The sequence below is a fragment of the Gossypium hirsutum genome, chromosome D03 (genome assembly GCF_007990345.1).
Source record: "Gossypium hirsutum isolate 1008001.06 chromosome D03, Gossypium_hirsutum_v2.1, whole genome shotgun sequence".
Lineage (NCBI taxonomy): Eukaryota > Viridiplantae > Streptophyta > Magnoliopsida > Malvales > Malvaceae > Gossypium > Gossypium hirsutum.
Genome location: NC_053439.1, coordinates 34,812,967 through 34,885,055, shown reverse-complemented (window position 1 = coordinate 34,885,055; position 72,089 = coordinate 34,812,967). Strand labels below are relative to the sequence as shown.

At 33.0% G+C, this 72,089-nt stretch overlaps 2 protein-coding genes across 2 annotated transcripts; one reads left to right on the top strand and one right to left on the bottom strand.

Annotated features, from left to right (window-relative positions):
• The first annotated feature begins 29,839 nt into the window (after positions 1-29,839).
• On the top strand, positions 29,840-38,608 carry LOC107947006 (embryogenesis-associated protein EMB8). The gene is made up of 8 exons (XM_016881527.2): positions 29,840-30,251; positions 30,358-30,486; positions 30,649-30,780; positions 31,272-31,414; positions 31,504-31,601; positions 31,716-31,810; positions 37,251-37,304; positions 38,184-38,608. Exons 1-8 carry the CDS (start codon positions 29,880-29,882, stop codon positions 38,397-38,399), a joined length of 1,239 nt encoding a protein of 412 aa, XP_016737016.2. The 5' UTR covers positions 29,840-29,879; the 3' UTR covers positions 38,400-38,608.
• A 21,490-nt stretch (positions 38,609-60,098) lies between these two features.
• LOC107946996 (cytochrome P450 78A9) lies at positions 60,099-62,768 on the bottom strand. The gene is made up of 2 exons (XM_016881517.2): positions 61,718-62,768; positions 60,099-60,982 (listed from the first exon to the last, which is right to left on the bottom strand). The coding sequence occupies exons 1-2, from the start codon at positions 62,681-62,683 to the stop codon at positions 60,356-60,358; spliced, it is 1,593 nt and encodes a 530-aa protein (XP_016737006.2). The 5' UTR covers positions 62,684-62,768; the 3' UTR covers positions 60,099-60,355.
• Between the last annotated feature and the right edge of the window lie 9,321 nt (positions 62,769-72,089).

Below are 72,089 nucleotides of genomic sequence, written 5' to 3'. Positions count from 1 at the left end.
ATGAACACCTTAGAAAGATTCTCGGAATCTCTGAGAAAAGAAATTGTATGCCAAACTGAGCAAATGTGAATTCTGGCTTAAGGAGGTTATGTTTCTAAGACATGTGGTATCCACAGAGGGTATCCAGGTAAATTCAAAAAAGATAGAGGCCATCCTAGAATGGAAGCAACTTAATAATGTTTCTGAAATCTGAAGTTTCCTTGGTTTAGTTGGGTACTATCGCAGATTTGTTGAATGGGTTCTTTCTAATAGCCACACCTATAACCAAGTTATTGAGGAAGGATGTTCCATTTAAGTGGATGAATGAGCAACAATCTAGCTTTGTAAAGCTAAAGGCCGTGTTAACCCAAGCTCTCGTGTTAATTCAGCCGAATTGGGAAAATAGTATGTGGTGTACAATGATGTGTCGTACACTATCCTTGGATGTGTGTTGATTCAAGGTGGAAAAGTAGTCACCTATGCATCGAGGTAGTTGAAACAACATGAGTGCAATTGCCTGACTAATGATCTAAAGTTGGCAGCAGTATTCACACAGAAAATTTAGAGGCACTACTTGTATGGTAAGAAGTGCTACATCTATACCGATCAAAAGAGTCTCAAAGTACCTTCTCACCCAAAAATAATTAAACTTGAGGTAACGAAAGTGGATAGAGTTGTTAAAGGATTATGATTGTGCAATTGAATACTAGCCCGAAAAAGCCAATGTAGTGGCAAACACTCTAAGTAGGAAGTAAATGACCGACTTAAGAGCAATGTTTGTTAAGCTAAGTCTAGTGAATGATGGAGGCTTACTAGATGAGCTACAAGTGAAACCCACCTTAGCCAATGAAATCAAGGTTAAACAACCTATAGGTGTATCCTTGTTGTCAAGAATTAAGCAGGTGGAGGACGAAAAATTTGAAGATTTTGGATTTAATGACAACAAAATTCTGTGCTTCTAAAGGAGGTATTGTGTGCCAAATGACAAGGAACTAAAATAGACTATACTTTGGGAAGCGCATACTAACCCTTATACCATGCATCCTGAAGGAAATAAGATGTATCGGGATGTAAAGAAACTATACTGTTGGCCTCGAATTAAATAGGGCATGACAAATCTTTTAGCAAAATGTCTAATGTGTCAACAAGTGAAAACTAAACACCAGTTTCCTTCTAGGCTGTTACAACCTATCAAAATACCTTAGTGGAAGTGAGAGTGAATAACTAAGGACTTTTCTAGTGGGTTACCCTTAACACCCACTAAGAAATATTCAATTTGGGTAATAGTAGATCGATTAAATAAGTCAACACATTTCTTACCTGTCTGCATAGACTATTCCTTACCAAAGCTGGCTAAGTTGTATATTCTGGAAATTGTAAGACTTCATGGAATGCCAATATCAATCATCTTAGATCAAGATCCCCGTTTTACATCTCGATTATGGAAAAATCTTCACGAGGCACTGGTACCTTTTTGGATTTAAGTATTATCTTCCATCCACAGACTCACAAATAGTCTGAACGAGTTATTCACATATTGGAAGATATGCTAAGAGGATAAATCATCTACTTCCGAGGCAATTGGGAGGAACATAAAGAGGCTAAACTATGGCACGAAAGAGGCCATTTGGGAACCAGAAAAGAGGTTTCATCAATAGTATTCTCATCTGTTCGAACTAGATAAATTTCGAGGATGAAATTTTTCTAAGGAGGGGAGAGTTGTAACGACTCAAAATATAGGCGATTAATTAAAATAATTAACCAAGAAATGACTTAGGCTTGATGGTTAAGTAGTTAGAGCACTCTCTAGAGGTCTTAGGTTCAAGCTACTCCTCTCCCATTTCCTTTTTTTTAATTTCAGCAAATTAGGATAAAAACCACACCAAAATATATATTGTTAGGAGTGAAAACTTAACAAGAAATAGGCCTTAAGCCTAATGGTTACATGCGTGCATCTCTCCCTTTCATACCTGAGTTCAAGCCGCCCAAATCCCTAAAATCAATTTTATTTTCCACAGCAGGGGTAAATTACCATGTAGTCCAAAAAAGTTTGAAAACCTATGTATTTAGCCCATTTTCCAAATTACAATTGAATTATGGCTTTCCTTTCCAAACTAAACTGAATTTTTACTTTCGTTTCCATATTTCTTCTCTCCATTTTTTCCATTTTCTTCTTTACAAAATATTTTCTATCCATTACTGAAATTATTTTTGCTTCTCGAAATAATATCAATTCCCGTTTGAATCATTTTCTATTGGATTTGTAATCGCCATTAGTACAACCTTAATATTTTCCTAGAATCAATAAGTATGACTCAATCCCAATGTTTAATTTCGACTCTTTATAGAATTTCTATCTAAATGATAATCTTACGATCGATCAAACGATCTTTTATGGTTTTTTCCAAAATCTTTCATTAATATTGTTGAATCTTGATACCCAATGTTAATTCATGCGAATTTTTAGTTGAAAGACCCAATTTACGTAAATCAAATCAGATTTTATAGCGAGGAATGTTGATTGGACTCTCAGTGAAAGGTGTGTGTTCTCTTACAAGCGAATTGGGGCAAATCGTGTTTAGGAATAAGGTCACACGGGTGTGTGGACCTTACGGGTAGACCACACGACCCTCTAACCCAACTTGTGTGTACTTGTTAAAAATAATGAATTTATGAAATCATTTAAAGAGCGAGTTTTAACTGCAAGCACATAGTGTCAGTTGTAATATTTATAGTTCTGGTGGAACTCGAAGTATTCCAAAGGGCCAAACCCAAATGAGTCAGCAATTTAATGATTTCTATTAAAAAATACATACAATAAAGAAGTCTAGCTAGCTACTCACTAATTATTGTAGTACAACAAATAACAAACATATATTTTTAACACTAATTTCTAAATGAACTATCCTAAGGACTAAATTGTAAAGAACACAAAACTTAAGAAATTATAGAATAAATAACTAATGGTGGTTGGTCGATTTCAATATGGTTCACCGGTCCTCGAACAAGGGACTTAAATCATTTAAATTACTAGGTGGTTGCATTTTATCTTCTGATCTCAATATTACCAACTTAGACGAATTAGGTCTGATTTGTGTCCCAATCTTACCGGTTAATCTGGGACTAATGAACGAGTATGCGACAAGATTACCTTTTGATGTCACTTTATCTTGATATTCCCTTAGGGGCATCACTACCTAAGTTCTTAGTTCTATTTGATTTAGTCTAATTTATTACGGTTAAGTCATTTGTCCAAAAATTTCAGCTTACCCACATCTCCATCAACCAACCTCATTGGGTTTAGTTAAGGCTAACAAATATGAAAGAAACAACTATGATATCCATAAGCATCAAACTCAAGAAAATAAAGATAAAAGATTGAATTTTTAATGGAAAACACTAAAAGCAAAGTAAAGTTGAACAACTAGCAACAAGGTAAGAAGCAAGAAACATTAAAGGTAGAATCTTTAACAAATAAAACTAAAGAAAACTGAAATAAAATTAAGCAAAGATTTAAAAGTGATTACAAGAAAGTTTAAAGTATTTAACATGTATATAAAACTAAACTACAGCAAAAACTAACTTGACTAACAACTATGAAACTAAATAAAATTAGAGAGAAACATAAACTAAAACCCTAAAACTATAAAGAAGAAAACTACCCTACTCCTAAGCTAAAAGATGAAAGAAACCTTAAAACTAAAGAGTATTTTAACCTATAACTACAGCCTCCCTTGTTCTCAGCCAAAAATGGCTTTAAATAGCTTATTAAAACCCAATATTTATTTACCAAAATGCCTATAAACGTTGTATTTTGATTGGTGTTGGACAAAAATAACCCATTGCAGTCATTTTTCTCCAAGTCAAGCAGCGATATCATGATATCCAGGCTTGGGGTATCGCGATACCCACAACAGTTTACAAATGGGGGGTCATTTGGGGTGGATATCACGAAACCATTATTGATGGCTCTTTTTTCTTCTTCGTTTCGGGCTTCTGATGACTCCCTACAACACTTAATCATCCATTAAGTTCCCCAATGGCACAACTGGTCATTTTGGATCGAAAAATAAGGAAAAAGAGAAGATTTCACAAATATACTTGTAAAAACTAAAATTATGTAAAACTACTAAAAAACACTGAAAACACTTGAAAAATAGCTCGTTAAGTGACAAGTGCAGCCTGATTTGACACATCAATTTAACAATGAATTTATTTGACATTTGATGAACGAACATGAATTATGTACCAAGTTCTTTTATTATACAACTCCTAATTGATGCATTGTAAACTCATAGTTTTGAGATTAAATCGTCTTAGTTTAAAAAGTTACAGAGCAAACAAAAGTAGAGGTAGTTTATGAAAATCAATTTTTTAATACATTATTCCATCACAATAAGAAAGGAATATATGATGTATCTATGTACGAAAGAAAGCAACTTATTCATTTTCAATAAGATTCCACAAGTTTCGATTTGTAAATAAGGATGCTAAGGTCACATAGGGCTTCGTGGCTTGTAACGTTTTTACGTTTAGGTTGGTACAAATTCAATGAAAGATAAGCTTAAAATGATTCAAGCACTACGAATAGTATAGCACAAGACATTGTTCCCAATTCCCCCCAAAATGTGATCATTTGATCTCATCGCCTTATTTTTCCTTCTCTCATTTCCTTTTTTTTTCAATAATGTGGAAGAGATGGGTCGATTTTAGCTCATTTTTGTGCACTATGATTTTAAGACATTAATGTTATGCTATTTTCTTTTCCTTATTTTGAGCATATTTTTCATTCGTTTGTTCTTTTCTCTCACAATGCTTTTGATCCTCACTATATATTCTTTTCATTTTTCTTTCTTTTTATGCATAATTTTTAGTAAGAATAAATTATGAACTAAATCAAACTCTCTTCACTAGTCCCTCAAGTAAATTTCATAAGAAACCTTCGCAATGTTCCTACCTAACCCTTGATGTCCATGGCCTGGCGTCCAACCGGTAGTGTAATACAAAGTTTAGAGACTGTGAAGGGTTGAGTTTCGAACTCAAGTTTGGCTCAAGGTTTCAAACATAGAGGCTTATCAAGAAAGGACAATGTAAGGCTCAAATTCGGGAACTAGGGATAATATAGCTTCTAAGGTTGGTCCTTTAGGCTCTAGGCTACGCAAACAATGCCTTAGGCCATCCCTTAGCATTTTAGCAAATACAAAACTGAAACATATTTCTACTTACCTCAATGAATAATGACCATTTCTAAAACACACATGTATACACCTATCTTCATTCTTATTGATCATTTGGATAAAACAAAGAATTTTTCAACTACCTCTATCCTATTATACAATGTAATCGGTTGAACTAAACAATTTATTCACAAAGCAAAGAATTCATCAAGCATCAATTAAATTTTATACATTCAAAGAACTTAATCCACAATACCATGCCACAATTCAACAATATCAATCAATTCATGTCTAAGCACCATGCAACAATAACAAAAATAAAAGAATAATATTTTTGAATTTTTTTATACATGGCATAAAATTCGAAAACAAGCAAAACACATAAAAAAAGAAAAATAAAATAATGTGCATCCCCCACACCTAAACTACATGTTGTCCCAAATGTGTGTAAAAATAAAAGATAAGAGGTTACCAGATTTCCCTAGAAAGAGCGTTAGACTAGCTCGGGTTCCCCACTTCTTAATTAAAGCTCGAAATTATTGTGTAGATTTTGGGATGAGTTGCTGCACAGAAAATAAAAACATTAAAACACAAAAAAATAATCAACAAAATAGGAAATATAAAAAATAGAAAATAAGCCTCAAAGCAATATATGAGAAAGCATGAAACTATGTCCAATCTCCTCACGGACCCTCACTTGGTCCCACTAATCCTTTCCCTTTTCCCTTCACAATTGACTTCTTGTAAGATAGTCCTGGTTGCTCGGTCAATTCTCAGATGATGGGGCCCATTGTAGATGGCTACTTGGATGCAAACACATCCTCTAAGTAGTTACGATACCGCACCGCGTCATCATCCTCCATTTCCTCATCATCATCGTCAGCTTCTTCCTCCTCATTGGCTTCCGCCTCCACCATACCTTCATCATCGGACCTCGTCGATCATTGAATAGAATCTTTCCCTTGGCTCGCCATGAATGTGTCAGTAAAAATTTGCATTGCGTCCAATGTTTGATTAGTGTATCGGACCTCCCTAAACAACTTCTCAAGTTGCTTTTCGAGGCACCCGAATGTCATTTTAGTAAACGTTTTCTTTGGATAAGAATGTGGAAGGTCTATTGTTCGTTTCCTTCATTAGTTCCAGCCTTTTATTTGTTCCTGGTGAAAGGCTTAGATCTAATGAAGCATAAAGTCTCTAAATATGCTTCGTACTTGTCGGATTGCTCCATCAGGTTTATAACCACATTTCTTTTTTGGCATAACTCTGTAATCAAGTGGGGAAAGTAGGTGCCAATTTTGCCTCCCGCAACACACTTTTTCATCTCTCGTTTAATCTAGTGCCCTACGCAAACCCGCTTACATTGCAAAATGGAATACAAAAGCACCGCTTGAAATACATTAATAGTGTTAGTATCAAGCAAAAGGCTAACATGTGTACAAATGAATTGCATCAACATCTTAGCCAAGGGGAACATTAAGACTTATTTTAAAGAAAGGGGAAGATTGGTATATCCCTCGTGTTTCCATTTGCCCCGATTTTCAATTAAAAAATTTAATACGACATCTATATCGACATTCGTAAAATGTTTTAAATCTATATTTTGAATGTCAACATTTTGGTAAAATGGGACACCGTAATGTTCACAAACACACTCGGGGGCTATATCTATCCATTGGCGTCTCATGTAAACCTGATCATCAACTGTGAATTTCAAGTTAGAGTAAAATTCCAACACGATGGGTATGACCACGGGTACCATAGGTAAGACAACAAATTGAGTCCACCGATGGAAATGAACAATGTAACAGCCCGTTTTTCAGTGGTGTCGAAAATAGTGGTTTTGGGGACACAAATCCAACGAGTAAGTTTGTAAATATTATTATTTAATATTTTACGAGTCAAATATGGTTTTAAAAATGTTTTTAATTTGATAATTTATGTTATATAAACTATTTATTAAGTTCAAGTGGTAAGACCCTAAAGTTAAGTGGTTTTAGAAAATAAGGTAACGGGACCTCATTTCTATAAACCAAGCCGTAAATATTTTTATAAATATTTACAGAGTGTTATTAAGGTCTTACTAAACTTTCATTAAGAATTTTTAATTTTTTGATGGTTAATTAATTAAAAAGGACTAAATTGTAAATGATGTAAAATTTGACCACTATTTAATTTAAATGATTAAATGGCTTTATGAATAAAGGTAAAGGGACTTAAATGGAAATTAAACCATTTAAGTATTTAGTAGATGATTTTGGGCAATTAAAAGCATGGAATTTGGATGATTTTTAAATAGACAAAATGGTAATTTCATAATTAAAATAAAATAAAAGAATAAAACAATTAGGCTATCATCTTTTTCCTTACTATTTACCGAAATTGGAGAAAGAAGGAAGCCATGGATGATAGCTTAAGCCTTCGATCAAATTCCGCTTTTGCATGTAAGCTAAATTTGAGTTTATTTCTAATAATTTCTATGTTTTTGATATCGTTGCAATTAGGTCCAGCTATCCCATACCTTCGATTTTGAAACTGTTAAAGATATTGAATGTTGCTATTGATTAACCTATGAGATTTTAGATATTAAATGATGAATTTGAAGTATTAGTTGTTATTTATAACTATTTTATTAAGTGATTTTTGACGAATTTACTGATTAGGGGCTAAATTATTGAAATAGTAAAAATACAAGGATTTTTTTGTGAAATTATTACAAATTTGGGATTTTTTGGATGCCATGAGTATCCGGTTGGCATGTGTTTGCATTAAAAATGGTTAATTTGCATGTTTTAGGCTCAATGACTAAATTGAATAAAAGTAAAATGTTAGGGGTAATTTTACAAAAAGGACTAAATTGCATAAAATAATTTTTTTACTATCTAAATTAATAAATTGAATGAAATTATTAATTTAGATCAAGGTCGAGTGAAAAATCGAGGATAATGAAAAATTACCAAAAAGCCCCTGTACTTTGACATTTCTACAATTTAGCCAGGTAAGTTCGTATGAACTAAAATCACTTAAATGTTGATTAAATTGAATGTTTAGTGTGTGATTCTATTGTAAATGAATCAATATATATGTTATTATACAATTTATCAAGTAAAATGACGATGGAAATCCAATGATGTTCGACGATTATCAAGTCCCGTTTGAACCTTAGGAATATATAGGATACAAATGGCATGTCATTAGGGTTACCATGTTTCGGGTGCTGGTCCTGAACATCCTACCGATGGCTGAGTTCTGGCATTGGTTGTAGATACTCGTCAACTTGTGTGAGCGGCATCGGGTAGCTACGTTCCGACCATCAGCTTGTGTGAGTAGGCCTATTTATGGCTCATATAAGCATTTACGTAAAGGAAAAAGGAAAGGAATGGTTTTGACCATGTGTTAGTACACTTTGTGTGAGCTTCCCGTGTATCCGATATTATTCTAAGTGGTTCAACGGGCATGTAAAGGGATGAACCTGTAAGGGTTCTGATTGATTACACTATGAAATTATGTAAAGGTATGAAGTATTGATGAACAAAGTATACATAGCCATGTTATGAAAAGCATGAATTCATATGTATTATGATTATGAAATTTACCTTACCATGTGATGAATTTTGCTAAGTTATATGATTTGATGCATTAACATATGTTGTTGCTGATACTTAGGCTTGTGTCAAGCTATTGGTTGGATTGTATTATGTTAGTTTTAAAAATATGCATTGAAATGGTAATGACCAAATGGAAAGATGCTTATGTGCATGAAAGAGTGGTAAGAATCAAAGTATGCAATTTCTCATGTAGTTGATTTCAAAAGAGTCATGTTTAAATGCACTAGCTTGTGGCTACGGTTAATGTACATGCTTATGTCTTGCGTGTTATACAAATGAAACAGGTGAGAATAGGTAATAAAATGGTAAGTTCATAGTAGGGATATAATATGATAAAATAAAATGATTGTTTGGTTAAAGGACTTACTGGTAAGGAAGAAATTTACTTATGCTATATACAAGTTTACTTATGTCATGAATAAGTACACTAATTCGTGAGTTAATAATGCAATTAAGCTTATGCTAAGTAAATGGAATGGTAAGTAAGTAGATGAAATGGTTCATTATTTTAAGGGAAGGTTGATAATTATGTAAGTCAACCTATGAGACTTTATTATGTTATGAATGAAAGGTGTATGTGATGTTTATAAATATACTCAGTTGTGAGTTGAATGGTGTTCAATAGGTTTATACTAAGTTTAAAGTATTGGTGATGAATAATGTTTAATCTATGTATAATAGTATTGAAGTGATAAGTTATGTTTCAAGTTTATACGAGCTTACTAAGCATTCATTGCTTACGTAGTCGTCTTTCTCTTACTTTACAGATTATCGGAAGCTCGACCAGTTTGGAAGCTCGTCGGAGAATTATCAAACTATCTAGCGATTATATCGATAGATTTGGATGTTTTGGTTATGTTATAATGGCATGTATAGGTGGACTTATGTCTAATAATTAGTTGATGTTATGGCATGTAATGTTGTTTTGGATTTGAGGTACTTATGGTATATTGATACTTGTTGGTGGTTGTTAATATGGTTAAATTATTGCATGTTTGAAATGACCATATTTGGTATGTTTATAATAAGACTATGTGGAGTTATGCTTTGAGGTAGATATGAACTATTTGTAATGGTCTAAATGTGTTCAAATATGGCAAGTTTATGTTAAAGTGATATAGGTCAATTTATGATGAGTTTTGAGATGGAAAATGAATTAAGGGTTGATGAACGAAATGTGCTAAGTACATGTATATGTTTAGGGAAATTGTATGCTTGCATTTGAGGTGCCTATAGGACATATTGGTTGAATTAAGTTTGACCATTTAAAATTGGTTATTATATGCATGTTTAAACATGTTTTGATGCATTGGTCAAGTGTGCAAATGATATTTAGGTGCATGTTTGAGGTGGGTGAAGGAAAAGGCTTGATTTTGGCCAATTTCCTGTCCACACGGCTTAAGACGCGGGTGTGTGTCTCAATTGTGTGTGACACACGGCCATGTCGCATGGCTGTGTGTCCCCTGTTGGTTTTAATGGTTGCTTTTTGAAAGATACAGGGCTTGGCACATGGGTGTATGAGGCCATTTCGACGATTACACGGCCTAGCACATGGGCGACTGGCTCGGCCGTGTGGTCCAAGTCAGAGAGTTACACAGGTACGAACACGGGGTGGGAAATGGCCGTATGTCCCTATTTCAAAGTTACACGGCCTGGGACACGGGTATGTGTCTCAGCCGTGTGACCCCTGCTGTGTGAATTTTTCTTCAAAGTTTTAAATGTTTTTGATTTAGTCCCGAATCATTTCTAAAGTGTTTCTAAGGCCTCGATGGCTCGAATAAGGGACAATATGCATGTTTTTGAATGGATTATGTTATGATTCATAAAATGATTGGAAATGAATTATTCGAGTTACGTTTTTATGGTAATGCTATGTAACCCTATTCTGGCGACAGATACGGGTTAGGGGTGTTATAAACAAGGTCTCAAATTTCACGACAATCCTCAGAGGCTAAACCAAAACCACGTTTGTAAATGAATGATTGACTTTGGATAGATTGAAAATATTTTTTAGCCTCCTCAAAAATAAATTTATCACTATTATATCCCCATGTCGAGGTAGGCACTATTTAGGTATGGGTTTGTTTGGGATTTCTTCGTGGCATTTTAATCAAATTTCTTCTCTTTCATTCAGAACAAAGCAATACTAACCAACTAACCCATAGTTAACAACAATAAAAAGTAATAAAAATAAACAAATGTGCAAAGAAAATAAAAGAAAGAAAGTATGTATGTATGAAATTGTTGTTGACACTGTGGAACGAATCGATAGAGCGTCGTTCTAAAGCAAAGAGTAGCAAACTTGAAAAACAAAGACAAGAAAAACAAAAGAAAAATGGAAAGAGATCGAAAAAGATGTTGGAGAAAAGTTTGAGAGAAGATGAAGAGGGGGATTAAGGGCGAGTGGGGCTTAAAATGAATGATTTAAGGGGTTTGGGGGTATTTTGAGGGTCAAAACCCTAAGAAACACACGAATCACAATACTCAGGCCCATTTTTGGCCTGACCCGACTTGGATATCGCAATATCTTAAAAATTTTGAACCCCCATTTTGAATCTGTATGTGATATCACAATATCCAAGGGTGGATATCGCGATACCAATGTGTTGCCCACAAAATTTTAATTTTCAAAGAATTTTAAGGATATTGCGATACCAAGGTTGTGTATCACGATACCCACAAGATTTTCAGCCCTTCAATTGAAACTGTCAGAGGTATTGTGATATCCCCCATTGGATATCGCGATACCACTGAATGAAGCCCCAAAACATTTGAAAAGCATCATCTTCTACCCATTATCATGTAGAATTAAATCCACCAAGTCTAAAAATGAAAACTGGATGGATACAAACCTAATTTAAGCGAGAAAAATATATGGAGTCTATGCTCAAATCAGTTTAACTATTTATGAAACAAATTTGAATTTAAAGTTGCTCTCCGACGATATGTCATGCCCCCAAAGTGAAACTTCCATGAAGTTTTGGAGACTTTGGCCCTTCTCTTATTCATCATCGGATTAATACAGGCCTCCTATAGCAAATGAACATACCGAACCCGCCTTGACTTAGGCCATGTTGATATGTATACTTTGAGCCAATTCTTATTAAAACTGAACCCACTCCATTGCACCTTCCGAGGAATCATCAATGTCTGGATCACAAAATCAACATGTTCTGAAATTTTCACCTCCATTTGAGCATACCTCTGTTAGAAACTTCTTTATTTTGCTCTTGTCATGGGGTTTCTTCTAAAATGTCTAAGAAGTGTGGCGACTCCTCTACACTTACCTCACTAGAATAAGAGATTTCCTCTTTAATGCCCAATACTTCACTCGAGTCTCTGACCTTTATCTTTTCCTAAACTTCAACCTTCAAGACTTGTTGCTTAACGATCCATAGGGGACTTATTCTTCCATTTCAACATTGTCTGATTCAACACACTCATCCACTAGAACCCTCTCCCTAGCTTGGTACTGAGGGAGTTCAAGTACTTGGTCCAACTGATTCTTGATAGCTTTCATGTTTTCCTGGTACTTAGACATGCCATCCTCAAATGTGATACCCCGAGTGGTTTGGTAGTGATTTTTATTAGGACATTCCCAATATGCACCCCTATCATTGTAATAATATAAGGAATACGAGTCATATGGGCTATAAATAGGGTAAGTACCTTCCCATCCTTAGTTGTCTCTTTCTACCAGACACGCATAGCTATACAAATCATACGAAGGATCATATCCTTACCTCCTATAAGGGTCATAGTCATCCCAGCTAAATGTTGCAACGCCATCCGCATCAGCCACGAATGGTCTTTCAGGACACCTATAGTTACCATTAAACATGACTATTAGTCAACAATCACAAAAGAAAACCAAGAAAACCATAAACAATTTTTTTATCGTATCTATAAACTTCATTTTTGATAATTATCTCCCTAACGAACATGTAATAATTAAACAAAAATCACCAAATCTTATACCGACTCTCCGGCAACAATGCCAATAACTTGACCCGACTTGTGCGTGCGTGTTAAAAACAATAATTTTATGAAATCATTTAAAGAATGGGTTTTAATTGCAAGGATACAGTGTCAGTTGTAATATTTATAGTTCCGATGGAACACGAAATATTCCAAGGGGTCAAACCCAAAGAAGTCAGCGATTTAATGATTTCTATTAAAAAAATACATGTCAGAAAGGAGTCTCGATAGCTACTCACTATTACTATAGTACAACAAAGCATAAACAGATATTTTTAACACTAATTTCTAAATGAACTATCCTAAGGACTAAATTGTAAAGAACACAAAACTTAAGAAGTTATCCAATAAACAACTAACGGTGGTTGGTTGAATTTGATGTGGTTCACCAATCCTCGAGCAAAGAACTTAAATCACTTAAATTACTAAGTGGCTCTATTTTATCTTCCAATATCAATTTTACCGACTTAGACAAATTAGGTCTGATTTATCTTCCGATCTCAGTAGTTAATCTGAGAATAATGAACGGGTGCGTACAAGATTACCTTCTGGTCTCACTTTATCTTGATATTCCCTTAGGGCATCACTACCTAAGTTTTTAGTTCTATTTGATTTAGTCCAGTTTATTATGATTTAGTCCTTTGTCCAAAAATTTTAGCTTATGTAACACCTTATAGTCAGTTTAGTCACCTGACCCCAGTTATAAGGTATTACTACAATTAGCTATGAGCATTTAACATAAATTTCAATCAAATTCAAATAAATAAACCATATTCAATCATTTCCATACTTTTCAATCAATTTTGGACCTAATTTGAGCTTACAAAACATTTAAAACAAACCTAGATCAAATTTGGATTAAATTGAAATTTCTACAAAATTTTGAATAAAAGGTACAAACAAGGGTCACACGGCCATGTGGCCAGGCCATGTGAAGGAGCCCAAGCCTTATGTCTAAGGGACATGGCCATGTGGCTAAACTATGTATAGTTCAAAAGTAGGTCACACAGTCGTGTTGCCAGGCCGTGTGCCTGAGAGTGTACAATTTGAAATAGGGTCACACGGCTGTCGCAGACCGTGTGCCAAACTGTGTGTGATTCGAAATAGGGTCACACGACTTTTTCTCTTGGTCGTGTAACAACCTGAGATCGTGTGGAACATACTGGCACCAAAATTGAATAGGTCACATAGTCGTTTGGAGTGACCGTGTTGGCACATGACCGTGTGACAGCCCGTGTCTCTGGCCGTGTGCACCTAAATAACTTCTAAAACAAGTCAAAACACTAGTCATTTCTTAGATGCCAAGCCAAAACAAAATCAGTCATTCACATGCATTCAAAAAACATTCAAATAAGCTTAAAGCATACCAAAACATTCAACCTAAGTGCCTAACCAATATGCCCTCATTGGCACCAAATTTCATAAATCAACTAATTCATATTCAAAAACTACAAGTTCCTACCTTTCTCACATGCCAAACATACCAATTCATCCATACCCTTCACGTTGCCATATGCATATACATATAGATGCTTACAAGACCAAACAAGGATGTACATAACCATAAGTATGCAACTATCACACTAGCATAAAACATATCACTTGAAGTAACTACCTATATAAATACAGGTTACTTCCATTACATGCCACATATTCCCAAAATAAACAATTTCAAAATCTACGGAAAGGTAGCTAGATATTGCAATCTTTGAATTGATCCGATCGTTTGATTCCACAAAACGATATCTACAAGGAAACAAGGACACAACACGAGTAAGCTTTAATAGAGCTTAGTAAGTTCACAGGTTGAAACAATTAAAGTTATCGTATAAACATAACAAATCATATAATAATAATGTTAATAAACATTAATCCTGCCAACCACAACTAATCAACAGGTGAGTTTTGTGTATATATATGAGTTTCCCAATCTAATCAATTATACCAGATCATTCGATATCAAGTCACACTATCATATTGAAAAATCATGCAAACATTTATATAATTCAAGAACTAGTCATTAAACCATTGAAAATATTCCCAATGAATGATATAAATAGATATGGATATGCGGTTATCCACCCATGACATGCTAGAAAGCTCAAACAAGCCAAACCAATTGAGAACACACATGGGCACCAAGTGCCTAGCCCGTAAGCTAACATCCCTCCAGAAACACGCCTGGGCACCAAGTGTCAAGCCCATAGTCTTTACATCTGCCCCCAGTAACACATCAGAATCATTGTAAATATAACTCGGTAATTCGCAACAAATGCTAGATTCTAGTATACCCAGTGTAATAATAACAAGTCAAGAATCATCATCATCTCACAAGTCAATCCCATATAGCACGCAAAATAACCTATTGGCATCCAATTTTATCCTATCCTATGTTCATTCAGGCTCAATACATATCATCATAGTAACACTGTTCAAATCAATTACTTTCTCACCTTATAACAATTTATAACAATTCAATTATACCTAAAATATCCAACAACTACAACTCACAAATCAATATAACATTTCAAATTATACTAAACTAAACCATATGAACTTACCAGTGCTAAACAACAAAGAATGTAATGTTAGGGACTAATCAACAAATTTCCCTTTTCCATGATTATGTCAGTTCTTAATCTGTAAAGTATTTTTATTTCAATTATCAGCCTCAAATACTTTAAAACAAATCAATTTAATGCCCACGACTTCTTAATCAACATTTTTCACAATTGCCTTAACTTTTATATGTTACTCGATTTAGTTCCTAAAATCGAAACAAGCTTATTTTCAAAATTAGTCCCTACAATAATATGTTGAATTCATTAACATCCATATACAGCCCTCCATTAACTAAATTTATAGAAAATTCAAGAAAATTTCAACACTTTAACATTTTAGTCCTTAAACTCAAAACTATACAAAATCACATTATAAATTAGTCCAAACTCATCATCAAGCTTCAAACCAAACCACTAACAACTAAAAAGCTTCAAAAATATCAATGGAAAGTTTCCAGAACTTTGACAATACTTTAAAATAGTCCCTGGGCTAGCTAGATTAAGTTACAACGATATCAAAAGCATAAAATTCATGAAAAACGGGTGAAAATGGACTTACATGCACAGAAATAGACAAGGCCGAAGCTTTCCCAAGGTTTTTAATGGTTTTTTTAGTTTGAGTAAACAAGAAAGTGAAGAAAATGATAGTGGTTCCTTTTGTTTATTTTAATTAACCTTTTAACATTTATTTAAAATAAAATTTTAACCTATAAACTTAATTTTTCATATAAAAAACTGGCCACTAAGAACAAGAATGGTTAACTTTCCATTTAAATCCATGCAATAATTTTTTCCCATCCATTTGACCCAAAAAAACTAATAGCGATTGACTTTTGTACTTTTTACGATTTAGTCTTTTTTCTTTAATTAAGTATCTAAACGTCAAAATTATTGGACCAAATTTCAATATGACACTATAATAACCTCGTAAATATTAATAAATAATATTTACGGACTCACATCAGAATTGTAGTCCCAAAACTACTATTTCTGAAACCACTAAAAATGGGTTGTTACAACTCTCCCCTTTAGGAAATTTCGTCCTCAAAATTCTTACTTGAGGATAAGTTTGGATATTATAGTTTAATCGATTCCTTGGTTTCCTAGGTAGCTTCCTCAAGATCATGTCAATGCCACAAAACTTTTACTAACGGTACTCGTTTATTCTGGTGTTCTTTTACCTTGCGAGCTAAAATCCTTATAGGATTTTTAGATTACGACAAATCAAGTTGTAATTCAATCTCACTGGAAGTAATCACATGTGAAGGATCTGATATATACCACCTCAGCATTGAAACATGGAAAAAATTATCAATCTTTTCAAGTTCAGGAGGTAGTAATAATCTATAAGGTACATGACCAATTCTTTCAATAATTTCATACGGGCCTATAAACCTCGGACTCAATTTTCCTTTTTCAGCCAAATCGTAGCACCTTTTTCCACAGTGAGACTTTTAAAACACTCGATCTCCAATGAAAAATTCTATATCTTTTCTTTTCAAGTTTGTGTATGATTTCTGACGATCAGATGTGACTTTCAGGAAATCATGAATAACATGAAATTTGATTTTAGTTTCACAAATCAAGTATGTTCCAACTAACTTGGATTCACCAAATTCTGAAAAGTATAGCGGTGTTTTACATTTTTTTCCATATAAAGCTTCAAAAGGTGCCATTTTAATACTAAACTGATAGTTTTTATTATAAGAAAATTTAGCCAACGACAAATATTTTTTCCAGCTACCTTCAAACTCAAGGATACAACATCGTAACATGTCTTCCAAAATCTATATTACCTATTCTAACTATTCATTTTTCAGTGGATGAAATGTTGTACTGAAGTTGAGTTTAGTACTCAGAGCATTGTGAAGTTTTCTCCAAAATCTAGAGGTAAATATCAGGTCTTAATCAGAGATAACAGATATCGGTACTCCATGTAATCTAATGATCTTGCACACATACAACTCAGCTAACTTTTTGAGTGAATAATTTGTTCTAATCGAAATAAAATGAGTCAATTTCGTCAATCTGTCAATAATAACCCAGATCGAATCTTTCTTTCTCGGTGTTATAGGCGACCCAGATATGGAATCCATCATAACTCGCTCTTATTTCCACTTGGGAATCATAATAGGCTATAATAACTCATATGGTACTTCATGCTTGGCTTTTACTTGCTGACAAATCAGACATTTAGCCACAAAATTAGAAATTTCATATTTTATACCTGACCACTAGTACATCTGTTTCAAGTTATGAAACATTTTAGTACTACCTGGATGAATAGAGTACGTACTACTGTGAGCATTAAACAAAATATCTCGTTTTAACTCCAAATTATTTGGAACACACAATCTATTACAAAAATACAACATACTATCAGTATCAATTTTATATTTTGTAGATTGATCACTCTGAATATGATCTCGTTTAGCTAACAATTTTGGGTCATCATTTTGCAACTCCCGAATTCTCTGAAGAAACAACGGTCTAGCTTTCAATTAAGCTACAACAAAGCCATCACCATTCAAATTCAACTGACCATTCAATGCTCAAAAAGCAATGATTTTTGAATTAACGTGTCAGCAACTATGCTAGCTTTTTCAAGGTGATAATCAATTACCAGATTATAATCTTTCAATAACTCAAGCCACAGTTACTATCTCAGGTTCAATTCTTTTTGAGTCATTAAATATTTTAGGCTTTTGTGATCGATATATATATGAAATTTCTCACCGTACAAGTAATGTCGCCAAACCTTCAAAACGAAAACAATCGCGGCCAGTTCTAGATCGTGAGTCGGGTAATTTTTCTCATGTGGCTTTAACTATCGAGAAGCATAAGCTACAACCTTTCCAGCTTGCATTAGTGTACAACCTAATCCATTACGCGACGCATCACTGTAAAAAATATATTCTTTCCCAGATTCAGGCTGAGTCAGTATATGAGCTTCTGTCAATAGATATTTCAACTGATCAAAGCTCTGCTGGCACCTATCCGACCAAACAAGCTCAACATTTTTCTACAATAGCTTGGTCATCGGTAAAGAAATTATCAATTTTTTTTAACAAATCGACGATAATAACCAACAAAGCCCAAAAAACTTCGTACCTTTAAGACATTATTTGGAACTTTCCAGTTAACAATAGATGAAATTTTGCTTGGATGAACACAAATCTTGTTCACAGAAATCACATGGCCAAGAAATCCAACCTCTTTGAGCCAAAATTCACATTTACTTATTTTTTTGTACAATTGCCTCTTGTGCAAAATCTATAAAACAATTCTTAAATGTTAAGAATGCTCGGATTTTGTTTTAGAATAGATCATTATATCATCAATAAACACAACCACGAATTTATCCAGATAAGGTTGAAAAACCTAATTCATCATATCCATAAAAGTAACAGTGGCATTGGTTTATTTGAATGACATCACTAGAAATTCATAATGATCGTAACGAGTTCAAAAACTCAATTTTTGGCACATCAACATCTTTCACTCGTAACTGATAATAACCCGATCTGAGATATATTTTTGAAAACATTGTTGCACCTTTCAACTAACCAAACAAATCATCAATAAGGGACAAAGGATATTTATTCTTTATCGTAACTTTATTCAATTTCCTATAATCGATCCACAATCTCATCGACCCATCCTTCTTTTTCACAGACAAGAAAGGTGCACCCGAGGGAGATACACTCGACCAAATAAAACTTTAGTTTGACAACTCTTGCAACTGTGCTTTAAGTTCTTTCAACTCAGTTGGTGCCATTCGATATGGTGCAATTGATATCGAAACAATCTCAGGCATCAAGTCAATGACAAATTCAACTTCACGTTCTGGAGGTAATCCCGGTAACTCTTCAGGGAACATGTTTGTAAACTCATTTAAAATTGGTACTTGATCAAATTTTAATTCTGATTCTCGAGTATCAATTGTCAAGTATGTAAGTCAAAAATGCCTCACAACCTTTACAAATCAATTTTTGTTCCAAAATAGCTAAAATACCTCTGGTAATACTGTTTGATCAATCTGACTCAACTGTAATCATTTCACCCGTCTGACACCTCAGATCAATCCGTTTCAATTTATAGTTCACCACAGTATTGTGTAACGTCAACCAACCCATTCCAAAAATGATAACAAATTCGCGAAAGGGTAACAACATCAAATCAGTAGGAAAGTCATAACCCTGAATTCTCATCGGACACTTACAACATATTAAATTAACTATCACACTTTGACCCAATGGATTTTTAACTTGACCATCAAACTTAGTTGACCTAGGGTTAATTAATGCATACACAGTAACATCAAAGAGATAGAATATACCAACAATAACATCAGGCGCGGTAGCGTCCTCCCTCTCTTGGATAGCATATGCTCGTGCAGGCACTCTAGCTTCAAATATGATAGTTGTATCTTTGGTCCCATTGCGATTTGCTCTAGCATTACTACTCTAACCAAGACATCTACCTTTCTGAGGTGTAGACAACTGTTTATCTCTTCGTTCATCATTATCACCCACTATTCTCGGGCAATTTCGCACAAAATGATCTATCGAACCATACCTATAACATGCACCTAATTTGGTTCTACATTCACCAGCATGTAGTTTTCCACAATGTTCACACACCGGTCTCGGAGCATTACGAACACTTCCTACGCTATCAGCATGTAATAGCCTGAATGTTCAGTGGTGTCGGAATGGTGATTCGAGATCACTAAATCTGACAAACGAGTAGAAAATATTATAAATTTAGTAAGTATAAGTTAAATGTGAAGTTAGAAAATTTTTAGAAATAGTGAATAGTGTACTAGGAATAAATATTAAAATAATTAAAATAAATTTTTTGAAATAATTAAATTTAGTAAGTATAAGTTAAACCGAGCCATAAATATTTTTAGAAATATTTATAGAGTGTCATTGAGTTGGTATTAAAGTTTTGTTAGAAAATTTTAACGTTTGGATAGTTAATTAACTAAAAAGGACTAAATTGAAAATAGTGTAAAATTTGTTAAATTGTGATTAAATAGCTTAAGTGACTAATGAGGAGGGATTTAAAAGGCAATTAGGCCCAAATTTTATGGGCTGGACGGTTGGGTAAGAAAAATCAGCAGAATGTAAGTAGAAATAGGGGCAAAATTGGAAACTTAACAAATTAAACATTTAAAACAAAGACAAAGGTGAAAAATCTAGAGATCTCTTCACAATTTATCAGCAAAAATGCCATAGGAGGTTTGAAACAAGCTAGTTTTTCATATATTTGAATCATATCGAGAACCCGAAGCAAGCCGAGGAAAAGAAAAAGTAGTTGATTAGTCCCTGAACTTTTGCAAATTTTGCAAATCGACCCAGGTAAGTTCATATGGCTGAAATTTAATGATTAAATGTTAATTTCATGAATTATACAATGTATGATGAAATGTATTTATTGTTGAAATGAGAATAAAATAAAAATGTGAAAATCGAATAAATGATCAAATTAAGTGGAACGCCGGATTTGAGTACTTCTGATCAAGTGACAAAGTGATAAGTGGTTACACTTATCTGATCAAGTGACAAAGTGATAAGTGGCTACACTTATCTGATCAAGAAACAAAGTGATAAGTGGTTACACTTATCTGATCAAGAAACAAAGTGATAAGTGGTTACACTTATCTGATCAAGAGACAAAGTGATAAGTGGCTACACTTATCTGATCAAGTGATAAAGTGATAAGTGGTAGCTTCAGCTACACTTATCTGATCAAGTGGAAAAGTGATAAGTGGTAGTCTAGCTACACTTATCTGATCAAGGACAAGTGATAAGAGTTCATATGTCAAAGTGAAAGTGAAGTACTCAATTTTCCGTAACCGTTCCTTAATTTTGATCAAGGATGGTAAGTGACAAATGGGCCCAAAGGAATTATGGTAAAAGAATAAGTAGTAGTGAGTTTATACCAAGGAACTCACCAAAGATTGTGGTTGACAGGTAAATTTAGTAATGGTGTATATTGTATAAGTGTACAAATGTTTGGTAAGATTTATGTTTTATGCCTATGAACTTACTAAGCTTTTCTATAAGCTTACATGTGTGTGTTTATTGTTTTTGTAGATAAACATATTTATACATTCGGAGGATCGGATCTACATCAAGAATCACACTATCCAGATATACTCCGGTAGATTATGTTAAGCAACTTTTTGGATTTATATGGCATGTATAGGGAATTGAAGTAAAAAGTAAATTTGAATGTTATGGTTGCATTAGATATCAAAATATATACATGTTTTTAGTTTGAAATGGTTGATTGCTTGAACTTCATTAGTATTTAAATGAAGTAGATGAAATACTGGAATTGGTTATGATTTGAAATTTGCAGGGAAGGTTAGACAATTATAAAGGGGTTATATTGAATTTTTTTTAAAAATTGCAATGGAGCAGTTCTTGGACAGCAGCATTGATATAACTTTTAAAAATCACCAAAAATAGTGGAAATAGAATTAGAAGTTGAGTGAGATATGAAATTAAATCTGAAAGAGTCTACTTTCATATGAAAGAAGTGGAGTAGGCAAAAGAATTATATACTTTTAGATATTTGAATTTTAGTGAAACAGGGCAAGAATGTTTTTGAAGTCCCCTGTTCTGACTTTAGAAATTCATTAAAAATTGTACAGAAGGAATTATGAGTTATAATTTATATTTATAGATTCCTTAATGAGTCTATTTTCAGTAGAAATAATTTTAATCACCATATGAAGCCTTTAATAAGAGATAATTAAATTTTAGTGATGAGTGGTCAGGATAGTCGATTAGTGAAACAGAGGATACTTCAACTAATAAAATGTACTACTTGGCTAAAGAAAAAATTCTGAAAAATTTATGGTGAATAGATATATGAGTCTAGTTTCAGGAAAAATTTACGGATCTAAATTTCGAGTTTTGTAGCTTGAATTATAATTATTTTAGTAACTGCTGTACAGGTGGACAGCTTTATTATGAATGATGAAATTAAATTTGAAAGTAAATTTTTATGCCCCGAACTTTTAAGTTAAGTCAAGTAATGCCTCATGCTCGAATCCGACAACGGTATTGGGTAAGGGGTGTTACACAGCATGTTTAACTTAAGATTTGGAATCATGTTGCCTCAATTTGATTTTACCCTAAAACCAAGATGGTGAAGTAACATGATTAAAATCTTCTTTTGATTTCTTTGATAGTGGTACAAAAAATGACTTAAAGAAACTTATTTTACCAAATTCTCGAGCCTTTCTTTCCCCTGTTTCTTATAGTTATAGATTTCCTCCATCTTTTGTGCCCGACCAGATAAAAAAATGAACTCCCATATTCACGTCCCTCTAATTAGCACTTTAATTTCATTATTTAGTCCATCTTCAAAATGGATGCACATTTCTTTTTCATTCGATATAATTTCACGAGCATATTTGCTAAGATGCACAAACTCTCTTTCATATTCAACTATTGACTTATTTTCCTGTTTCAATTCAAGAAATTTCCAGTCCAGGTATCGTTTGCTGACATATTTCTTTTTAAACTCAAATTTGAAGAAGTCTCAATTAACACTGTCCCTCGTTACTACCGCTGTTAATGTTGACCACCAGTTGTAAGCTTCATCTTTAAGTAACAACACAACACATTTGAGATAATCACTAGGAGAGCAGGTTATTTCATCGAAGACACACTGGATATTTTCAAGCCAGTACTCAACCTTAGTTGGATCATCTTCCGTCCTACCTAAACTCCTCAGCACCATACTTTTTGATTTTATCAATAGGAGGTCATCGACTCATTTCAATCGTTTGAGGATGCGAAAATGCTACAGGAGGTACAACATGGGGTTGAGGTTGTTGAGCCATAGGGTTGGTTTACATAAATTTTGTGAACCACTAACCCATTAAACCAAAAAAGACATTTTTAACTTTAGTTCCAGACATTTGCGAATTGATAGAGTACAACTTACTTCCTGTTTAGAAGTTGGGACATTGCTATTTACTTCATCAGTGTCAACACGATCAGATTTTGCCGACATCCTTTAAATCTATAAGAAAAATAGGGGTTAAATCAAATCAAATAACATCACACAATCATAGGTTCATCATGCTACGTTTAGTTTGAGAATCGACTAAATCGTAGCTCTGATACCACTAAATGTAACACCTTATACCCGGTGCAGTTGCCTTACCCAAGTTATAAGGTATTACTACAATAATCTATGAACATTTATCATAAATTTCAATCAAATTCAAATAAATAAATCATATCTATGCTTTTCAATCAATTTTGGACCTAATTCGAGCTTACAGAATATTAAAACAAATTGAGATCAATTTTGGAATTTTTACAAAATTTTGAATAAAAGGTACAAATAGGGGTCACACTTGGCCATTTTGGTGGCTAATCTTCTGAATTCAAGTTTAACATCTAGGCCGAGTTGGGGAGGTTACATATCCTTAATCTATTTGGGATAAATCTATTCTCCTGATATATCTCATGTTAACCATTACATCTTCTTTCATGAAAAGTCAATTACTATCAAATAGTATTCAAGCCATTCATCACAAAAATGAACGACCCACAACCACATTTACTTTTCATCAACCATGTAATGCCAATAAGAGGATATCATTTATCCATATCTTGGGTTATGAATTCTAGTGTTGTGAATGATGCTACATATTATAGAAGTCATATACGCAACGCACTAGCTTTCAGTTCCTTATCTATTTGAACTTAGGCTTTTACTTATATCAAAGTATATGAGTCAAGCATACATAGTTCGTCATCCATTCAGGATTAAGGTATGTCACATGTTAAACATCACAAGTGAATAAATCCATAAACAGATTCATAATCTATTCTTCTTGGGTCCAGTCTGATGTACTGTTAGTCTAGTTAGTCACATCTATGTCTCTATTTTTTTAGAGTCATCCACTTCGATGCCCAAGATAAGACATCTCCCCAATTGGACTTGGTAGATGACATATTAGTCTTTCAATCAGTTTGCTCATTTCCAATTAGACTAAGAACATGTTTAGGTTCGTCTACTAATATAAGTTGTCTTTCCGTATTACGATCTAACCACGTAATATAGCTTAGTATTAGCTTAAACATTAGACAACCAGTGAATCAATATTTGCTTTTATTTTACATTTCATGTAAAAAACACGTGAGGACAATATACAAAGGGTACTAATGTAATTCATTAATAATTTTATTTACCAACCTGTTCAAAAAATATTACTAGTGTACATAGACGAAAATACTACACTTAGGGCACCAGATCCAACAGCAGAACGGGCTACAAGAGTCGCTTGAGCAGACTTGCAAGTTAGGTCTGTTGATGGTGATCTTCTTTGAGTTCATTGTAACTTTGAACTTTGAATTTTGAGAGAAGAGATGAAAGATAGAGATTGTCCCACTAGGTGTGCCAAAATTTTGTATAAACTTTGAAATAGTTTAAACCTCTAAAAATTTCTTAAATAAAAAAATCCTTTGATTTTTGTCTCCGTTTGGCTTTGATTCAAGGATGGAAATACTACACTTAGGGCACCAGATCCAACAGCTGGACGAGCTACAAGATTAGCTTTAGCAGACTTGCAAGTTGGGTTTGTTGATGATAATCTTCTTTGAGTTCATTGTAACTTTGAACTTTGAATTTTGAGAGAAGAGATAAAAGGTAGAGATTGTCCCACTAGGTATGCCAAAAATTTGTATAAAATTTGAAAGATTTAAATCTCTAAAAATTTCTTAAATAAAAAGAAATCATTTGATTCTTCTCTCTGTTTGACTTTGATTCAAGGATGGACCATCCTTGGTGTTCATGGGTAATCTTTCACCTTCTTAATGCTACAAAGTTTGGGATGGATCGTCTTTGGTTTGGATGGGCCATTCTTCACCTTCTTAGTGTTATAGAGTTTAAGATGGATCTTTCTTGGAGTGCATAAGCAATCATTCAACATCTTGTTGCTTTTAATTCTAAGGTAGATCTTCCTTGGAACATATTTTACCTCTCGTCATGTTGAAGTTGCAAAGTTCAAAACTACTCCCCATGAATGCCACATGATTTATCGCTCGCCATGTTGGTGTTGCAAAATTTGGAATTGATATTCCTCCTACCAAGTTGGAATTGATCTTCCTCTCACTAGGTTGATGTTGCAAAATTTGGAACAAATCCACCTTGGTCATCATGGATGTTGCATGTTTCATCTCTCACCATGTTGGTCTTGCAAAGTTTGGAACTAATTCACCTTGGTCATCAAGGATATCATGAAACTGATCTTCGCCTCACTATATTGGTGGTGAAAAATTGACATTGATCTCTACCTCACTATGTCGATGTTGAAAAAAAATGGAACAAATCTTTGCATTGCCACATCGATGTTGAAAAATTAAAATTGATCTTCACCTCATAAAATGCACGAACAATATCCCTATTATAATCATAGGTGTACAAGGATATATACACAGCATCATATGCCTCAACCATCACCAAAGTCTTGGTGGAATGATACAACATGTCTTTGATCCACACCCAATATTTATCTATATAGTTGAAGTCTTCAAAAAACTTGAAGTCAACTCCCTTTCCCTTCTTGGCAGTACACCTCCAACATGTCGAAAAACATATTGCCTTGAAAAAAAAGTTTTGATCGTTCGATCCCTTAAAAATGCATTTGGCTTGTGACTATTTTTAGCATGAGCTCAAGGAAGGCACGACTTGATATTGTCATCATTAATTGTGCAAGAATCTCCATTAAGTGTCAAAGCTTGCTTTCCCATTCGAGCGGTACACCATGGCCTTCGATAGTTGACTACGGATGGAGATATTCCTCACGATCCTTAAAATTCATCGTTCTCCTTAAAAAAAACAAAGGAAAAAGAAGAAGAAAAAGATTGCGCAAAAAAAGAAGCATCAAGTGTCAGGCTTCATTGGCTTGAATTCACCAAATTTGTTCCATGTTACTTTACACAATCGGGTGAGCTTGGCGTGTTGGTATACACACATAAACCATGGCAAATTTTTAGCTTGTTTACAGATTTGCGAGGTCGGTGGGAATTTTGATTGTCAAGCCTTGCTTTTATAAGGAAAAAAAAAGAGTTTTACAATAATTGAAATTTCTATTTGTTAAACAATTTTAATTGGGATTGAGATCCTAATTAAATTCAAGAAGTTTTTATTCATACGAAGTCCTAACGGAGCTACAGCTCAAATGCATGTGTGGATATTAATTCTATAATGCCAGCAATAATATTTTTAGCATAATAAGCATGACCATTTATTGTTTCATGGAAGGTCATACACTTCTTAGCTCACGAAATCATTGTGATGATATGGAAGTTCAAGCTATGTCAAACATCAAAGTTTAAAGATTAGTTTACTATAATTCAAAATTCGTCACATGATCAAGTCTTATGGAGATATTTGTAGATGAAGAAATTTTCGAATCAAATATAGAACATCACATGTCAAGTCGAAATCATCGTAGGTAAAGTTAGAATTACCATAGGTGAAAATGATGAGATCATATATGTGGCATACTTATTTTTTTATCTAACGAATTTAAATTAATTAAGAGATAAATAATAAAAATTATATTATCCCTAAAGTGATAATATTTATGATTATTTTATCTCTAAATTGATTAAACTAATAATAGATAAATTCTAAATAAAAGAGTTTAGTTCCTATAAAACAACACTCAAATGAAGGAGTTAAATTTTACAAGAATTCTCTTTTATTCAAGTGAAAAAGGGGTTGTTACCACCAAGTTATTCTACATATTCATAAGTTTAAGTCTAGAAATTCTGCAAAATTCTTTGAAGAAACTGAATAACTTGAGAAAAATTATGAAGAATGGTACATCAGTTTTGAAGAAAAGCTGTCTTCTGATCCAGCTCAATTGAGGAGAGAAAGCCAAAAACCGTTTTTTAAGAAAGTCGTCTTTCAATCCAGTTCAATTGAAGAAAGGGGATTCAAATTTGTTTGAAGATCAAGTGTTAATGACTAGAGAATAAAGGTGTCCATGGGTCGGGCCACGGCCAACCAAAATCTTAGGCTAGTTTGCTAGGTTCGAGCCTGACCTAGCCCGAAAATTGGGCCTAAAATTTTTCTCAAGTCTAGCCCAAATAAAAATGCTAAAACTCGGCCCAACCCTATTATTAATTTTTTATATAATTTTTTAAAATATAATACATCAAAATTACTAAAAATATTAAAATAGATGTTTCCCAACAACTTGAAAATAAATTTAAAAAATATGTATACTTAATACTAAGATAGGTGTAACTTAACAAGTAACATAATAATAAATGGTAGCAAAATAGTGAGAAAACATCAAGAAAATAGCATCAACACAGTAAAAGAAGCAACAATTTTTTTTTAATTTTGCAAATTCGAGCCAGACTGAGTCGGGCTCGAGCCAAAAAAGCTTTAACTGACCTTTTTTTTTACCCAAGCCTATTTTTTAAGCTTATATTTTTACCTAAACTCTTCTACTTTTCAGACGGGTTGAGTGGCCCGACCCATGGACAAGTCTACCAGAGAGAAGAATCAAAGAATTTTTTTGTATTCAAGAAACTTTGAGAGATTGTAACTCTTTCAAAGCTTAAAAATAAATTTGCCTCCAAATTTTCAAGTCAATTTTCAACTTGAAATTTGTATGTACATTTTCGTAATAAGATTATGAGAATGTTAGCTAGCTTATGGGTGGAATGTAAAATTACTTTATTTATTTCATTTAATAAAGATGTAAAATTGAAGTGTTTGGTTGATGAAATATAAATTTTATTATATTATCTTTGTTATAAAATTTTGTCTTCTACAAATTTAACATTTTTAGTCTCAAATTCTTTTATAAAATTATAATAATTTAATAAATTCATTTTTTAAGCATTAATTTTATCATATTAAAATTACGAGAAGTAGTTAGTGTCTTTGCTTGACATAACATCTTTTATTATTAACAAATTTATGGACCAATTAATAAACACTCCTCTATTTAATAAAACTAAACAAAAATTAGAGACTAAAATAAATTGAAATTAAATATAATAAGCTAATACTCATGACCCTTAGAATATGTTGAATACAACTAATAGCAGAAATTATCCTAAAAGCCTTCAATCATGGAACGTGTAATTTATTAGTTCAATTGTTTTGTATAATATGTTAGATATGATTGAAAATTTTGAACTAAGCAATTATAATATTTGAGTAAAGATTTCCCAAAATTTGATTCCACTTAATTTTAAAAAAAAAACATTTAAAATTCAAGTTAATCGAATTTAGTTATTCAATTATTCAATTTTTTTAAGTAAACTCGAATAGATGATTTAGTTTTTCGAGTTTCAATCGAGTTAAATTTTACAATTCAAATAATTTAAATAATTCGAATTATAGTAAATATCCTTTTGGTCACTACCAAATTTGAAAATGAACAAATTAGTCTTTCTCAATAAAAGTTACACAAAAATCAAAATAATTTTCAAAAATTTAAAATATTTATAAATATTCCAAAATTTTATTATTTTTAAGAAATTATAAAAAAATAAAAAAAATAATTCTAAATAATATATAAAAAGTTTTTAATTTTTTTTAAAAAATTCTACAATAATAATTTTGAGGACCAAATTACCAATTATCATACTAAAGACTTACTAAACCATCTTATTTTTTCTTTTATTTTACTTTGAAAGAGTTTTCAACTATATATGGTTTCAATTTATGCATTTTAACATGATATTAGTTATATTGTAATATAATTTTAATTTGACAGGTTTAATTTTTAATTTAAGTCAAACAGTTTTGCTAGATTCAATTCAACTCGAATTCCATTTTATTAGACTCGATTTGAAAAAAATTCAAAAATAAGACTTGTCAATTCAACTAACTTAAAATTTTTTCATTTGATTCGACTCAATTTAATAAAATACTCATCCCTAATTTGAGCTAAGAATGATTGATTTAAAAAATTTGCAGTACGTTGCAAAAAAATAAGTACTAGTTTTAATTCTATTTATTTATGATATATTACTATTTTTAAAATTCAATTATATTTGAATTATCAAGTTGTTATATTAAAAAGAGTAAGAAAAGAAAAAGAGATTTTAGTTTTTAATTATAATTATTTTTTATGTGCGAAAAAAGATTATATTTAGTAAAAGCAAAGAGTCATTTTGTCTTAAATTTCAAATTTGATTCGAAATCTTAAATAAAATAAGAAAGGGACCGTAATGAAATTATGACATCTCAACACTGTATTAGAATATGAGATTACAAACTATTATCTCATTTCGGAATATAGTATTATAATGTAAGATTTAGTCAGCCAAAAGCCCCTAATGGAAATATTTTTGCTATGTGACACTTTTGTCATGCCTTAAAAGGAAGGTAACAATTTAATAACTAAAATGTAATAAATTAATAATATTAGTGACCATTTCGTAATAAATTAAAATTTAGTGATTAAAATGTAATTTAACCCTTTCACTATTTATAAGCACCGATTCCGCTTCTGGTACCTTGAGTGGAATCTTCTTTTACTTAACATCCACTCTCTTAAAAAGCCAATGGCCAAACTCTCTTTGGGCTCCACATTTTCTATCTTCCATTCCCGCCACATCCGTCCTCCACTCGCCGGCTGCCACGTCACCAAAATGACAGTGGCCGATCACCACCCATCGTTGGAGGTCGTAGGCGGAGCTCGTGATCGCTTCCTCCCATCTCTCCACACCAACCTCCGCCTACCCTACAACCCTTTCCCCCTCATCGCCTGGAACCGTCACGTCGAGACCATCTTCGCCTCCTTCTTCCGCTCTATTCCCCAAGTCAGATTACGACGGGAGTGCCTCCGAGTCAAAGATGGTGGCTCCGTTGCCCTCGATTGGATCTCCGGCGACCACCGCCGACTTCCTCCTGATTCTCCCGTCCTCATTTTACTCGTAACATCAGATACAATAACATTTTAAAAAATATTGCTACTATCAATAAATCATCTTATCCAAGAGGCTTCAATTTTTACTTTTGACATTTTAATTTTTTGGGCAGCCGGGTTTGACTGGAGGAAGCCAGGATTCATACGTAAGACATATGTTAACTAAAGCAAACGGTAAAGGGTGGCGCGTTGTGGTTTTCAATAGCCGAGGTTGTGGAGAAAGTCCAGTTACAACTCCACAGGTAACAATGATATACTCCTTTTTCACTTTTTTTTGCTGCTTGATTTCAAGCTTTTTTTATTTTCACCAAAAAAAAAATTGGGAGATTGGGGTTCCTTCCTTTAATTGTTTTAAGAAAATGTCTGTTGATTTGTTTATTTGAACGACACTGATATATATGCAGTTCTATTCAGCTTCGTTTCTTGGAGATACGTATGAAGTAGTGAAACATGTTGGTGCTAGATACCCAGAAGCTAATCTATACGCTGTTGGTTGGTCTCTGGGTGCAAACATTCTTGTTCGATATCTTGGTAAAGTAAGATAGCAACATAACTGTCCATTTTATATGTTTCCTTTTTTCAGTTTCTTTGTAATGAAATCTTTTGCTCTATTTGGTTACTTTTGATGTCATTGCTAGGAATGTTAGTTTATTTTTTGTGAGAAACTTCATGTTGTTCTTTGACTACAAGAAGGGAAGAGGACTTGGTAGTTCTTGATTGAGCACTTCATTATAACTTTGAGTGGGGAATCAATGGGAAATTCCAACTTTTAAACTGGAGTAAAGATTATGGGGACTGATAACTTTTAATTTAGCCCAATATGTGGTATTTAGAGACGTTGGTGCTAGTAATTTCCTTGATAGCTAATGTTTAATATGATTTTGCTGCTGACCTGTTCTAAGTTCACTGATTTGTAGGAGGAATTTTTGTGCTTTTTTATGTTCGATAAATTCTCGGGTCTATTCTGCTTCCTATTTCTCCATTAATGTTATCATTTCGTCTGTCCTTGATTGCATTCCACTTGCAGGAATCTCATGCTTGCCCCCTTTCTGGTGCGGTGTCATTGTGCAATCCTTTCAATTTGGTCATCGCTGATGAGGATTTCTACAAGGGCTTTAACAATGTTTATGACAAAGCTCTTGCTAGAGCCCTCTGTAAAATATTCAAGAAGTAATTCCCTATATGATACTCATATTTGACTATTTTTATCAACTTCATATCCCAGTTTCCAGAGTTCCACTAAAATCTCTTGTGCTTAGGCATGCTCTCCTATTTGAAGATATGGGGGGTGAATTTAATATCCCTTTAGCTGCCAATGCAAAATCTGTCAGGGACTTTGATGAAGGATTAACACGGGGTATGCTCTTACTGTAATTGCCATTTTGAAAAGAGGTGTGGGGGTGGGTGGAAGGGCTTTAGTGTCTATAACAAAACCTTATTTTCTTATAAATCTTTCTTTCTCACCTTTCAGTTTCATTTGGTTTCAAGTCGGTGGATGACTATTACTCTAATTCAAGCAGTTGTGACTCGATAAAACATGTTAAAAGACCATTGCTCTGCATCCAGGTGATATATTTGTGTGATTCTGGAAACAAGTTTCCTGAGTTCCTTAGCTACTAGCATATGTAATATATTACTCTTTTGAGTCTTGGCACTGACAAATTGTTCGCCTAGTGTTGTTTACTTCTTGTTATTGTTAGTCCATCTCACTTTTTTGCTAATGTAGATTATTCTTTTATAGCAATCAATTGAAGTCTGCTAGTGGATTCCATACTGAAAAAACTCAGAGGAAAAAAATTTGTTGTTATTCTACTGCTTTAGTTTACAGATTATAAAGAGAGGAATAATCATTTTAAAGGAAACAAATCCTAATTTCCTAAGAATCAGTAACTGAGATTAGTTTCTATTTACAAGGGAACTACTAGTAATAAGGTAAGATTTCTATCCTTAATTATAGGATTTCAACACTCCCTCTCAAGCTGGAGTGTAGATGTTAATCAAACCCAGCTTGCCAATAAGTTCTTCAAACATGTTTCTGTTCAAACTTTTAGTTAACATGTCTGCAACTTGCTGTCTAGTAGGTAGGTAGGTGATGCATACTTCTCCTGAGTGTATTTTTTCTTTTATAAAATGACGATCTATTTCCACATGTTTGGTCCGATCATGATGCACAGGATTATATGCTATGCTGACAGCAGCCTGGTTGTCACAGTACATCTTCATAGGTCTGGTATAAGGCACTTTTAGTTCTCCCATAAGTCTTTGTATCCAAACTCCTTCGCATATACCATGAGATAGTGCTCGATACTCTGCCTCTGCACTATTGCGTGCTACCACAGACTGTTTTTTGCTCCTCCACGTCACGAGATTACCCCAAACAGAACTACAATAGCCGCTTGTAGAGCGTCTATCATTAACAGAATCTGCCCAGTCTGCATCAGTGTAGACTTCCACGCTTTGGTTGACAGTCTTCTTGAAGTACAGATCTTTACCAGGAGTTCTTTTTAGATATCTTAGTATTCTATATGCAGCTTCCAGGTGCTTCTCCCTCGGGGCATGCATATACTGACTAATAACGCTCACACTGAAGGCTATGTCTGGACGGGTGTGAGATAGGTAGATGAGCCTTCCTACTACACGTTGATATCTCCCCCTGTCGATTTCTTCTCCATCCTCATTAGTTCCCAATTTAAGGTTAAACTCCATAGGAGTTTCGCCTGGTTTGCTGCCCATCAAACCAACTTCCGACAGTAGATCAAGAACATAGTTCCTTTGGGAAATGAAGATACCTTTTTTCGACCTTGCTACCTCCATACCAAGAAAATATTTAAGACTCCCTAAGTCTTTAAGTTCAAACTCTGTACCAAGAAATTCTTTCAATCTCAAAATTTCCCTCGAGTCATTTCCTGTTAATATTATATCGTCGACATAAACGATAAGATGCAACATTTACCCTCTTTCGAGTGCTTGTAGAACATGGTGTGGTCTGTCTGTCCTTGAATGTAATTTCTGCTAGTCATAGCTTTTGCAAATCGGCTAACCCACTCTCGTGGAGATTGTTTCAGCCCATACAAGGACTTCTTCAACTTACACACTTGGTCCTTGTTTTCTTCAAACCTGGGTGGGAAATCCATGTACACCTCCTTATTTAATTTCCCGTTGAGAAAAACATTTTTTACATCCAATTGAGTCAAGTGCCAATCAAGGTTGGCAGCAAGAGATAGCAGGACCCGAACGGTGTTTAGCTTGGCAACCGGTGCAAATGTCTCGTTGTAATCGAGACCATAAGTTTGGGTGAATCCCTTAGCCACAAGTCGAGCTTTGTATCGGTTAATACGACCATCAGGTTTAAATTTCGTAGTGAAAATCCATTTGCACCTTACGGTTTTTTTCCCTTTAGGTAGATTCGGGACTTCCCATGTTTAATTGTTTTTGAGGGCCTTCATTTCTTCTATCACGGCTTGTCTCCACTCAGCTGATTCAAGAGCCTCTTCTATATTTTTTGGAGTTTTTACAGAATCAACATTAGCCACAAAAGCTTTGTAAGACTTAGATAAATTTCCATAGGATACAAACCGAGAAATAGGATGTTGAGTGCAGCTCCTTGTACCCTTTCGAACTGCAATTGGAAGATAGATGGATGGTGACGGAGGTGGGGCTTCTATTTCAGAACAGTCCTCCGTTGGAGATGTAATTGGCACTGCTGTATCAGTTTCAAGAGGACGATTCCTCAGGAGTAAACTTGTATTTGTTGTTTTCCTTGATCAGGTGGTTGTTGTACTTCGGTGGAGGTATTGTTATTGGGAAGGACGGTGTTAAATTCTTGCTGCACAGGGGAAACAACAACTAAATCTGGGATAGGTTTGTTTGTAATAGTAGTAGTAGGATCAGGAGGTATAATGAGGAGAGTATTAAGGGTCTCATCTTCATTAAAAATCTCCCCCTGAAGATGAGATGCTACAAAGTATGGTTCATTTTCAAAGAAGGTAACATCCCGAGAGACAAACATTCGGCGCAATGTTGATGAGTAACACTTATAGCCTTTTTGTGTAAGGGAATATCCAATGAAGATGTAGGTGTGGGCTCGAGGATCAAGTTTGGATTGATTTGTTTGATGGTTATGGACAAAAGCTTTACAACCGAATATTTTGACTGGAAGATTAGGAACATGAAATAGAGGGAAGGCCCTTAAAAGAGTATATAGAGGTGTTTGGAAATTGAGGATCTTTGATGGCATTTGGTTTATGAGATAACAGGCAGTGAGGACAGCTTCTCCCCACAAGTATTTTGGAACATTCATAGTGAACATTATGGCTCGAGCCACATCAAGAAGATGACGATTTTTTCTCTCAGAGATCCCGTTTGTTGAGTGTTAGGACGAGTTTTGGTGTATAATGCCTTGGTCAGAAAGGTATGGACTTAAGACAGAGTTGAAGTATTCTCTCCCATTGTCAGTACGGAGGGTATGTATGGTAGAGTTAAATTGGGTTCGAACCATTGAGTGAAAATTTTGGAATACTTTGGGTGTTTCAAATTTTTCTTTGAGTAGATAGACCCAACAGACCCTAGTATGATCATCAATGAATGTTATAAACCATTTAGCCCCTGTAATATTTTTCACTCGGCTGGCTCCCTATAAGTTACTATGGATTAGCGAAAAAGGTTGGGACTGAATATGTGGTTTTAATGGGTATGGCACACGGGTATGTTTAGATAATTGGCAAATTTCACACTTCAAGGAATTAATATTTTTATTTCAAAATAATAGCGGAAGATGTTTTTTCAAATACACAAAGTTTGGATGTCCTAACCTACGGTGCCATAACATAATAGTGTTCTCTTTTGAAGTGGATAGAACCAATCCCCCTTGTGTACTGTTTTTATTCCAAATATATAGTCTATCATCAACTTTAGCAGTGCCAATCATCCTCCCCGATTTCTGTTCCTGTATCACACAACCAATCTCCTTGGATACTCGATTCGGGCACCTCCGATCACATGACAGGTGACTCCACGTTGTTTCACACCTACACTCCTTGTCATAACAAATCCCGAATCTGCATAGCTGACGGTTCTTACTCACCTGTGGCTGGAATAGGAGAAGTACAAATGATAGAGAGTTTTTCTCTCGATAAAGTCCTACATGTCCCAAACTTGTCCTGTAATTTACTTTCAATTAGTAAACTTACTAAAGATGAAAAAGTTGAGGGCAAATTCAAAAGCAATGTTGAGGGCAGTACCTTGAGTGGCTAGAGATCCATGAGTGGGAGTACCAAGTATTTTATGGAGAGTCTCAAGTTGTGTTTTGGTTAAGCGAATATCAAGAACATCATCAGCAGTAGTGGAGGATAACATGGCAGTCTTATTATCCTTCTGTTTTTTTTCAGGATAGCTATGGAGTTTGAAGCATTTTTCTTTTGTATGACCAACACGATTGCTGTGACTACACCATGGTCTTGTTGATCCAGAATCATTTCCAGCACGTTTTTGTGGATGTGGACCTTTGGAGACGAGTGTAGAGGATTCAGTAGGATGGTTAGAAATCGGGGTCATAGGTTTAGGTTCCTTTGAATCTCCCATCATGACAAGACGACGCTTTTCCTCTCTTCTAACTTCTGCAAATGCTTCACCGATCATTGGAAGAGGTGATCTGCCCAGAATTCGGCCACGGACCTCGTCTAACTCACGGTTCAGTCCTACTAAAAACTCATAAAGACATTCATTGTTGAGATGGGTCATAAACCTGTTGTGTTCTACGCCTTCACCCCAATCTGCCTCGTAATACATATCCAGTTCTTGCCACGAAATTTTCAGATTGTTGTAGTAGTGAGTTATCTCGAGTGTTGCTTGTCGGATATCCTTTAACTTAAGCTTGATCTCAAATACTTGGGAGATGTTTCCAAGATCTGAGTAGTTTTCTTTGACTGCATCTCTCATGTCTTTTGCAGTTTTGAAAAAAAGATAGGTGCGGCTTATATGGCCTTCCATCGAATTGATTAGCGAAGCCATTACAATTGAATTGTTGAGTTCCCAAGTGGCATAAGTAGGATCAGCTATGGTTGGTCGTGGAATTTCTCCATTGATGTACCCTAATTTGCCACGACCACGAATCACCATAAGAACCGATTGAGACCATTGCAAGAAGTTCCCATTTAGCCGATGATTGGTGATTATAAGGGAGGAATTAATTTCACCTTGAGTGATTCCCTGATTGATATTCTGAGTTATTTGTGATGTCTCAGTTTCAGAGAAATTTTCATTGATATCACCCATTGGAGGACTAAACCGAAGGAATTTTTAGGAAGGAAAATTAGAGAAAAAAATAAGATCGAATGAATCCTAAAGCCCTGATGCCATGAAAAAACTCAGAGGAAAAAATTCTGTTGTTATTCTACTGCTTTAGTTTACAGATTATAAAGAGAGAAATAATCATTTTAAAGGAAACAAATCCTAATTTCTTAAGAATCTGTAACTGAGATTAGTTTCTATTTACAAGGGAACTACTAGTAATAAGCTAAGATTTCTATCCTTAATTATAGGGATTCCAACACATACAAACATTGGGGATTGGGGTGGTTTCTTTCAATTTATTCCTAATAGGTTTCCTGACAATGATTTATCACAATGTATAATTTTAAGTTTTTTGCATAATTTTGAGGATTAGATGCCTTCACTCATCCATTCATGTTCTCATGTCTGGAGCTTGCTGTTTGAGGAACGTATGAGGATGTAAGCAGCTCAACTGAATCATTAGAGCTGAATTTCATGGCTCTAATGTATATTATTTAGATTCTTCATCTCTCTTAATTGTCTTCGGTGCATGTTACCTGAATCATGTCTGTAACAGTTGTTTTAAGCATGGAGGTGCATGACTAACTTCAATGTTTCCTTGTTGCATAGCTTATCTTTTAGTTTAGAGTTACATTTTTGTTTGGGTTCCGATGGTATGTTTCAGAAGGAAATTCCCATTACTATGTTCCCCTTATGTTTGAATGTGTTATTGCAGGCTGAAAATGATCCAATTGCACCATCTAGGGCAATTCCTCGAGAAGATATCGAGGTATGTTTATAGCTCTCTAATTTATAGAGCTTTTAAAAGAACAACAAAAAGGATAATTGTAAATCCTTGAATACAACTGGAGCACACAGATACAAACCTCCCTTTTTGTATGATGTGTGGCTCTCACCAAATGTGGTTGACAGAAGGACTCCCCAAATCCATTCCAAACCTTTTTTCTACCAGCTGTCATCTACTTTCTTTTATGAAGCTTGCCTTCCTAGACTAATTATTCTGAAGATTGTTTTCCTTTAAACAAAATACCAAATCAACTCATCGCACCCCATTTTAACACATGCTATTCATCAAGGTTTTCATCTAGTCGTTCCATTTCTCTCCTCTAATATTCTTTACTGTTGGATATTATATGCATAGGTTCTGAAGTATCATCACAGTTTTGTTCTAATTTCGGGAAGTAAGGAACTCTCATTTGTTCCTGAAACTTCTAGCCGAAATATCCGAAATATTATTTTGGCAATGAATCATCCATCACTACAAGAATTTCAAGTTTCCGCCATTAAAATTTTGTCGTGTCTATTTCATTGTATAATTACTAGAAGTCAGTGTGTTTGTTCTTAACTAATGATTTGGCGAATTTGACTTATCAAAAACTCCTAGAATAAAGCATAAGAGAGGCTATGCATAGTAGGTGGTGGGACTACTTTATGGCTTCAACTATCATGTTGGTGGCTCTGCCATAAAGAGTGTCAGGATACAGAAAAATGTTAAATTGTATAGCCCCTTCTGAATGATTTCTATCTTGGTTGTTGCTTCTGTATCGTCATTCTTTTCAAATTTCTTACAGTCCATTTTGTAAAGATCAATTTTCATATCCTCTTTGTTTTAAAGTGCTGTTTCTAATGAAAGATCATGCTTGCTCAGGAAAACCCAAATTGCATGTTGATAGTGACACCCAAAGGTGGCCATCTAGGGTGGGTTGCGGGTGCTGAGGCTCCATTGGGAGCTCCTTGGACTGATCCTGTGGTGATGGACTTTCTCGAGTATTTGGAACGAGGTGCATCCAAAACTGGCAAATTTTTGGGTGACTCGGAAGCTGTGCAGCATAGTTCAGGGGAGTTGCATCATATAGAAGTGTAGCAGGAAAACTATTACGAATCACCCATTAATATTATTTGTGGTATAATCAATTTGATTGTAACAATAAGCTCAATGTAGTATTCCCGATTCTTTATTTTCATACTACACTGTCGTATCCAGAGAAACTTGTATATAGACATGGTGATGAAGGTTGATTTGTACAATGTAATTTTTTTGGAGATCAATAAACAATGAAGTTAATTTCAGTACACGCAGGTCATCCTTTTAGAATGAGTCAACTAGGTGAGTTGACTCTATTTAAGTTCTAGGTAAAACTAGCTTGCCTAAACTAAAGGGGCCATCTTTGGCACAAAAAAAAAAAAAAAAAGAAACCTAAAGGGGCCATCATGAATCAATCAGGGATGAGGGTAAAATTAAAAGTATTAAAATGAGCTTTTCATGACCTTCAATGTTGCACATAAAATTACAAAAGTTGTAATATTCTTTTTTTAAGAAATAGTTTTAGTTATAATATAATTTTTTAAGAAATAGTTTTAATAAAATTACAAAAGTTGTAATATTCATGACCTTCAATGTTGCACATAAAATTACAAAAGTTGTAATATTCTTTTTTTAAGAAATAGTTTTAGTTATAATATAATTTTTGGACTTTGAACTTGGCAATTAGGTCCACTTTGGTACCTATATGTTTTCTTTGTTCACTTTGGTACCTAAATTTGACAATTAGATCCATTTTGGTTCTTGAATTTGTATTTTGTCAAGAGTTGATGATGTGACCAATGTTCTTGAAACATGATTGGACCGGTCTGTTTGACCGATTGGGTCGAGAATTGATCGGTGAAATGGTCCAAATAAAGGGGTTGAACCAATTGAACTAGAAACTACTTAAAACCGGTAAAAATATTAAAAAAATTGGGACAAAAATCAGTAGTTGAACAAGTTGAAATAGTATAATAAATTTTTTTATTCTTACAAATTTTTCATTAATTATTAATTATTGTTGGTCTAGAAATTAAATTGATCAAACTAATTGGATCAGGAACTAGTGGTTTGACCAATTCAACCACTGGCCCGATTATTAGAATATTATACCACGTCATTGCCTGAAAATTTATATAAATTTTTTAATTTTCAAGTGATGATGTGGCACAATCTTAGAGTGCCACATTATCAAACTCTTATATTTTTCAAGTTAAAGGACCAAAATGAATTTATTTGTCAAGTTCAAATACCGAAGTGAATAAAAAAAGTACAACAAAAGTGAACCTAATTCCCAAGTTCAGGGTCAAAATTATATTATCCCTTAATTTATTAAGAGTTTTGTGTAATTAAAAAATATATAATAATTTGTGTAAAAATTGTAATAATTTCGTAAAATTAGATACCTTAACAAAACATTATAAAAACTGTAATAATTTAATTAATTGGATTTTTTTTGTAATTAGTGTAATACAAAACATCACAAAATATAAAATTTTGTATAAATGGTATAATGCACAAAACATTACAAATGTTACAATAATTTATATAATTGAATAATATTTTATAAAATTGTATAATTATATAGAAATTGTAAAAAGCTATACAATTGAATAATATTTTATGTCATGATAAATTCAAACTATAATTCTCTAGGACAAGGAGAACAATGGTGGGGCTTGTTTAGGACAAAACGTTCGTGTTCATAAAGACGGCAATTTATGAGCCATATATGCAAAGCATTACTTAGCCCTAAAATGGGCAAAAATATAGTGTCAGATATTGCACCTAAATGATTGAAGACACTGATAACAAGGAATCGATCAAAGATCTTCATGTATTTGGGTGTGGCTCAACCTCAGACACTTGCATGTGTCACTATGAACATCAACATTTTCCCTTACCTAAGAATTGCATTGTAGTACCTCCTCTATTTATACTTGACTCTAAAAGTATTTTTGAAAAAAAAAGTTGTGTTAAATAAATTACTTTTGGCTAAAATTTTTAGTTTTTTAGAAAAATAAAAACTAAAATTTTTAGCTTTTCCTCTCTCAAAAACATTTTTAGTGCTTAATTACTTTTTCACCCCTTTAATAACATAGTATTTTCCTTTTTTTTTGTGCTTAATTACAAATGTGTTAAAATTATTAATTAAAAAAATAATTTTTAAAATGCTAATTACAAATATTTAATATATTAAAATATTAACAACAAGTTCATATATTAAAATGAGTTAGATCTTGTTCTTCATGTTCTTCTTGTATGGAAGGATCTTGTTCTTCTTTTTCATTTTCTCCTCCTACCTCTCCACTTTCACCATAAACATCCTAGATCTCAAATTTGCTTTTCTTTTTTTCCCTCAACATATGCATCTTTTTGTTTTTGAATGAGTTAGATATCACTTTTTAAAAATAATTAGGCAAATGGAGACATTGGTTGAACAAAAACTGGACACACTTACATACGTTTAAAGCTATTTTTAAGCAGGGATGTTTGAAGGGTGGAGGAGACTTCACTTGGGGTGTTTGAGAACAATGAATATCACAATCAATGTCGGGCAATACACAAAGTACCATTATTGTCTTTCAATCCATGTGCAGTTGCAAAACTCCTTATACTTTTACTCAACCCCTACAAGTTTGTTATAAATCTGCTTTTACTGCTATTAAACTATTAAAACTAAATCTTTAATCTTTGACTTATACCCAACTAAGCTATTATGGTGCAAAAGTATCTCTTGTATTTATTTAATAGTAGGCGGTTAATTAGTTATATAATGATTATAGCGCATCGTTTCTTTCATTTTAGAATTATATGAATTGGAATGCTACATCATTTGTAATCTCTTTCCAAGCCTTTAATGTTGCGTTAATTGTTTTTAGCCATTCTTATAACTTAATTTTTAGCAAAGAGAAGGAAAGTTTTTTTTGCTTATTTTGAATATGTCTTATTTTTTACAAGAGTTTTTACTCATTTTTTTTCTAATTTCATGTTTAAAATTGCACTAACTATTCTTTATTTTGTATCTACCTATTGTAATACATATGCAGTAAATAAGTATTTTCCTCATGTTATTACACTAGTAATCAAATGAGACATTAATGTTATAATATTAAAATTAATGAATATTAATTTGTTGAGTTTAAAATATAGTTTTTTTCTAAAAAAGACATTAATAATATTTAGCAAATTAAAATTTATATTTTTCAAATATAATAAGATTTAGTTACATTCTTTGATTAAAGTAGAGCAAATATAAATAGAAAATTACAAAAAAATTTGAATATTAACAAATTATGCATTAAAACAAATTAATTTTATAATATATATAAAAAATAAATAACATGTAAGAAATAATTATAATATTATTTAAATTATAATATAGTAATATTAATATTTAAATTATGATGAATTTTTGTATAATTTTAATATTAAATATTTTTAAAATGAAATCTAAATTAATTATATGTTTTAAAAAATATTTTGTAATTACATCACCTTTTCAATTTATTAATAATTTTTTGAAGAAATTCATTAATTTTTTTTAAAAAAATACTATCATAAAAAATATTATAAATTTAATATACCCAATTAACTTGTGCATCGCATGTGAATACAAACTAATTAATATAGAATTTAGAATGTATACAACATAACCAATTATCTATATTAAAAAATATATTTCAATTGTAATTAACCATTCATTTAGTTCGTAATTAATTATGATTACATGTTTATTATCTTAATTTCTTTTCCTCAATGTTGAGATCGAAATATACCAACCACTAACAACCTTGTGGACGTTTGCAGCCATTAGAAATAAATTAGAGTCGTTGTAGCCATAAAAACCAACATTAAATGCAGTATGCAGCTTCATTGTACCAGTAGAAGGAATCTTGTATCGGTAGAAGGCTTTCCAAAATATGATCGTTGGGCTCATTTTATCGGTATAAGTTCCTTTTTATTGGTAGAACTCTGAGGGTTTCATTTGGTATTGGTAGAACCAATCAGAGTATCGATAGAAGTGCAGGGGATGCTGAACTTTGGCTACTATCTTGACTTGTTTCAATACAAGTCCTCAAGGTATCAGTAGAACTCTGGTGGTTTCAACTCGTATCGGTAGAAGCCACCAGAGTTTCCGAAGAAATGTGGGAGAGGATGAACCTTAGCTACTATTTTGACTTGTTGCGGTAAAAGTCCTCAAGGTAGCGGTAGAACTCTGAGGATATCGGTAGATCTGACCTGGGTATCGACAGAAGTCCTAGGCCAAAAGTACCTTGCTAACTGGAGTGCGTTCTACTGATAGAAGTCTGGGTTGTATTCGGTAGAATTCTGTAGCCTTTTCAAGGTCATTTTCATCTTGAGTTCTACCGATACTTGTCCAACTAAGTATTGGTAGAAGTCTTTTAGACTTCAAAAACTCGTTAAAAGATAAGTTAATTTAAGGCTTTTTAACAATTTATTTTGTCCAACACTTTGAAAATAATTTTAAGGACTTATAAGCAATTTTTACAAATTTAAGTAGGGGACTTTTAATATTCTTTTTGTTATATCAATATACTTGAAAAAGTAGAGCTAACAATCTCCCCCTTTTTGATATAAAAAAACATTTTAAAATTTTGCTAACTCCCCCTATCTTAAACATTATTTTCAAAGTAAGCTCCCTTTTTGAAAAAAATATTTTAGACACCATTTCATTTAAATTTTCAACTTAAGAATTTGGCTTTAAGATTAAGTTGAAAGAATTTTTTGTGAAGCAAATTTTACATTTTTCTCCCCTTTTTTGTAATATCAAAAAGAATGTTTGCTTGAAAAACTAGGGGAATAAGGGCACAATACTTAAACATTTGAAGACATTAAGAAAAAAATGAAGCAACCAAAGACAAACAAAAGAAAAATAAACAATGGCAGTACATTTTAAACAAAAGCATCCAAATGCAATAAAGATAAAAAAAAATCCCAAAGCAACCAAATATACAACCAATATTAATATCCCAAATATCCAAAGAAAGACAACCAAGAAACTCAAAAGAGTGATATAATCCAACCAAAAAGCACATAAAAATCAACCAAGAAGTGAGGTCCTAATCGTCTGATGGTGGGGGAAACCGAGAGGCCAACTTATTGATGCGCTAGTTTAATAGATTGTAACGATTGCTGAGATATCGATATCGATAAAATAGTTTATAGCATGACCGAGGTCTACACTTACGTTAATTCTAAGGGTACGAAAAATATGAGAAAGGAAAGTACCGTAACGTAAGGTTTTATTTCTAGACATCGGTAACCTAACAATCCCGAGAAGGTTAAGAAAAATTATAAAGGCTAAATTGAGGGGATGGTTGGTTCTAAAGCAATGCCACATCCAATAATCAGTGTGGCCAAAGACAAAATGTTTATTGGTTGGGGCAACGATCTATGTGAAAATAAGATGAAGGATACAATCATGAATGTCCATGTCGTAGTCTATATAATCATTGGGCCTAGTTAAGGAAGTATTGTATGAGCCGATATGATGTTCATCACCCTCATTGGTGATAGAAAGTTAAGAAGAGAAGGTTTCGATAGAGACAATAATCTCTTGGCCCATGACGAAAGAAGTAATGGATTGAACTAGGTGTTCGGGTCATGTCTAAGTTTGGCGTTGGAGTAAAACGCTCGAACAAGGTTGTCATAGTAGGGACCCCCAAGTTGGAGACATTCGAGCCAACCCCAATCGCGAAGTTGGTCAAGGTATTTGAATTGAAGGGTATTTGCTAAAAAATTTAGATCAACGGGACAAAAGATTTGAATAGCATGGGTTGCAAAATAGGTGTTACATTTTTCGAGGGCATCATTGTCCTCGAAACATTCAATTACCAAAGGGTGATCTAAGGGAGCGGAAGAGGACTCACCTCTAGCGCGTTTAGGTGTGGGACGCTTACGGGATGTATGGGGAGGCATGTTATCTAAGGATGGGTAGACTAAGGTTTAAGGGGTCGGTTTAAGAAGTGTACTTGTAGAAAAAAAAGTAATATGAACAATTGATATCCCCAATTGCAGCAGATGCAAAATTTTTAAAAAAAAATTAATGCATGTGATGAATTTATTTTAATAAAAACCTAAAAATAATAGCATATAATATCTATAAAAATATACCTAAAAGGACTATGCCCTAACTATGTTCTTCTAAAACTAATATATATAAAAATTTTAAAAAATTAAAAAAATTAGGGTTTATATTTAAAATGTGAGAAATGATGAAAATGTGGGAACTTTTGGTAGAAAACTTGTTGAAAATGAAGTGGGAGGCACATAAGAGACAAGGTTAAGTAAAAAAGTGAAGAAAAATGGTGGAAAGTGGGGTTGGATAAGTGGGGACCGAAAATGAGGGAGGGTAGGGTTAAGGAAGAAGATGAGACTTTTAAAAAAATAGGGTTTTCTTTTTAAAAAAAATGCTACTGGGCCATATATATGCCCACATCTACCAATACTTGTCCTCTTCTACCGGTAGAAGTCTACAAGTTTCGGTAGATGTTTACTTCTACCGATATCTCATGAACACAAACCTAAAAATACCATTTTGTCACAATTCTACCGATACATCCTATGTACTACTGAAACAACTAACCAGAAAATGAAAATTTATAAGGAAAAATGTACAAAAAACAAATAGATAACATAGGTAAAATCACATAATACCATGTTTAAACAAATATTTATAGGAAAATCAAGTAAAAATATGCTTGAGTGCAATCAAAAGGTGAAAAATATATTTACTAACATACTCAAATTTTGATCTATGATAAAAAAATGTCTAATTTAATTATATAACATATTAACAATATTTCAAACAAGGAATTTACAAGTTTACAAGTATAATCAAGTATGTATACAAAGCATGCATAAAACAAAACAAGTGTCCAAGAATGTCAAGAAGATTATACAAGAAGCTTATGAAGGCATGTTCATTAGTCCTAACTCTCCCCTAATTATCCAAAATCTCTCTTATCTAAAGGCTTTGTAAAAATATCGACTAGTTGATGCAAAATATCTACTAACTCTAGTACTATGTCACCTCTTTGCACATGATCTCTAATGAAATGGTGTCTTATTTTTATGTGCTTTGTTCTAGAGTGTTAGATGGGATTTTTGGTTAACAAAATAGCACTAGTCTTATCACACCTTATAGGAATGTGATCCATATCAATTCCATAGTCAAGTAATTGTTGTTTCATCCAAAGAATTTGAGCACAACAACTACCTACATCAATATATTCCGCTTCGGTTGTGGACAAAGCTACACTATTTTGTTTCTTAGAGAACCACAAAACAAGCATGGTTCCTAATAATTTACATGTTCTGGAAGTGCTTTTTCTATCTAACTTGCATTCTCCAAAATATGCATCAGAGTAAGCATGCAAACTAAATGATAAATCTTTGGGATACTAAAGTCCTAGGTTTGGAGTGTCCTTAAGGTACCTAAAGATTCTCTTAATGGCTTGTAAATGTGACTCCTTAGGAAATTATTGAAATCTAGAGCATAAACAAGCACTAAACATTATATCTGGTATACTTTCGGTAAGATAAAGCAATGACCCTATCATAGACCTATAAAGTTTAGTGTCAACACATTTACCTCATTCATCTTTATCAAGCTTTGTTATAATGCTCATTGGTGTTGATTAAAGTTTTAAGCCCTCATTTTTAAACTTCTTGAGCATTTGCTTGATGTATTTGGCTTGATTGATGAATATGTCATTTTTAGTTTGCTTGATTTGGAGCCTCAAAAAGAAGTTGAGCTCACCCATCATGCTCATCTCAAATTCACCTTGCATAATCTTAGAAAATTCTTGACAAAAAGTTCATTAGTAGCACCAAATATAATATCATCAACATAAATTTGTACTACTGAAATTTGGAAACAAAATTTGGAAAGTCTTTCATACCAAGCTCCTAGAACTTGTTCATAAAAACTAAATACAAAGTCATTTTCAATTAAAAATTTGGAAAATTTTTCATACCAAGCTCTAGTAGCTTGCTTCAAACCATATAAAGCATTGGAAAATTTGAAACATGATTTGGAAAATTTGGATTTTCAAAATCGGGAGGTTATTCAACATAAACTTCTTCATTTATGAAACTATTTAAAAATGCACTTTTGACATCCATTTCAAAAAGTTTGAAATTGTTTAAACATGCAAAAGCTAATAACATCCTAATGGCTTTTAACCTAGCTACCGGTGCATAAGTTTCATCATAGTCTATACCGTCCTCTTGGCTATATCCTTTGGCAACTAATCTAGCCTTGTTTCCAAAATTTGTTACCATTTTCATCAAGTTTATTTCTAAAGACCCATTTAGTTCCTATAGTTGGATGATCACTAGGTCCATCAACTAAATTTCATACTTGATTTCTTTAAAATTGATTTAATTCTTCTTTCAAATTAATTTAATTCTTCATGCATAGACATTATCCAAAATTCATCATTTAAGGCATCATCAATGTTTTTAGGTTCTATGCAAGAAATGAAAGCAACATAATTACAAGTATTTCTAATTGAAGATCTAGTAATTACCCTTTTAGATGGATCACCAATGACGTGTCCATCCTTAACATATGAAAGCTCTCTTGGGTGTCTAGATTCTCTTTCAACGTGAGTTGGTTATTAGAGTTCATCAATTTTAAGTTCTTGAAGCAACTCACTTACGCCTTAATCTGCGTGTGATGCTTGATTTTGCTCAACTTTATATATTTCTACATCATCAAAATCAATAGATTCCTTTCAGAAGGAGAGTTAGATTCATAAAAAAACAACATGTATAGATTCTTCTACAACAAGGGTTCTCTTGTTAAATATTCTATAAGCTTTAGAATTTGTGGAATAACTAAGAAAAATACCTTCATCACTTTTGGCATCAAATTTTCCTAAATTTTCTTTTCCATTATTCGAAACAAAGTATTTGCAACCAAAAGAATAAAAGTGGCTTATGTTTGGCTTTTTTCCTTTAAAAAGTTCATAAGGAGTTTTCTTCAAAATAAGTCTTACCATAGCTCCATTTATAATATAGCAAGAACTGCTTATGGTTTCTACCCAAAAATATCTTGGCAAAATATTTTCATATAACATGGTTCTAACTATTTCTTCTAAGGTCCTATTTTTTCTCTCAACAACTCTATTTTGTTGAGGAGTTCTAGGTGCCGAAAAATTGCGACTAATACCATGTTCATTACAAAAATTATTAAATCTAAGGTTTTCAAATTCTTTTCCATGATCACTTCTTACACTTGAAATTGAATATTTCACTTAGTTTTGAATCATTTTACAGAAAGTAATTTTTTTTCTAAAGTTTCATCTTTTGAAAATAAAAAAGAAAACCCATGTAAATATAGAATAGTCATCAACAATAACAAATTCATATTGTTTACCTCCTAAACTCATAGTTCTAATGGGTCCAAAAGGGTCAATATGAATAAGTTGGACTATTCTAGATGTAGAAACTATATTTTTAGATTTAAAAGATGCTTTCCTATGTTTACCTTTAGCACATGCATCACATACTTTATCAAAGTCAATAGAAAAGTTAGGCATGCCAACAAGTTCATTTTTAATAAGCTTTGAAATAACACTCATGCTCGCATGTCCCAATCTTCTATTCTATAGCCAACATACATTTTCATTAGTAGCCATAAAGCAAAAATTAGAGGAAGACATGTCATCAAGATGCAGCATAAAAATATTATCTACCCTATGTCCTACAAAAAGAATCATATTATTTACAATATATACAACTTTGCACCCATTAGACTCAAATATTACTTTGAATCCCTTGTCACAAAGTTGAAGGATGCTAAGGAGGTTATGCTTAAGACCATTGACATAAAACACATTTTTAATAAGAGTGGAAGAATTTATACCTATAGAACCAATACCTTCAATAAGCCCTTTGGAGTTATCACCAAAAGTAACTTCTACTTTATTCTTTGGCATTAGTTCCATGAAATGGCTTTTGTCACCGATCATATGTCTAGAGTATCCACTCTCAAGGTACCATGAGCTCTTCTTAGAGTTGCTTGCCTTGAAGCAATGCTCTTCCTCCTATAAACACAAATTTGAACTTTGGGTTTTGGTACCCAAACTTTATTAGTTCCATTAGCATTAGTATTAACAATTGTTGTCCCTTTAGGAATCCACTTATTTAAAGCATCCTCATTTTGAGATGTGTTTAATTCTTTTGGAATCCACACACTCTTAATGAGTTTGCTCCAAGATATGAGCTTCCATAAATGACATACTTGTCTATCATGCCCATGAGAGTGAGGCATCATAAATATAGCTTGGTTTTTTCTCAAAGAAATTTTTAAATTTGCTTTCCTTTTGTAAATGTACAAAACCTAAGCCACTCTTGTTAAACAAGGCTCTTTGAGATTCATGCATATCATTTAGTTTTTGTTTCCCTATATGAATATGACTTGACTTTTTGCACTCATAGAAAATGATTAGGTCATTTTCCTTCTTGCTTGGTTCACTCTTAATGATGTCTCTTCTTGGGAATCTTTTGACTTTGTTAAAATTCATGAACTTTTTGAATTTTTTTTGCAAACATAGCCATCTCTCCCTCCTCCTCATCATCATTGCTAGAGTATTCATCCTTTTTACAAGTTGTTGATTTAAAGGCAACTCCCACTTTCTTTGGAGCTTCTTTGATTTCTTGTGCATTGTGGTTGATCTTTGTTTCATATGTAAACAAGTAACCGATGAGCTCATCAAGGGAGAGTGAGCTGAGATCCTTTGATTCTTCTATTGATGTCACTTTAGCTTCCCAAGACGTTGGGAGACTATTCAACATCTTCTTCACCATCTCCTTGTTAGGGATAGATTTTCCCACGGGCTTTGAGACCATTGATGATGTGGGTGAAGTGATCGGACATCTCCTTGATTCTTTCTTCTAGTTTTGCCTTAAACAACTCATAATCAAGGGTGAGAAGACTTATCTTGGACTCCTTAACTCTACTTGTCCCTTCATGGGTGACTTCAAGCTTGTCTCATATCTCTTTTGCATTGTCACACAATGAGACTCTATTGTACTCATTTGGACCAAGAGCACAAAATAGAGTGTGCATAGCTTTTGCATTTAATTACACATTCTTGATATCATTATCATCTCATTCACTCTCTTCTTTTGGGACAATAACACTTTTGACCTTCTTTATTGGAATGGATGACCTATTTTTAATTATCCTCCAAACTGCATAGTCGTTAACTTAGATGAAATGTTTCATTCTTATTCTCCAGTATGAGTATTTGGTACCATTGAATAAAGGAGGCCTCGTGGTGGAATAACATTCTCCCAATACTGTAGAATTTTGCTCCAATGTCACGAAGCAAACTTCTTAACTTGTGGCTTCCATCTTGGATAACTTGAAGATATTTTCTTTTACTGGTAAAATCGTCTATATAGTTCTAGTTCTGATACCAATTGTTGAGATCGAGATACACCAAGAGGGGGTGAATTGGTGTTTTAAAAGGTTTTCAAGAAATGGAAAAAAAATCAAACTACTCAAGAAATTGTAGTGGTTCGACCTCAATTGCCTACATCTACTACCTTAGCTTTTCTCAACTAAATATTTCCCGAATCCACTGGACTTGAACCTTTAATAATAAGGTTTAACCTTACAAATCCCTATCTTTTCAAAGGTAAGATAGAACCACTTCCCTTTAAGGTTTTCTACCCAAAACCTTAAGTAACACCTCACAAATGAGAGAAAAATATGATGAATAAAATGATACCTCTAAAAGGTAGATAATCAACAATTAAGCACTCTCACACAGAGTTACAACACTTGAAAGAATATAGAAAACTTAACCCACAAGTGTGTACAAGAAATATTTAGTAAAAGATTGAGAAATATTGGAAAATTAAGTTATTGGAAGTTAGACCCTTGTTTTTTTGTCTTTTGTTGACTTCAATTGGGAGCCTTGACCTTGTATTTAAGTCCTCTAACAACCTTGTGGATGTTTGTAGCTGTTAGAAACAAATTAAACTAGTTGTAGCCATTAAAACCAACATTAAATATAGTCTGCAGCTTCATTGTACAGGTAGAAGGAATCTTGTATCAATAGAAGGCTTTCCAAAAAATGATCGTTGGTCTCGTTCTATCGACATAAGTTCCCTTGTATCAGTAGAACTGTGAGGGTTTCATTTGGTATCGGTAGAACCAATTAGAGTACTGATAGAAGTGTAGGGGATGCTAAACTTTGGCTACTATCTTAACTTGTTTCAGTATAAGTCTTCAAGGTATCAGTAGAACTTTGGTGGTTTCAACTCGTATCGGTAGAAGCCATCAGAGTTTCGGTAGAAATGTAGGAAAGAATGAACCCTAGCAACTGTTTTGACTTGTTGATGTATAAGTCCTCAAGGTAGCAGTAGAAATCTGAGTATATCGATAGATCTGACCAGGGTATCGATAGAAGTCCCAGGCCAAAACTATCTTGCTTACTGGAGTACGTTCTACCGATAGAAGTTTGAGTTGTATCGGTAGAACCCAGAGTTGTATCAGTAGAACTGGAAGTTTTACCGGTAGAATTTTTTAGCCTTTTCATGGTTATTTTCATCTTGAGTTCTACCGATACTTTTCCACCTGTGTATCGATAGAAGTCCTTCAGACTTCAAAATCTCATTAAAAGATAAGTTAATTAAAGGCTTTTTAACAATTTATTTTGTCCAACACTTTGAAAATAATTTTCATGACTTATTAACAATTTTTTGCAAATTTAAGTAAGGGATTTTTAATATTCTTTTTGTTATATCAAAATACTTGAAAAACTAGAACTAACACTCAATATATTCAATATTTTTTATTCAAAGTTTTTTAATTATTTCTAAAATACCTTATACCCGACTCGATTTACCGGATCCGAATGTAGGATGTCACAATACTTACATACTTAATAAAATTGTTCAGCTGAAGAAAAACTAGGATGCACTTTTTATTTATTTAAAAAAAATTCTAAGTCAAAAGATTTGAATGAAACGTTTATCCTTTATAACAAATTCTTCAAAGCAGTATAAAACATTACAACTTAGATATTTGATAAAACTGATATATTTGTGGCGTGTAATACTATTCGTCATTTGAAAAGATATTCCCAAAATGTCCCTCTATATGCATAATATCGCACTACGATCATCCACCTTGGCGCATTGTCCCTTATGGCAAACTGGTTCAACTCAAGAACCTGCACTACAAATAAACACCTATAAGTTCAATAGAACTTAATGAGTCTTAACCAATTTTACCTTTAAATGATAATGTTGAATTCCTCGACTTAAGAATTTTGGACTTCTTTTTAGATTTTGGAGGATACTTTTCTAATTCCTAGCGGATAACTATACGCCAACTTTTAACTCGATCACCGTATACATGTTACACTCAATTGGTGGATTACTGACTTCCCACCTTATAACGGATCTTATTTCGCAATTGCTTGAAGTTAGAAATTGGATACATTTCTCATAATGATATACCTACAAACATTACTCTCGGGGGATTCATTTAATGGCTTTGGCAGCTGTCAAAATACCAATCATGCTATATATTCATGTCGATCCAGACAATGAATTTGGTTCGATGAAGGTAATATTTTAGATCACTCAATGGAAGTTTAGATAACTTCATATACAAAAGGGAAAAACTTCCAGATTTGGCGAACACTTACATCATCCATAATTACTTACATGTTGAGCTCTCTTTCTGACCTAGTAAGTTACTATGATGGCCGATGACACCTTCAAAAAATGCCTAAAAAGCATAATCAATTCTCACCACTGAGGCGGACTAACAACTCGCCACTTAAGCGATACGGAATTCGCCAAACTATCGTGTTTGACAATATGGACTTTCCTAAACTCAACATCACCAAAGGTTTGCCCATCATTGCCCCCGAGACACGCAGAAACCCTAGTAGACAAATGCGACTCATCTGTCATTCCTAGAATGTGCCATAGCCATGGTCTTTTCACATACCTGCCACACTAGCCTTTTCTCATTTTTACTGTCCCGACAGACCTTGTGTTTACAATCCCGATAGACTACATTTTGCCACACTAATCTTTGTGTTTACTGTTCTGACGGATGACATCAAAGCACCATCGCAAGGTCCATCATCGTATTACCTTCCCGACACTCCGCCCGAATCCCCTTATTGCCAACTGTACTTGGTTTTTCATAACTCAAATAACATAATGGATGCATGTAACATCCCTAACCCGTATCCGTCACTGAATTAGGGTTACAAGGCATTACTAGACAAAACACAGATCAACATAGTCATTTATTATTTTTATACACATGGTTATATCAACTTCTATACCATATAACTTCTAAATCCAATATCAATCATCTACCAAATCATGTTAATTAAATACAGTTTGATGTCCGAACCACATAACTTTAATATTAATGGCATTCATATAATTCATTAGATAAATCAAACATAACATTTCGTAACTTCTGTACAATCATACAATAAAGCCATTCAAACTAAATAACTATAATTATTATGCAATCACATATGAAACTTTAGTAATAATGCAACCTGGCCGAACATATTATTGATGTATATATATGTAAAATGTGCATACCTATTTTAAAATTTAACAATATCTTGATACTTTTTTAAACTATCCATTTAAGCTACCCAAAACATATATAAATCATAATCATCATTTACCATTTAGATCCGTACCAAAATAATTACCAAAACAATCATGAAACATATTCAATACTTATCATTTAACAACCGAACTTACATGACTAAACATTCAAACATAATATATGTATATATATATTTGCCACCACAAACCGAATCAAATTAACTAAGCCACAAATGATCATATCAATAGTATCTCAAATTCACATGAATTAAAACCAACCAAATAACTTATGCTCAACTGAATCATTATTTATATATTCGATTCCCAAATTCAAACTCATATGACCAAACCAAACTACCATAAAACATAACCATAATTTATTATCTCCATTCACATCTAAATAATCAACCAAATATATTGACATAACCATTATTTAACCTATGTTTCGCATACCATAAACACACTTTTAAAATGAGCTACTTTCATAGCCGATTATAGACCAAGCTTTTCATTGTCCAATACCGAATTATATTTCAAAATGTCACAAGCATATATATAATGGAACATTTCTCCATAATAAGCTCAAGTAATAAGCAAATACCAAAGTGAACTAATCATAAGCCACAGATACGTATATCATTGCTTCATACTGCAATCAAATTCTAAACACACCACATAATCTATACCATGACCGAAAATGCATTAACATGAACATCATTAACAATCAAAACACATTTATATATCAAGATTACTACACGCATATATCATGACCAAAATTACTTAAACATTAGAACATTAACATGAAGATTAAGCCATTTTCGCATGGCTAAATATATATACAAATTTTGAGACCAACCAAAACAAATGCTAGCCTATACATGCCATATGTTCAAAGTTTCAAGCTTTCAAAATACTAAAATAGAGATTGATAGTGAGACAGACTTCCTTGACGATCCCCGAGCTCGTAACTAGCTTTCCAAAAATCTAAAAAAATAACGAACAAACACACACACAGAGTAAGTTTATATTGCCTAGTAAGTTATAAGCAAATAAATTATCAAATGAACAATAGCATAGTTATATCAATATGTCCGAACATGAACAAACTCATGCACATATTAGTCACACCTTTAACATGTATAATTCATATCATCATCTCAAGTATTATACTTACCTATTTTCATGAACATTTAATTTCGTACGTACTTGAGCCATTTAACTCGAGTTCGCACTTGATCTTAACTTAACACTGCCTGTTGAACCATTTGGAATCAATAAGGATACTCGGATAACTCAAAAATCTCATACAATGCCAATGTCCCAGACGTGGTCTTACATGTAATCAAATAATGATGCCACTGTCCCAGACAGGGTCTAACACGTAATCATATACGATGTCAATGTCCCAAACATGGTCTTACACGTAAATCGTAAATCGATGCCAATGTCCCAGACGTGGTCTTACACGATATCACATAACAGAATCCTATGGTTCGTACGGGCTTTTAGATGTCGTAATTCAATCGAATTAAGCTTGTAAACAATTTTCCCATACTTAAAAACAATTCGACATTTACACATATATTTATTAAAATTCAATTTGAAATTTATAATACATATACATTCAAATTTAACGGCATTTATTTACTTACAAACTTACCTCGGACGAAGACGAACAGACCAGAACGGCTATTCGACCACTTTTGATTTCCCCCGATCTAATTCTGTTTTCTTTTGTTCTTGATCTATATAAATTCAAATTTGGCTATTTAATAACACATTTCATTCAATTCAAACCACAAAGACATAATTAGGCCATTTTGCACATTAACCCCTAAATTTTACATTTTTGACATTTTAGTCCCTATTTCATAAAATCACAAAATACACAAAATTTCATATTTCCCATGCTTGGCCGAATATTCATATAGTTCATATAAGCCCATATCTTTCATTTATTTCACATTTTAACCCTTCAATTTCTCATTTTCATAAATTAGTCCATACTAAGCAAATTCATCAAAAATCACAATACAAAATATATTTATCTATCATCAAGCTTTCATATTTCACCATTTAACATCACAAAGCTTACAAAATAAAAAATAGCATAACTCAAATTCATCATTAAATTCTAAAATTTAAGCATGGGCTTGAAAAAAACACAAAGCAACAATATCAAAAACGTAAAAATTATCAAAAACCGAACAAATTAGATACCTAATTTAAGCTTCCAAGTGTGTCGAACTATTTAAGCAACCATGGTTTCTTTTTCTTTCAACTTTCAGCTAAAAAAAGATGAGAATGCATGGCTATTTTATGTTTTGTTTATTTAATTCATAATAATATATCATTTACCATTTTGTCCATTAATTAAACATTATAAAATCATCAATTATAAGCCCAATACCGTCCATGCTATTATTCAATGGTCAAATTTCAACATAAGGACCCCACATTATAAAAGCCATAACAATATAGCACTTTAACAAAAAAATATGCTACTTTTTCATTTTACGCTATTAAGTCCTTTTATAAAATCGAGCACACAAACGATAAAATTTTCACACGAAATTTTCACACATATAAATTAACATGTTGTAGACACCAAAAATAATATTAAAATAATTTTCTAACTCGGATTCATGGTCCCAAAACCGCTGTCCGACTAGGGTCTAAATCGAGCTGTACAACGCATCTACATAGATTTCACTCAGAATCTTAATAGAATCATACTTCCTAACACATAACTTCCCATGCATGCTTACCACACATTGTCATATTCATACAACGCATCGTACACTTCAGAACATACATACAAATGCTTCAAAGAGAATAAACAAACATACATACTTACAAATTCTCAAAAATATATATGCATTGACCATACAAGGAATTATTATAATACTATGCGCAGAAGTCGAGTTTAGAGACTCACTAGACACCTACTTTTACTTCGACCTAGAGTTTTTTTTTATTGTCTTTCTCAATCTATTAGCAACAACTATTTACAGGATCATGAAATTTCCATTAGAATTCCCATTTACAGATAGTTTACTAACGTTTCAACTATGTGCAACCCCCGTACAGGGCCTTTAACTCACACCTTACTGTTCTTACACCTTTCATCATCTATTATTCATCAACACTCATAAGATACAAGGCTATAAGACTTACTAGAAGGTTGAGTCATCCATTTATTAAACAATGTCTTATCCCTACCTTATCGAAGAAGAATAGACCATTTAGGTTAAAAGAAGAATCAGAACGTAAAATAGAAAGTAAAGTTATCTAGAATGTCTTCTCCCTTACTAGATATAAACTCCATGTCCCCTATTGTGGACTTTGACAAGTTATGATTCTTACCTAGCCCAAATCATCCTAATTTCGCACAAAAATGTAGAGGAAGGTAAAGAGAATCCAACGCAGATCTTCATTACTATTTGATCAGTCATAGAGAGGGTCTAATCAATCAAATTAACTCCCAACTAATCCTGTTACGAAAACCAACTAGAACAATGCTTATGCAAACCTGGCGTACTACACTTTGGTGGTGACTCACGTATGGCGTGGTCTTAAAGACAATCAAATCTACTACAACTTTCTCATACACTTGATAGGCTCTTCGTGCTCAGCCAGTACTCTAGGCGTACTCTTCCTTGGGCGTAATATTTCTTTGCTTGAAGATACCTTGTAACTAAATCCTTAGATACCATTAACAAGTGGATACTTTAGCTCTAGTATGTGTCAATACTTTGACTCACCATCAAGCCGACAAGGTGGAGAATTATGCTACCATAGTGCGCCAAACAATTTACATACATACCTTACCCAACTTTTTGGATTTGCCGCTTTTGAGGTGTGACAATTTCTTAATTATTTAAATTTCAATGTAATAGTTAGAGTTTCATATGAGATGTAGATCAAAACTAAAGGTTTATAGTAAATGGAAATACGAGAAAGAAACATCAAATTCAAATTTACACAATATTAAATGTTAGAAATTCTAAAAAATACAATATAAGGGACAATATCATGCTTTTGTTTAACCCTCTTTTTAATATCCTACCAAATTTTGGATGTTATATAGGGCCTATTATACACTTATAATAATAATTTTACTTCTAATAACATTTGAAATTTAGATCATATTTAATGTTTTCTAATTTTCAAATTAAAAAACTATTATATTAATAATATTATTAATTAGTGAGATTTATATAATATCTTTAATAAAATTTAAAAATATTATTTCATTTATTAAAGTTTATTTTTATTTATAAAATATGATGAATAGAATTTTATGTAAAATTTAAATATTTTATTAAAATGGTATCTTAACTAAAATTTATTGTTTTTTTTTGTTATAGATAACATGTTGTTATAGATAACTAATTTAGTAAAGAGTTTATTTTATAGGTTATGACTATTGCTGTTATGGGAAAAATTGTTAGAAAGGGTATATGTTATAAGAGAGTTTATTATATGATAATGGCATAGTTAGATCAGGGCTTATTTGGACATAAGTTACGGATGACAATGAAGCAAGGTGAGAACATTTGTTTCCAAATCCACCATTGCTTTACAAGTGACATACTCTATCCAACTAACCGCATTGCTATGTTATGGATGTCTAATTTTGAGTCACTACTATTTTCATGAATGTTGGATAGATTCATGTTCATATTGTCAAAATTTGATCTTAATAATAATAGAACTCGGCGCAAAATCTCCTATTGTGATATGAGTTACCACCCCTTGATCACTTTTTGAAAGAAATATAGAAGGGGAAATGCAATTTCTGAAATTTGAACATGGCAATTGATTCAATTAAAGTCTATTTAAAAATATATATTATATCACAAAACCCTGTTAATATTCTATACATGTGTCAGCAAATGAAATGATTTGCTAAATTTAAAAAAAAATTAACAGTGTCATTAGAGAGACTATTTTGTTTGACTAAAGCCAAGTTGAATGCTTAAATATATTTTAATTGATTGAATTCAATCCTAATATGGAAACAATTATCAATATCAATGATTAATTTAAACAAAAAAATTTAATCCCTAATATGAAAACAATTATCAAGTTCAAGCCAAAATGCATCAACCTAACATAGAATTCACAACTTTATTTATACAACAAACATACAAGGATTACATGGTAATTTTATATTTTTAATAGTTATATAAAAAAGCATTTAGAATTCATTCTATGATAAAAATCTATATTTTTACTTTTTTTAATAGTTATGTTTAAAAATAAAATAATACACAATTTCGAAACAAAACAGCGCATGCAATGGCGCAATAGGGTTTAAGTCGAGATGAGGATGGCTTATGAGTTGAAGAAGCTCCGGCGTTGGTAGAAGTGGTGGCTGCAGAAGACTGTCGTCTTCATGACTCACCATAGAACTATTGATTCTCTTTAAAGGACAGTGGGGATTTGCTATTTGAAGACCCCATTTCTTGTTTTGATTGCTCTTTACTCAGTATTGTTAATGTTTTGTTTGAGCAGCTGCCGGTCGGAATCCCATGGCAGAGGGTTTTCATTTCGTGTTTTCCTTTTGATTGTTGGTTTATTTATTTATCTTTTTACTTTGTTTAATTCTTCAATAAAGAGGCCGACTTTTGATATAAATTTTTTTTTATTAATAATGGAAAAGCAAAGGAAATGTTCCATCCATACAAATACAATGATGTGAATGACAAAATTTCCATTATTGCTAACAAGTTTATAGCTAAGAGTAAAAGCTGTTGAATACCGTCTTACAACAATGGAGTATCGATTTTTTATCTGCGAAAAGAGCTGAAACTTAAGCTTATCCTTATTATACTGAGAACCGGATAGATAAGCAACCAATGGATGTTCCGCCATTTTAGCTGCTGCTTCATCACCTACCCCATTTTTATCTTTTCGATATTTGTATAGTTGGCGCAGCCTTTCAGCTGTCAAAGGATAGTATAATTAGTCCTTTTTGGATACACATTTCGTCGTCGTATGTATAATTAAGTCGATTCTTGAAATGCACAGTGTTGTCCACTTTCACTTCTCCCTGGAGTTTTAAAAATCAAAGTGCCATCGACAAAAACTGCAGACCTGTTGTTTTGTTTTACTAATTAAATCCAACTATTTGCTGCAATAACGTGAAGACTTCCTTTTACTGAATTGTCATGTCCGCATCATATTTTCCTGGCCCACTGCCATAGAAACATTACTTGTATGCTCTTTGAATTTGAATAGAGGCTCAGATACAAATATGTATTCTATTTATTTTTTAAAAATGTTATATTTTCATATTTATATCTCAAAATTATCTTCAAACATATTTCACGGGAAAAATCATCGGAAAAATCATCGTAACAATATAATGGAAGTCCATATATTAAAAGCTGGATTGAAATTTGACCTTTATATTAAAAAATAACAAATTATTTTTTATACGTTAGATTAAAAAGTAAATTGGTTCTTCTATTAAAAATTTAATCTATTTTTATTATTAAAAATTTACCCATGTATGTTAGCATGAGATACACATGACATGTCACATGTTATTGCCTGATTATTTTGTTAACCGTGATAGCTTTTAACAGTATAAAGTAATGAAAATATTAAAAGAAAGGACCAATTTGCTTTTTGACCTAATGTACAAGAAAACTGGTCCTTGTATGCCAACATGAGGTACACGTGGCATACCATGTGTCACTGTCAAGTTATTCTGTCAGGCACACCAATTTTTAACAATACAAAGTGATGAAATTTTTAAAAGAAAAGTTCAATATGCTCTTTAACCTAACATACATATATTACTTTGCATAATTAATGCAGAAGATTGCATGTTACTTTTACCCAACAATATTAATCCAATATGGGATTTATAAGCAAAACTATCTCACACTTATTATGTCTTAAATTTTTCAAAAAAAAAATATTCATTTTACTATTTATGTCCAAGGTTTGTGGCTATTACTTCCAACAATGTTAATTCTAAAATTCAAATCAACATCTTTTAAAAATACAATATATCTTATCATTATACTCGAACCTTTTTAATAAAATTTTTAATATTTATATTAATATTCTCCCTCTATGTCGTTACTTAATAAATTTAAAGCATGCTAAGCAAAATATATATATTTCAAGTCTACCATTTAAACAAAATAGTTACTACAATTTAAACATTGCTGCTATCTCTAGCTTATTGCTAGATCATTCATATAACAGCTATGTGTTGGTCAAAGATAAAAAGAAAAAAAAAAAGAGCAATATTAAGATTAATATATAGAGATTAGAGACCACGAGCTGGCTAAATTTACATTTTTATCTCGACCATATTATGATTATCTCTTCACTTATTGATTTGGTCCTGCTCTTTTTTATCTGAGCCTTGGGTGCACTTTGACCTTAAGTGGGTTAGCCATTTCGCATGAGAGCCTAAGCATTTCAGAGAGATCAACGACAGGGTTCTCATCTGATTGCACCCACACGTACTGATGCAACAAAGAGGCCACCCAAAAGGTCACGGTTGCCAGACCCAGAGTCTTTCCAGGGCAAGCCCTACGGCCTGAGCCGAATGGCGCCAGCCTGAGGTCAGACCCCAACACTGACACTACTTCCACGTCACCACTGTCCTTGGACACGAATCTCTCAGGCATGAACTTGAGTGGGTCCACCCAAACATCTGGGTCCCTTGTTATGGCCCACATGTTAACCATGGCTGTGGTCCCAGCTGGCACGTGATGTCCATCAACGGTTGTGTCCATGATTGACAAACGGGCCCATGATAGAAGTGGACCAGGTGGGTGCAACCTCAGAACTTCCTTCAGCACAGCCTGTAGGTAAACCATTGATTGAACGCCTGGTTCCGTCAACGGCCCTGATTTTCCGACGATTTCATCAAGCTCACCCTGTACCTTTGATTGAACTTCAGGGTGGAGTACCATTCTTGCTAGTATCCACTCCATTAAAACAGCCACCGTATCGGTCCCTCTAAATATCATCTCCTGCGTAATGAAAGCAATGATTAGGACAATTAGAAAGCTATTAAATTATAAGCACAGCGAATAATATGTGTACGGTTGGCTGAAAAGCTTAACACAATGTGTGTACATATTAGAGGAATCTAATCAACAAAATGATCCCCAATCATCAACTCTTTTTGATATTTTTTCTATAATATATTTTGTATTAAACGTTAAAATACTAACACCAAATATTAATTACTCCTTTTGTGCTGTTGGTTTTTAGAAAATAACATGCAAGAGAAAAAAATGCAAATAAAAAATTAAATTATGTTAAGATAATTTTAAGGTTATATAAATGAGGCTTCATTTTTCTCTTGCATGATGTTTACAAAAGAGTAAATAATTAAAGTTTTGTGATAGCAGGTCTCAATAACATCAACGGGATTTAGAGTTTTTAAATTAAGATGCTTGCTTACGAATATATAATATTATTAATGGCACTCTACCAATAAAAAACACTGAATACTATAATTTTATTACATAATAATAAATTTACTTTAATGAAAAATAAATTATTAGTTTTTAAAAAAAAATTATAAAAGTCAACAGTGAGTTGCGGGATTAAAGTTTTAATTTAAAAGTTGGAAGATATAAGGATTAAATTTATTTGGATGGGGATGACTATAAAGTTGTTTTTAGATGGTGCTATAAGTTAAAAATAATTTTAGTTAATTAATTTCCAAGAGGCAATAACTCAAAAGCCTTGTTGCTTACCCAAAGAACGGCAATCATGTCGTTGTCGGAGAGCCTATCCGGTCCACTCAGAGAAAGTAAAACGTCCACGAAATCATGGTTTCTTTCCCCGCTTTTGAGCTTATGTTCTTCAATGATTCCTTTCACCAACTTGTTCACTTTGGGAACAAGCCCCGAGCATCGATGCCGGATTTTTTGAAGGTCCAAACCACCAAGCCATGGGAGATGATCAGACCAATTGAGCTTCCCTAGTAACTCGTAACCTTCTTCAACGAGCCGGCTCAGTTCTTCGGTTTCACAATTTGACGAACTCAGTTGATAATTACACCCAAACACCGAGCGCATCATGTTGTTAAGGGACGCTTTCTTTAGTATATCACGTACAGTGAACTCCCCACCGCGACTTGCTATCATAGACACCATTTGGGAGGCGATATCAAGCCTCTGTGAGGCGGTGGAGATGATTTGTTTAGGCGAAAAAAGATGCGTCGCTGCAATTCTTCTTAGGGTTCGCCAGTAAACACCGTAAGGAGCGAAACCGATGGCTCTGTTGAACATTAGACTGTATGCTGATTGTTTCATTGGACGGTCAGCAAAAACAGAACTGTTGAGTATCTCTTTGGCCACATCAGGGTTGCATGTAATGATAACCCGTGTATCACCCAAGCTAAAGGCCATGAGTCGCTTGGCACTAAAACATATGGCTGCAGAACAAAGCTTGCGGTGAGCCAGGTTTATCATGAGGTCCATGCTTCCGAGAACCGGGAACCCTCGTGGCCCTGGAATAATGGTTTTTGTGGTTCCTTTTTGGCGCCGCCTGTAATACTTACCCCAAGCAGGGCCTCCAGGGTAGAACCAGAACCAGAGGGCCATGGCCAACCAAGCCATGCAAAGGGAAAGAAGAAGCAAAATGGTGTTTGAGGAAGAGAAAGTTTTGCATTTGGAAGCAAGAAACAAAACCCAGAAACAATCAGTTTTGGTTTCCATGAAGGAGGAAAGTGGGGCGGGGGAGGTAATGTTTGTATAGAATTTGAAGAATCAAGGTTTCCGTTTTTGGTGTTAAACTAAGAAATGGGAGGTCTGTTTATATAGAGGTTTTTGCGGAGTAATAAAATAACTCAGCTAATGTGTCAGGTTGATTATTAGAAATATTGTAATAATATTGAATTTTGAATTCAAGTTTTAAAGATAATATTGTTGAGAGAAGTATTTATTAAAAGTTCATGAGTCAGGTTAGGATGGATTTAAGTTTGATTTTATTATATTTTATGTTTATTTAAGTTTTACTCGACTCAAAATATGAGTTTGAAATTTTATTTAATTTTGCTTATATTTATAAATGATTAACTCAAATTTATTTTAATCTTACACATACTATTTTTAATTTTTTTACAAATATTTGTATACTTTTTAATTTAATATATCTTCTTTTACTAAAGTTTTATATATAAACATCTCATCACTTTTTAATCTTTACATTATTGTAGTATATATGATCATATATTTAATTTTATGTGTTATAAATTACACAATATATAAAAAATAACATAATATAATATATTTTAAATTAAAATAAAATAAGTTGTATTGGACTCAAGTCTTGAATGTTCGAATCTGTATCTGACTTATATATTTTTGGGCCTAATAATTTTAACTAAATCTCCAAAATTTTAACTAACTCTCGAGTTTTAACAAATAACTCAATCTACAATCATGTGTAGTAGCCGCTATCAAAGAGATTAAAATTTTATAATCTTAAAATCAACATTAAGAATAGTTTGATTATTAAAAAAAGTTATTAACTTCACAAAGAAAGAGCCGTAAAGATGTGGATATTTTCTTAACCAATATTTCATAGATATAAAAAGTAATTTTAAGAAAGTTGTTCCTTTGTTTAAAAATCTAATCATAATCTAACGTGATTATGAGAAAATAAATTTAACTTTATAATGGAAATGAATAAAACAAAAGGAAAAGTTAAGGAGTTAAACATCAATGTCCGCCGCCACTAGCATAAATAACGGAAAACAGAGATTCGAGGAGCCCGTGCCCCACTCGCAATTCAGCTGGCGTGGTGGTTCATTTCTTAGAACAACCTAGGCCAAGCTTAGTCCATATCATAGACACCTAGCAAAGTTGCCATCCTTTTCGATCAATAGTATATTCCAGCCCCTTTTTGTTGTGCGAAGCTAAAGTGGCATTAAAGAGGGCAAGAGTACTATGAAATTATCTGTCTGTATTGGAGTTGAATTGTTTTTAACTTTTTCTATTAAAAATAAATAAATTAATATTTTTACATTAAATCAAAAAATAAATTAATTTTTTATTTAAAATTTTTTATTTATTTTTATTATTAAAATTAACGTTGCTAATAAAATAATTAGACAATTATATTAGATATGTCATGTTTACTTCATGTTGATATAATTAATCGATTTTTAACAATAAAAATAGATAGAATTTAAAAACTCTCATTTACTTAATTTAATGTACAGAAATTAAATTATCCATTTTTTTAAATAAAAAAATAAAATATAAATTGACTCTTATTATAAGTACCTCAAAAATACTTAGTTAAAAGGGTTTTTCAATTGAAAATGAACAGGGAAGTTAATGGCCATGTACATGAAAGTGAGTGACCCAACCTGAAAGCAAAAAAAAAAAAAATTATGAAGCACGCATAAAGATCTTTCAAGTTGATGATGCGGAAAAATCTTAAACAGCAGCCGAGTAAATTATTATTATTATGAACAACACATGTCTGGTGACGATGCTATCGTACGTGTGTCTTCTCAAATGAACCCACGAGATCTTTGGCATGGGATTTGGGCACTGACCCGGTTTCGCCTCTACCTCAACCCCACGTCGACCACCTTGCTCCGATTACACCACGTGTTCCATGCACTCTCTCACTTCACTCCAATGAGCAATACCCCCATCCATTTCTACATCACTCCACGCGTCTATTTAAGGTGGCTGTCATAAAAGAAAGGGTGTTTTTCTATTATATAAATAGCCTTTTCCCCCATTGTTTGGTCTCAATCATGTGCCCTTAACATCAAGGGACATTCTTGTCATTTTGTGTTTTATTATTATTATTTTTGTTCAATGACATTGTTGTCGTTTTCAATCCTATAGGAGAGAGTTGGTACCAGGTGGTCAAAATTAATGCTGATTATTGGGAGTCTTAGATGTTTTAAAGCAAATCAAATCCTGTGTTAGATTTGTTTCAGGTTAAGGTTTAATTATTTAATTTGGTGATATCCTATCTATCATGTTATCTCACTCTAATTTTCTATTACAAAAAAAACAGAGAGTTTGTGGTTAGAAACCCAATCCAATTTTTTCATTTGGACGTTATATCCATGGAGTCTATTTTATTCTAATTTTATAAGCTTTATGACTTCTTTTAAATGAAAATTTTGGTTTTGTCATATTTCTTATATTTCCAAATCGAAACTCTTATTTTTTTTTCTTAGGGTTTCTGAAGTTTTCATTAACTTAAAATTGTTCTATATTTCTGTTTGTCTCTAATTTCGATACTCTGCTTTTCGGGTTAGTTTATTTGGCAAAGAAAGCTCTATTTCCCTTTTACATGCAAAATCATATATAGGTTTACATGAGAAATGAAATGTTACAAATGAGAAAGTTCCGTTATCTGCAACAATGACGTTCATGGACAAGGTATGCCAATGGTGAGGAAGGAGTAGATAAGTTTATTGACATTTTGGTAGCTATTTATAGAGGTTACATAGCTCATGAAACCACAAAGAGAATACCAAAAAAAATTTTGAAATAAAAGAGAAGATGAAGGAAATTCAAAAGAATAACAAGAAGAAATCAAAACAAAATAATTGTTGTTATGGTCTAAGTCAAAGGTTGTCATTACGCTCCCGCAAGTTTGCGTCGATGTCAACCACGCCTAACTAGGAAAATGGTGATTGAAGGAAGCTCGAGGCAATGGTTTTGCTCGAAGATCCGCGACTTGATCAGTTGCATGCAAATGTTTAACTTCAAGTGTTTTATTCTAAACTTGTTCACCAACAAAGTGAAAGTCAATGACCACATGTTTCATGCGGTTGTGGAACACTAGATTGGCACATATGTAAGATGTGCTTAACTTGTCACAGAGAACTTGAGGAACTGCTGTAAGTGGAACACGAAGTTCATGAAGTAGGTGGGTAAGCCAATTGGTCTCCGACACAGTTGGGGCAACAACTCCATATTCAGTCTCTGTTTATGAGCAAGAAACCGAGCATTGCTTCTTCGAAGACCATGAAATAGGAGAGTTGACAAAATAGATTATATATTTGGTTGTTGAAGTGCGACCATTAGGATCACCAACCCAATCAGAGTCAGAATATGCAAATAGGCGTAGATCGGGTGCTTTGGCAAATTGAAGACAATAAGAAGAGGTAGCATAGGGATAACGAAGAAGTCGTTTGAGAGCAATCCGATGGGACATAAATGGTTGATGTATAGCTTGTGATAACTTGCTTATAACATAGGCAATATCAGGGCGGGTGAAGGAGAGGTAATGAAATTTACCAATGATCCGCCGATAGAGAGAATTGTCAACAAGTGAGTCATTGGGAGATGGCTCAATAACAACGGTAGAAGTCTTAGGCGTAGAAACTACTTTACAGTTGTGCATGTCAACCTCTTGTAATAAATCATTTGTGTATTTGTGTTGAGAAAGCAAGAAACCATCAGTAGAACAGAACACCCTCAATACCAAGAAAATGGTGTAGCGAACCTAAATCCTTTAGTGAAAATTGATTAGAGAGCCTCAATGATATGCTCAACACCTTGAAGTTGATTGCCAATTACTAGAGTAGAATATTTATTTCGGGTCATACAAATCCCCTTATTTTGTTACTATATTTATTTATTTAACAAGTGATGAGATTTGAGTCACACAATCTCTAACAATGTCCCTTACCAAAATTATAACTCAATTAACTAAAGTTCAAATCCAATTAATTTTGATTTCACCGTAAAAAATTAACAATCTAAATATATTCAATTCAAAGTTAGAAATCACCTAAATCGTAAACACAACATGATTTGAATTTAAATGTCAACTTTAAATAATAAAGCTCGAAATAACTTGATACCAAAAATTTAATTGATAAATTTAAATAACTTGAATACAAAACAATTCATCTAAAAAAAACTTTAATTAAAAACTTAAAAAACCTAAACCCAAAAGAATTCTAGCCACACATCACAAACCAAAACTATCCCACCCAAATTACTTCAAATTGATGTAATTAAGTATTTGAAATATGAAGAGTTGAATGAAATCATGATGTCATTACAAGCTTTTATCTACATGTCTTGCACTCAAGAAGGACATGCCAAGACCAAAGCAAAGGTGGTTCCTCAACTTTTGCATTTTGGCATAGTAGTGCGCCTATATCACGCCCTCTAGCCTTTAGAACCCTAATTAAACAAGAAACAAGCTGCGCCATCTTCCAATGATTTCTTACCTTCAAAAATATCTCTTTCTATCGGCCACATTGCAGCAATCAAAACCTTAGAACTCGGACATATGCAAATAATATATATAATCCTGGCCTTCAAAGTTGCACAACTTTATATGAATTATAATATAGAAATAGAATATCAATATAAATCTCCATGAGAAGGGCTTTCAGTTTTCATAGGTAACTTATGGAAAGTATGAGGATGTTAATTTTTTTCCCTCAAGTGGAGAATATTAAAAACCAAAGTGCATCATTCAAAATAGTCTTCAATAGCAGATGCCAGCATAACCCAAATAAACCTTAATTTTATCTAATAATTGCCACAATCTCGATTGTTTTTCTTTTAGCATTTATAAATTGGAGAGTGACATAAGAGAATCGAATATATATATATAATATTGCTAAATGGTTCTTGATTTTTTGTTTTTTAGTCTTTGATGAACATCTTTCTCAAAATTTGTTTGATTACATGGGTCGATTTAAGAATTTTCTTTTCTTTTTTATATTTTTCATGTTTATTTTACAATTCATCTTTGAAGTTTATAATTTATCTTTTTAATAATGTTTTCTTCAAATTCAAACATGCGTGATACATGCACATACGGATAGGATGAAATTTATTAAATTTCATTCACTGAATCTGCCAAATTTTGAGTTTGAAAAATCAACTGACTTGTGACGACTTTTTAAATGAGATTCAGGCATTTTTTGGGTTGAGATGTCTTCATGGCGTTCAAAAATCTATTTCTTAACTACACAATGCACTTTGAATTACTTGATTTCGAGTTGGGGAGCTCAAGTTATGACCGTTTTATTATTTATTTATTTCGAATTTTAGATATTGTTTCAGTATTTTAAGTTGTTTAGGAGTTTTATGTTTCTTAGTCAAACAATAAAATTTACTTTAAAACTATTTCTTGTTTAGATTAATTAGAGTTTCATTACACTTTAGAGTTTTATTTAGATGTAATTAAGCTAGCCTATATAAAGGTATTTTCATTGTTCATTAGAGATACAATGGTTTTCATAAATAAAGTTTTCAACTATGGGAGTTAATTTCTTTGTGAAAGATTTGTTTATTGTGATTTTTAGAAGTAGTATTCTTCTCGATTTTCTACAAGGAGTCATGAGAATTCATTCTTCATTCTTCATCCTTCAATTTGCTAAGGATTATTTCTTGGAGGGTTGATTAGAGCCGTTAATTGAGTTTGTTGAGATTTATATCAAATGGTTCAATTGGACACTTATTCATCTATCCATCATATCCATTGGTTTACTAGTTCCATCTCCCACATTGTTTCTTTTTTCTAATTTATATTTATTTATTATTTTTATTTATTCTTTATTTTCAATTTTTTTAATGTTTCCGTTTTTTTATTTCTAAATTTGTTTATTTCTTCTTTACAGGATATATATGAATCCTTATTTCTCGAGTCAAAGAACTTGAATACAATCTTTCTTCTACTCTATGCTCTATCAATGCATTTTTTTTGGTGAATGGAATAAGAAACTTTACAGTACACTATAAAGACTCAAAGGGAGGAGTTGAAAATATTTGTAAACCTTCCCAACTACCGGACGAAAATTTGGCAATGCAATCAACTTCCTTATTTTCTTCCCTAGGGATATATTCAAGAGACCAACTATAACGGCTCGTTTTTAGTAAAATTAGACTAGTGGTTTCGACACCACGAATTCGACAAGTAAATTATTATTTTATTATTATTTTAATGTCTATGAGATTTTAGTAAGGTCGTATTAAAATTTCATTAAGAAATTTTGATGTTTGCTTGATTAATTAAGTGAAAAGGACTAAATCATAAAAAGTGTAAAAACTGAGTTCTATTAGTTAAAAGAGTCAAATGGCTATGAAACTTTAAATTGAATGGACTTAAATGGTAATTGTACCATTCTTAAAGTTAGTGGACATATATGGACGTAGTTTAAGTGATTTTTAAAGTTAAAAACTAAGGTTAAAATAGTAATTTGATCAATTAACTTAAACTAAAAATAAGTAAAAAATTGGTATAATCTTCTACATTGTTTTTCTCCACTGAAATAAGGGAAAGAGGAAGCCATTTTTATACTTTTAAGGTTTGGTCAAGTTAGCTTATTACATGTAATTGATTTCGAACCCCGTTTTTAATGACTTTTATGTTTTTGAGGTCGTTTTAGCTTAATCTAGCTAGCCCGGGGGTTAATTTGTAAAATTGTTAAAGGTTAAGGGTTATGCCATGAATTTTATTGAATGGTTTTTGATGTTAAATGCTAGATTATAAATCTTTGTTGATAAATAAACAAGTTTTACAAAGCGATTTTTGATGAATTTTGGAAATTAAGGACTAAATTGTTAAAGGTATGAATTCTAGGGTTTTAATGTGAAATGATGATAAACATGGGTTGTTTCAAGGTCCCTTGCGTATTTGGTTAACATAGATTTAGATTAAAATGATTAGATTTAAAGTTATAAGCTTAAGGACTAAATTGTGAAAAAGTTAAAATGTTAAAGGTAAAATGGTAATTTTGCATAAATGTGAAATGTGGATTGAATTGAATTTTTAAGGTTAATTGAAGTACTTAATTGAATATAATTATCTATTTAGATCAAGATAAACCACGTACGGGCCTAGATTGAGGAAAAGCAAAAGCTACGAATTAGCTCGATTTACATTCACGTCCCTAGTTGTCGAGGTAAATTTGTATAAATGATTATCGTATTGATGTTATTTCAAATTGTATGTTATTATGTTATTTATAATGTAAATTGATCGATGTATGAAATAAATCAATGTTATGACGGTTATTAAGTCTCGGTTGAACCTTAGGAATTCGTAGGATACAAATGACATGTCATTAGGGATTTCACGTTTCGAGTGTTGGTCTTGAATGTTCTACCGATGGCTGAGGTCTTGCATTTGTTGCGGATATTGCACAGCTCATGTGAGTAATATCGTGTAGCTTATATTTTGACCCACAGCTCATGTGAGCAATGATGTAAATGAAAGGTTACGGTTATGTAAAGATATTTTGTGTGAACTTTCCCGAGTATCTGATGAAATTCTAAATGGTTCATCGGGTAAGGAAAGGAATTGAAATGATAAGTTTTCAAATGGAATTATACATAAGCTTATGGAAAAGATGCATGAAGTCAAATGATGTATTTTATATGGAAAATGACTTATCATATGGTTAGTTCAAATGAGTTGTGTACAAATGTGCTAACTTATGTATTGATGGTGATGTATAGGCTTATAACAAGCTTATGGTTTGGACTTTAATGTACTTATAATTTAAATTATGCAAATTGAAATGGTAAGTTATGTTTTGATCTATACAAACTTACTAAGCATTAATTGCTTACATAGTTTCTTTCCTATGGTTTATAGATTATCGGAAGCTCGATCGATTTGGAAGCTCGTCAGAGATTTATCATACTATCCACCATAAATATCTGTAGTTTTTTAATGTTTTGTCCAAGGTTATAATGGCATGTATAGGTTGAATTGTAATGTCATTTTGTTGAATGTTTAGTTGGTGAATTGGCTTGTATAAGTTATGGATGCTATCTTGGTTTGACACCTTTTGATACTTTGTCAAATTGTGTCAACTTGGTTATGCTACTATGCATATTTAAATGGTTCTTATGGTATGTTTGAAATGATGTATTAAAGGTTAAATTTGTGGCATGTTTTGGGTAAATGTTGAACTAGAATTTGATGATTAAAGTATGGCATAATTAACATGTTTAGATATGTAATATTTAGTTCTTCATTGAGGTTCCTTTGAATGGAATATTGGTTAGTTGTGTTAAAACATTGAAATGGTATTTTGATGTGTGTTTAGGTGATGTTTAGGTTCCTTTAATGTGTGCATGAATGGTTTGAGAAGTTAAGCATGATATGGTATTGAGATGGTTTGATTCTAGGTGAATTTTAGGTCAACATGGCTTGAGACACGAGCGTATAACTCAGCCGTGTATGGCACATAGCCTAGCCACACGAGTGTGTGTCATATGAGAGTTCCTTTGTATTCAAGTCAGTGAGTTACAAGGCCTAGCACACGGGCGTATGGGGCAACTCAGAGAGTTATACGGCCTTGCACACGAGCGTGTGACACGACCATGTGACCCTACTTAGAGAGTTACACAGGTAAGAACACAGGCTGGGACACAGTTGTGTGTCCCTAGTTCGAAGGCTACACAGCCTGAGACACGGGCGTGTGTCTCAGTAATTACAAGTCCTAGCACACGGGCGTATGGGGCAACTTAGAGAGTTACACGGCCTGGCACACGAGCATGTGACACTGTCGTGTGACCCTGCTTAAAGAGTTACACAGGTAAGAACACAGGCTGGGACACAGCCGTGTGTCTTGAGTTCGAAGGCTACATAGCCTGAGACACGGGCGTGTGTCTCAGTAGTGTGAGGTACACTTCCTAGCCATAAGGCTGTGTGACCCCTGTTTCCAAAATTTTATGAATTTTTCCTAGACTTTCCAAATGATTTCAAATTGGTGCCGAATCGTTTCTAAGATATTTTTAGGGTCTCGAGGACTCTATTAAGGGACAGTGTGTATGTATATGTTTAATTTATGATTCATTTATATCATTGAATAAAGTTAAGTTTAAATATTTTTGATTATATGGTAATACTCTATAACCCTAATCTGGCGATGGATACGTGTTAGGAGTGTTCACCAACTCTTCATTTGCTGCAGAAACTGAGCTATGCGTCTAATTATTGCAGAGTTCGAACTCTTTAACAAGGACTCCTTGATATCCCCAATAATTTCCATGTTGTCCGTTTGCACTAATACTTTTTCATGAATTCTTCCTTGTATCAACATTACACCATTGAGAATTCCCTAAAGCATGACTAATCGAACATTCCCCAAAACAAAATTATGAC

Coding starts and splice junctions, on each gene's coding strand:
- LOC107947006 (XM_016881527.2), top strand. CDS start 29,880: ATGGCCAAACTCTCTTTGGGCTCCACATTTTCTATCTTCCATTCCCGC. Junction 31,415..31,503: donor CTCTGTAAAATATTCAAGAA/GTAATTCCCTAT, acceptor TCTTGTGCTTAG/GCATGCTCTCCTATTTGAAG. Junction 37,305..38,183: donor TTCCTCGAGAAGATATCGAG/GTATGTTTATAG, acceptor ATGCTTGCTCAG/GAAAACCCAAATTGCATGTT.
- LOC107946996 (XM_016881517.2), bottom strand. CDS start 62,683: ATGGAAACCAAAACTGATTGTTTCTGGGTTTTGTTTCTTGCTTCCAAA. Junction 60,983..61,717: donor ACATGATTGCCGTTCTTTGG/GTAAGCAACAAG, acceptor TTCATTACGCAG/GAGATGATATTTAGAGGGAC.